Consider the following 72,089-nt stretch of genomic DNA (forward strand, 5'->3'; position numbering starts at 1 on the left):
AGTGGTCAAAAATTTGCTAATGTGGAAGTAACATTGACACTAGTTAATGAATCAGTATGATATGAGACAGGCTGTTAGCAAGTTGAGCCCAATGCAGGAATATCAAGTTACATGCAAATCTGACAAAGAGGGAAAAATTAAAGCGGGGTCAAATATTATTTTATTTGCTAATATCTTTGGTGCCATATTATGGACCAGTGTAAAATTTGGCAGAACCTTTGCACGTTTAGCTAGCCTTATTTTATGGCATGTCATTAAAATCCATCAACAGGGGGCACGGTTCCGATGGGGTAAAAAAGTGCTCACTTGCTAAGGATATGCTAATTTTTCGCAGACTGTCAACCCCATCACACACGGCCTTCAAACATGCATAGCATAAGTTGGCCATGGAGCTTGGCCTGTAGCCTTTTGGGTTTGTTATTTGTGGCCTGTAGCATTCTTGGTACTGTTACCAAGTAGACCCCAATGCAGGCATATCAAGTTTCAGGCAGATCTGACAAAGGGGGCAAAATTAAAGCGGGGTAAAAAATAACTTTATTTGCTAATATCTTTGGTGCTATATCATGGACCAGTGTGAAATTTGGCAGAACCTTTGCATGTTTAACACACACTTATTTTATAGAGTTTCATTCAAATCGATTGACAGGAGGCATGGTTCCGATGGGGCAACAACATGCTCATTTGCAAAAAAATTAGCTAATATGCTGCAGACTGCCAACTCCGCGACACATGGCCTTCAAATATTCATAGCACATGTTGGCTATGGGGCATGGCCTGTAGCTTTTTGGGTATGCTATTCATGGACCCAGTTTTAACTGATTCAGATAATCAGATCTTTGATGGGGTTGTCTTGGATTTTTCTAAAGTATTTTGGTTCCAATATTTGCATTTTTTTTTAGGTCCAAGGGCTTGATTCACAGAGGGCCTCCTCACTCATGTGGAGGCCCTGAAATGATGGGGGGAGTCTCTATTCTCCGGTGGAATCTTTGCAAACAGAACTCTCATTGTGGAGATTCCAGCCACAGTGCATGGACTCCCCCACGACAACAGGGACTCTACCATGAGTACGGAGACACTTTGTGAAATAGGCTCTTAGTCTTTTAAAAAGTATAGAAAAAAATTATAGTAATTATTCACATTCTTTAAAAATGATGTGCTCTTTTTTTTGACATGTGCCAAATTTTTATATTTTTGTAATATTTCTAAACATTGACACATTCACTCATATGTTGCCGATGCAGTAAGATGGAAAAGGGTACATCAATGTTACAACCATTTAGGAAAGGCACATCATTAAGAAGTACAGGTTGGACTGTACAACATTTGAGGCTTCGACACAAGAATTTCACTCAGAACTATTGCTTGTCGAGAACTTTGAGTGCAATAAAAACAGGCAAAAATTGCCATACACATATGGTAATACTTGGGTAGCCATCGCACTCTGTGATACTTGGGATCAGTTTTATGAAATAAGGATGTTTTGAAGTCTATGAGTAAACATACATGGCCAGTAAGTGCAATTTAATTAACAATAAATGGCTGGTCTCCTTGTCAAGGTGGCAAAGCAAGTAATATCTTTTATGATGTGCAAGTCTTGTAATGTCCTAAATGTTATGACCCTTTGTACGTCAGGTACCATGTTTGTACGTCAGGTACACAGGGAATACCTTGCTCAAGCAGGACTATATGTATTATTATATTTTCATGTTTGTCTGAATTTTGAACTTTATATAAAAGAGTTTGACTACGGAGAATTGCTCCCTCTTCATGACCATGAATTGAATTCTAACCCAAGTTAGAGGAAGTTGTGCAATTGAGAGTTTGCCATATTTCATTTTGCAGTAAATCTACTTAACACCCTAGGGACTCACCATGTTTGTTTGTTATTAAGTGCAATAGTGGTGTAGAACATTTTAAATATTATTATTTGACAACTCCCTTTTTATATTAAAGCCTAGGGTTATCAAAATTCATAATTAATGAAGAAGGTTCAAGATCATTACACACCTTTATGAAAAGTATGAACGCATGATCATGTATGCCATTTACGTAGTGATCTACTAAGCCCTTGAAAAGGCCACTGACCTATTTGAGCACTGAGAACAGCCAAAACATGTTGACAATAGGTAGTCCATGTGCAAACCATTTATTTGGTAGACATCCATTGTTGTCTTTTGACTATACTCAGGGTACCCACTAAGAAAATAAATATCTTTCAGTTTACCCTGAGATATTTCCAGTTTATCTGGATCCCTTCAATAATCCAGATTATTCTTATACTGAACACCCTCAAAAGTTTGAATCTCTCCTGGTGGGAGAAGGACAGCAATGATGAAGCATGCCACACAATATGGGTGAGGTCCTTATCCATTATCTTTTGAAACCCTTGGTACACCAGCAGTTTGATATCCGTGTTTGACTATCTTTCGCTTATCTTTGATATATGACTTGGATAGGGAGGCCATGCAACAGTTCATATTTTATCTCACACTCATTGTGGTGATAACTTGAACCCCATTGAAAACATCTTTGTCTGATTGTTAGTGACTGTAAAGAAAATGTAATTTGTTTTTACTCCTTATGGACATATCCTCTTTAAGAATTTATGCTACTAATCTTCTATATTATATTTTAGAATTTTTTCTTTATATTCAGACTGTTTTTGATTTTTAACTGTGTTTTGAATGTACATGTATTGGCAATATATATTTAACATAATGATGAACATACTATATGTAAATTTGTTTTACAGTTGTTATTTGCATTTCTAAAATTTGCAAATGACAAAGTAATGTTTCTCACAAATGTGTTAATATGTCTGTTTTTTTGGGGGGGTTAATACCCTATTTCCATTTGCCAGATATCATAGCCAGGGATAGGGACATTCTATCCAAGAAAAAGCTGGTTCCACTTCCAACCCTTCACTGGTGTGACCATAGCAAAGAAGGGACCGACAGCGATTATTTGATTTAATCATTGGACCCCCTAGACTTTGACTCCAATCGACCAGCATAGCCCATACTTTCTCCTGACTGCTTGGATCACAGGCTATGTCGAACTGACTTATGGCTATAATATTTTTCATACAGTCAGCTGAAAGAGGGGGGACTCCTGATTTCCAGGACCTGCAAATCTCCCGTCTCCCCAATAATATCGCATAGGAAATGAATCTTGAAATAACAGTGTTAAGTCGAGTAAAACAGTCCTGTCATAGTCCAAAAAATATAAGCATAGGGCTTACCTTAACTTGTGTGCCCGTTACTTCCGTCAAAAACTTACACAACTCGATCCAATAGTCGGTGATCCTGGGGCATGTCAAAAACATGTGCATGTCATCCTCCCAGAGGGTTATATACAAAAGGGTTCAGCACTGTTCAAAGAAGTCAATAAGTATATAGAAGGATGTCCAAAACTTCGATATGCTTTTCTTGAGAAAATCCTTTCTTTATTACATATTCACATAAACATGAGGGTACATACATCTTGGGCATGCATACTGAGTTCCTGTGAATTTTGATAATTTTGATGGAGACCAATATACTCTGTACATAGTAGAGATGATTACTTTTGAGAAAGGCGGTTTTTACTATCGCGCGGAGCATTGCAAAAAAATCAAGCCAAGCCTAGCCAAGGTTTAAATTTACTGGAGCTCCAGCCCAAAGTTTTAGAATATCTGTATCCAATTCATCATCCGCCTCTGACAAGGTACGATACCACAGAGAAACTTCCTTTTTAATAGGGTCGATTTTCATCACCTGATCCAACCAGGAATCCTCTTCTTCCTCTTCCCAACCTTACCGTACTCACCAGGAGGAAACTTGATAGTACTTAAATCTGGTTAATTGGCCCCTTGTGCATTGACTCAGAGTTTCCCAGCTAGCTAAAGATGACTCTGACTTAAGATCCCCCCACCAGGAAATCCCTGCAGCTTTCAAGGGAAGACTGAGCTGATCCTTTAAACACTCAGGGGTTCCTGGTGAGTCCCAGATCGGCGCCTTGGAAGAATAATACGGAACTCCAAGCTTTTTCCGAATGAAAACCCACATTCATTCTCAGGACCCCAGCAAAATCTTCAATCTCACTTTAATAAAAAAAAAAAATTGGGTCTCCATATTTAAATAGAAACTGATCTTGTCCATCCCTCAACCCGCTCAGCATTGCCCCAAAGAGTATTCCTAGTGGTGACCCATCCACTTTATTTAACAACATGCGAAAGTTCTTAAAATGAAATGCATACCAATATATCATAAGGTCAGGCAGAGCCAGCCCCCTTCTCCAACCTCCTCCTTAGCTTTTTCCAGGATATCCATGATCCCTTTGAAGACCACATTAAACTGCTTATCTTCCCCTGCAATTTAGCGATCTCTCCTCTGTCAAAAGGTAAGGGTATAGAAGTCAAAAGAAACGTAATCTTAGGGAGAACAATCATTTTAATGAGGTTTACCCTGCCATGTAAGTTTAGGGGTAAATTCGCCCACCTAACCAACAATCTCCCAATCTCCTGACTTATCTTCTTCCAGTTGACACTAGGCACTTCCACTAGTTTCTGCGTGATTATTATACCCAGATAGCGCATTTGTGACTTAACCCCCGGGGTTTGCCTAGGCTGATTCCATTCCATAACTTCCGTCTTTCCTCTATTTACCTTATACCCAGATATCTTCCCAAAGGCTTCGCCTTAGCCAATAAGTTGGGGATAGCCACCTCAAGGTTAACCTTATAAAGTATAAGATCGTTTGCCTATAAGGCTAGTTTAGCCACTAAGCCTGCAAACCTAAACGGAGCGATGGTATCATCCATTCTAATCCAGGACGCTAACGGTTCAATATATAGATTGAATAAAAGCAGGGACAGGGGGCACCCCTGCCTAGTTCCCCGCGTTATGTTGAACCACTCTGATAGCTCCCCGTTGACCAAAACCCTGGCTCTAGGCAAACAGTATAGGTGTTAAACTGCCCTTACTATATTCTCAGGGAACCCAAAGATCTTTAATACCTCCCAGAGGTAGGGCCAATGGACTTGATCAAACGCCTTTGCGGCGTCAACAGCTACAACAGTTACGGGCAAGTAATGATGACCCCAAACATCCAGAAAGTAAGCTCATTGAGCTGCCTCCCAGGGATAAATCCTCTTTGATCTTGATGTATAACCCTTTTAATAATCATAGCGACCCTGGCGGCCAATATCCCCGAAAAATCCTTATAATCGGTATTCAACAGCGATATTGGCCTATAGGAATCTACTGCCTGGGGATCCTTATTGGGTTTCAGAATCAATGTTACTGTGGCTTCCGCCCAAGACAACAGAGCATTCTCCCTTTCCAGCAATATTGTGTTGAATAGGTCTTTCAGCACTGGTACAACACTGTCGAGAAGGCTAGAATATATCTCAACCGGAAGACCATCCGGGCCGGCCGCCTTCCCACTAGTCATCTTTATCAGCTGTACCCTGACTTCATCCTCTGTTATCTCGGCCATTAAGGCCCTGTTTTGGTGCTCATTTAAATTAGGGAGATCAATGTTCTCCAGCCAAGCCTCTATGTTCTCCTTCCCTGGCAAGATGTCATCTTTATATAGTTGACTCATATACCTGCGGGCTTCCATGGCTACTTTTTAAGTTGGTATCTAATATGGCACCAGTTTCGTCATCTCTTAAGCTGCTTATTAAGTTTCTAGATTTATCTACTTTGGCTTTCCAAGCTAAAAGAGAGCCGCTCTTCTCTCCATATGCAAAGTGTTGTAATTTACTAACCCTCCATCTATCCAATGTCCTGTTATCCAAAGCTCCTTGATATTCTGCTTGAAGCTGTTCTAATTCTTTGCCCAACAAAGAAACTTTACTAGAGCCGTCCAATGATGCCTTTTGGAGCTCCTGTTCCTTACATTTAATTTTATTGGAGATTTTTTCCTGTTGTTGTTTCATACTTCGCCTCTTACCCACCATTATAGAGGTGCCAATAGCTCTTAAATACGCTTTAAAAGAGTCTCAAATAAGTAGGATTTTTGCTGATCCCATATTGGCTCTAAAGAAAGCCGAGACCTCATCCCTTATATTTGATATCACTCCTTCATTTAACAAGATAGTCTTATCTAAAGTCCACCTTGTTGTACCCCTCTTATCATAATGCCTCAGGGAAAAAAACACAGCCGAATGATCTGAAAGGATAGCAGGCAGATATTTAACCTCTTCGACCGCTATTGACATCTCCCAGTCTACTAAACAATTATCAATAAGGGAATGGTGGCCATATTTTTTACTGTAAAAGGTGAAGTCATTTTTATCCCCCATCTTAATCTTCCAAATGTCTACCAAGTTTAGCTCTTGAATCATGGTTTTAAGTACCGCGGTTGTTTTAGGGGGACTAGCATATTTAACTTTGGAGATTCTGTCTAAATCCTTATTTTGCACTATATTGAAATCGCCTCCGACTATCACCGGAGCATTAGCTAATATTAGACATGCTTCAAGCTTAATTAAAGCTTCAGGGATGTCCTCGTTCGGACCATAGTAGTTAGCACAGACTATTGGCATTCCTTGTATCCTCAGGTTGGCTATCACCCATCTCCCAGAGGAATCTGTCTGATAGTTTTCTAATTTGATGCCAAGATTACATCTTACGATGACTGCCCCTCCTCCCGTGCTGCCTCTTTGGTCCGAACACAATACTTCCTGGACCAAGGTCAAATTATTAAATGCGGCACTACACTCATCGTTTTCTAAGTGGATTTCCTGGAGCAGAATGACACAAGCCTCACACTTCTTAAGAAATTCCGCAACCCGAGCCAACTTCCTCCTGGATCTCAAACCGTTTACATTCCAGGATATGAAATGAAACAAATTTTTACTCATTTTTATAGGTTACTGCCCACCTCCGAAAGGACCCTCTTGATCTTAACCTATTCTCATCGCTTGCTACTTCTCTTAGTAAAACCAAAAGACCACTACTTTTTATTAGAGTCAGACTACCACATGACAGAATAAGGACCATTTTTTTTCCTTTTTTCCCTCATGCTCAAGGGTAACTGAAACTTATACATACGATTGATCCTCTAACTCCCTATTTATACCTCTATTCTGACCCTTCCATCTGCTTCAGCAGGGAGTGCACCTCTTCCGGATCTCTAATAGTGTATATTTTGTTCCACCACATTATCGTCAGCATTGCGGGGAACTTCATCTGTACCTGGGTCCCCTTAGAGCGCAGATCATTCATTTTTGCGTCAAGCTCCCATTGCCTCTGGGCTGTTCTCTTACCCATATCAGATCGAATTTGGTAACTGAGGTCTCCAAACTTCAAAAAACGATCTTTCAGGGTGCGCTCGAGTACTAATTCCTTGACTGAGAAGGAGAGGACGTTTATTAGTATCTTCCTTGGGGCTTTTCTCCCCGGGTGTAACCTAAATGGGTCTCTATGTATCCTTTGTATCTCTCTATCCCAGTCAATATCTGTCTTATCCTGAAATAGCTCTCCCAACAAATTACACACAAAACCTTTAATGTCAGAGTTTTCAGGGATATTCAGAAGACGGACATTATTACGCCTGGCTTGCAGTTCAAGTCTCTCCAAGTCTTCTTGTAGCGTCTTATTTTGCTTTTTGAGCCCTACTAATTCACTAGTGTTTACTGCTGTTGCCGCTGCCAATGCCTTCACCTCCCCTTCCAATACTGTAGTCCGCAAGGCTATTCCATCTATTTTTTGTTCAAGGATCCCACATTTTTCTTGGATATCCTTCTGATTATATTCAGAAGTCTCAAAAATTTAACCAAGATGTCTTGTCTAGAGAGCAGATCTGCCAGCTATGATCTGATCCTGAGCTCTCACTGTTACTCAGGCTCGGACTGTTACCTTCTTCACTCTTATCTGCCGTGCCATTCTGGGTTGCTTGTGCATGGGATATGCTTTCTTCATGGTTCTCTGCCAACGGGGAGAAACGGTTTTCCAGCCTCAATGGCTCAGCCTGGTGTAATTGTTCCACAGCTTTACTCCCCACCCCTTCTACAGAACCTGCAACCTGCTACATGATTTTAAAGTAAGACCTAAGAGAGGGGGGGAGGCTTAGAGAGAGAACGCGTCTCCCTTGGCCCACATCTTTTGGTTTTCCCAGAACCTCTGGTTGCTTTTTTCGCGGGATTGCGGCTTGAAGCTCTTCAACTGCATGCGCTTTTGCTTTTTGGACAGCGCTTTTCTTCTCAGGCACAGAGCGTAAAAGACACCAGCTCCTTACTGGCGGAGATTGCACTTCCCTGAGTGCAGCCACACTAACCCCTGTAGCCTTTTTTTCCCATGTGAACGCTTGATTTGTGGATCCTCGACCACCACCACTTTCTGAATCTTCTTTCATTAAGTTAGCACAGTTCACACAGGAAGGTGAGACCTGGGAGGGGAGGTCACTTTCCATCCACCACCACTTTACCTTGACTTTAGCGCTGAATCCCAGATTCTGTAGACCAGACTCTTCAGGGGAACGAAGGAACGCTCCCACGCACCTTGCTACCTTCTCTCAGCAAACTGGGACTGGAAATGTGCCTTTCCTGTTATCTGCCACCAGCGTTACATGCCCATAAGGATCTATTGAGGCTCTATCCCTTTCAAGCCCAATCCTCGCTGTGACCGCCCAGGATCTCCGGAGAAAATACTGCCACCCAGCACCAGTTCCCCTGGGGGGTGGACCACCTTCCATGGCCGCTACCTCATCCGTATCAATGCCCATATAAAACACGGATCACAAACTCTTCCGTTGCTTACTTTCTGATTTTGTCACTCCCGCTACTGCATATCACGCCGCCGTCACCCGTTACCACAAATTTTTGTATCGCTGGATTCATCGCATCACCGCTCAGAGGCTCTCCCAACCAACCTCAGCCAGCCGCCATGTTCCCAGATCACGTGACCTTCCCGCATGCCTCACGTGACACTGACAAATGTGTTAATATGTCTGTTGCACTGATATTGGTTATAGAGAGATCTGCAGTGCAAGCTACCTTAACAATGGTGGCATGTTACTGAAAATATTGGTACACTTCCTCTAATTAAAAGAGTTTTATCTAATGTATAACACATGTTGTATTTGTGTAAATGTCTAGAACTCAGACTTGATAGTGACTGGTGTAGTATATCTGTGGAAATTTGGCGTAGTTTATGATTGTGTCTGAGCATAATGTCTGTATAAAACATGAGACATGATTACTGCCCAATGTTTGGCTGAAGACTACCATTTGGGTTGCTAATGTATTTGGTGAAGTGTTGTGCACGTGAAAAATGAAAGGGTTAAAACCCTCTGGCGTTGTCAGGGCGGGCCAGGAAACTGTGTACCTTACAGTCTGGTTGCAAAAATTAATTAGTTATGGCCACTCCTGGACGTCACCTATAAATATAAGGAAAGTTGTTCCGTAGGCTAGGAGAGTAGGACGCCCGCACCTTACCGGGAGTTTTGCTCGGGTGCTGGCTCATTCGCACCTACCCCATCCATACTCCTGCCTCCTTCACGTGCACAACACTTCACCCTGTTTTGATTCGGTCCTAAAGAAGCGCCACGGATCTTTGAGACCATAGAGGCGCGAAACATGCCGACCTCTTTCACATTGTAGTTACCTGGGCTCATTAAGCCAATTAAGGTAACCCTTAACCTATGGGCTTTTACTCTGTCAAGGGTACCCCTTCATTAAAAATGTGTTTCTGGTAACCCTTAGACAGTTTTAACTCACGTTGCACGCACCACATCACCCTCACGCACCTGACGGCTTTTTATCTAAAAAGATCTCTGCCAAAGTGACCCTTTGGGGGACCCGTAGGGCATTGCAGCGCCGGCCCGACGAGGAGCAAAACGCCCGATGATGAAGCATGACATCCTTCGAGGTGTTTGAGGGCATCAAGAGACAAGACTTGTTCTTCCCTCTCACTAGTGGGGCCTAAAACCTAGGGGTACCTATAACTTCCTCTCTGCTTTCCGCTCTCTTCCCTCTTTCCTCCCTTCCTCCTCCCTCTTTGTATCGAGTGACCGACAATTTGCTCCCCTTGACCGGAACAGTGCCCCTCCTTTTGATATCATGCCTCATACTAAATTTTTTATTTGAGTCTGTGCTTTCCAATGTAGTGTGTTTTTCTGCATGGTTTGTATATAGAGAGGTATTTTTACATATTGTTTCTGGGTCCTCCCTTGCTGGGCTTTTGGGTGCATTACACACATTGAAGCGCAAATTTAAAAAAACACTATAGATGCACTTGTACATACTGGGGTGACATTAATTAAAAAATTGTGTTATGATGAAATGTGTAGTGAGTCTGTATACTAAATGATTAGCAGATATGTTAAATTATAATAAAATAATTGTGTATGTTTTTATTACACAATGTTACTTTTAAATCTTTTTATGAGACAAATACTGCTTCACCTATTATTTGTATTAATTATATTATTGGTATGTAATATAAAAAAATCATACATTTTAGATTCTCTGAAAATACGTTAATTTTATGTTGTATGAGAAATTAATGATGACCCAACAGTTGCTTAGGGTTTTTTTCCAGAGAACAGTCAAGGAGCGGTTGGGAAATGTGTGGACATAAGATGCATAAGGTGACTAGTCCAGAAGCTCATGTTAGGACATCAGATTTGTGTCTATTGGTGGAAGGTTTTTTCGGTGTTGCCCTCAGCCAGGCCAGATGAACACCCCCTAATGAGGGTCACTATAGTGCCCTTAGTGTCAACAGGGGGGGGGTGGTAACAGGTGGCTCCATGTGCACCAGTGCCCTGCTTCTAGTGGATCAGCCAGCTATAGAAACATTTATGTTTTTAGGATGGTGGCAGTAGATGTTGCTTGACCACAAAAAGCAGCAGCTAAATAAGACATTGCTACAGACCAGCCTTCTCCAACAAGTAGCTTGTGAGCTGTCGTGAGGGTTTGGGGGTGCCAGCGGAGGTTGCTAAGTTAGCATTAGTTTGTGCGTTGCATCACCGCCATCTTGCCGCTTATGCACACAACACTATTTGCCTTGGTTCCCTTAAACACTTTTGCTCGTGCTGCTTCACAAGGGAACTGTCTGCCTTTCACTATTTCTGTTGTGCTCTGAGTTCTCGTCTGTACTTCGTGTTCAAGGCCAGAAAACAACTCCACTGGTTAATCGGCTTTGGTCCGTCCCACACACATATAGACATAACATGGAACACAGCTGCGCTTCTGACTTTCTGGGTGCTTTTAATATTGCACGGGATGCAAGTTAACAACACTTGGAGAAAACATTTCCAGAGGAAGAGCTGTGCTTGTACGGAGATGTAAATCCTATCATCTAAGACTTGAGGTAGGGGGTTCCGCTGTCCAAGCCTAGAGGTCTTCCACTGATATAATAAACATAGCTTGTACCACGGGGAGGGTGGTAAAGCGCTATAAGGCTTAATCCACTGTCATTATAATATGCTAGCCCCATTCGTATTATATGGAATTGTAACCATGCTGATTATATTGTTTTTATGCATTTCTTTGCTAGTGTTAGCACGTGTACTGCATTACAGAGCATGTTAGTTGAAATAAATGTTTTAAACTATACAGTGTCTCTGGTTATTCACACTGTGACCAGGTATGAGTATCTAAGCGAAAGAGTGTCTTGTTCCCACGAATTCTGAGAGGCCCTGAGTCGCATGTTCTAGGATATCCAATCATTGGCAGCTCCGCTGTAGTACGGAGAATGAATGAGGTACTCTAGCTAGTAGGATAGGGGTTCTGGGCACTGAAGCGTGTTTTTGGTACACCACAATACACCAAAGTCCTGGTTTCCTGTGCATAGTTCTGTATATGTGCAGAATCCCTGCAACAGAGCTACTGGTAACTCTCCAGGTACCTGAAAGTAGCTCCCTGTGTGCAGCACAGACTACTAAATTAGAAGCTGTTACTTGGTTGAATTATTACATGTCTACCAAAATTTAGAGTGTATAGTTGAGATGAAAATGTGTTTATTTTCAGAACTCATAAGCTGATAAATGGAAAAAATTGTTGAGTTTTCAAATTAGATTTAAGGCAGATATCTGAGTAATAAATCATGTGGCATTGGGAAAAAGTTTAACAAATGTTACCACCTTGGTGCCAGAGTCATCGTAGCTATGGCCATTATGTTTACCCTTTGTAGAGGTATTCCATATTGACAAAGCTTTTTATACGTTATTGCTTGCAACAGTGCCTGATGGACTGAGGTGATCACTGGTAGTAATCTTGCATATGGTGGCTACTAATGTTATCTTGTCTGATGTGGTCACTATTACAATGCTAATAATATTAGTAGCTCTGAATGAGTTTTATTGAACATAAGTAGCTCTTATTACAGAAAAGTTTGGAGACCCCTGCTACAGACAATGTCTTGAAGATATCCTGCACCAACCAGACCATTTTTTAATAGTTTTTTTTCTTTGCATTATAAATTTGAACATGTCGCAGCCGTGTATTACAGAATAACAAGACAACATATAACCTCAGTATTGACACCCATCACTGTAGTCAAACCATCAATCATGTGTAAATAACCCCATGCTTTTACAAAGGGGGAACATGCAAGCATCACAGCCGTACTTTGGGTCTTCAAGTTGAGAAATTTAAGGTGCCAGGTATGTAACAGGAAACCAGAAAAACAATAGTAATCAACACAAAAGAATACAGATAGACAGGGAGACTGCACACACAGAAAAAATCATTTAGTATCAAAACTCCAGTTCTCAACATCCATGTGCAATGGCCTTCAATTAACAGGGGTGTAGATGTGCTGGCCAGGGGCCTTGAGGGGATCCCTCCCGGTGTCCTTAAGGATATTCAGCACTTTTCAGATAGTACCCATTGTGTAGAGTACAGTGTAGGGGGGTCTAGTCACCTCTCTGCTCTCTACCGTGGCAGTGCAGAAAGCTCAGTGCCTAGTTAGTGTTTCCCGGTTCATCCAGAGGTCACCCTTTCTGTCTGGCTTCCAGGTGTCCCAGCTAGGTCGCCAAACCACCCCAGACTGTTAAGTGTGGGCTCTCAACTCACACTCTATGTGAACATTTTGGTCCTTCAGGATCTCATTCTGGTCCCTCATGAGATTGTTGTCGGCTTTAGAAGTTCAATAATCTGCCCTAGCTGATTCTCCATCGGCATAGCTGCAACAATCAAGTCTCTACTCATGGTGTTGACTTAGTGATGACACCTTCCGTCTAGAAACCACAGCAGTAGGCCTGTCCTAGCCTTTCCTAATGAACAAAACCACTGGAATTTGACAGTTACAGTTATCTCAAGTAACTATAACTCACGTCCTAAAGTAACTATAACTAGTGTACCCTCCATGCATAGTGTTATCAATGATGTCATTTCAGATATTTGCAAGGATGTCACAGAAAACATCAAGTAATTAGCATTGTATGTGGGGGTGCGAGTAACAGTTACTTTAGGGCACAAGTTATAGTTACTTGCAATAACTATAACTGGTGAATTTCAGTGGTTTTGCTCTTTTAAATGGCATGGTTTAACTGACATTTTCACCTAACTACAACATCCCTTCAGACCTTGCTTTTTTCAGTGAATTTCTACGTTTACAAAAAAAAGTAGTGAGATAATATTATAATTCCTCATTATAACGTTGCTTTAACTTTTGTTTTTTTTCCGTGAATTTCTATGATTTTTTTCACGTGAATAAGATGTCCATTGTCATGAGGCACCCAACTGCGTGTGCCCAACATGGCATTTGAACGTGCATGGCATGGGGTCAGGCGCAGGCCTGCGTCCAAGCGGTTGATAAACTGTGTTATTTTAAGTTAGGCACTGTGCTAATCCTATGCTTAAAAACGTTGCTCGAAAAACAGACATTTGAGGGGAGCAGATTTAGAGCATTGCTTGTGTTGTAGGGTATGCTATATAGGAGCTGCTCTCCACCTAAACTTGGAAACTACACAGAGTTCTTTGCTTATTTTTTGCATATAGTGGCAATCAACAAAAGAATGAAGGTTTACGAGATAAATTTATAAAATTAGAATGACTTAAAAAGTCCAAGATGTCTAAATGGGGCATAAGGGATTGGAATCTGATGACATTAAAGAGGAGAACAACAAGAGCCCAACTGAACTTTGTGGATTTTTGTTTCTAACTTACACAATTGAATCATTGAAGTGCATGTGTGCTCCAAAAATATTGTTAAAGTGTTGTTCAACCATTGGATTGAGTTTAGGAAAGTAGGGTGTTCTCTTCCCCCCGTTTTGGATGCACCAGAAGTTAGTAATTTTCTTTGCAATGAATCGGGTGTAATATCTATATGAGCGCCAGTTTATCCTGTACACCCAACAGTATTGATCTTGAATTAAGAGAGGGCTGCTCTATAGGCACCTTTAGGAATATTGAAAATGAGTGACAATTTAGACCGAGACAGACTGGCAGCTGAACTATTTGACAATCTATGTAAAGGAAGCACTATCACCGAAGCAGTTAAAAGTGGCAATCAACAAAAGAATGAAGGTTTACGAGATAAATTTATAAAATTAGAACGACTGAAAAAGTCTGAGATGTCCAAATGGGGCATAAGGGATTGGAATCTGATGACATTAAAGAGGAGAACAACAAGAGCCCAACTGAACTTTGTGGATTTTTGTTTCTAACTTACACAATTGAATCATAGAAGTGCATGTGTGCTCCAAATATATTGTTAAAGTGTTGTTCAACCATTGGATTGAGTTTAGGGAAGTAGGGTGTTCTCTTCCCCCCGTTTTGGATGCACCAGAAGTTAGTAATTTTCTTTGCAATGAATCGGGTGTAATATCTATATGAGCGCCAGTTTATCCTGTACACCCAACAGTATTGATCTTGAGTTAAGGGAGGGCTGCTCTATAGGCACCTTTAGGAATATTGAAAATGAGTGACAATTTAGACCGAGACAGACTGGCAGCTGAACTATTTGACAATCTATGTAAAGGAAGCACTATCACCGAAGCAGTTAAAAGTGGCAATCAACGAAAGAATGAAGGTTTACGAGATAAATTTATAAAATTAGAACGACTGAAAAAGACCGAGATGTCCAAATGGGGCATAATGGATTGGAATCTGATGACATTAAAGAGGAGAACAACAAGAACCCAACTGAACTTTGTGGATTTTTGTTTCTAACTTACACAATTGAATCATAGAAGTGCATGTGTGCTCCAAAAATATTGTTAAAGTGTTGTTCAACCATTGGATTGAGTTTAGGGAAGTAGGGTGTTCTCTTCCCCCTGTTTTGGATGCACCAGAAGTTAGTAATTTTCTTTGCAATGAATCGGGTGTAATATCTATATGAGCGCCAGTTTATCCTGTACACCCAACAGTATTGATCTTGAATTAATGGAGGGCTGCTCTATAGGCACCTTTAGGAATATTGAAAATGAGTGACAATTTAGACCGAGACAGACTGGCAGCTGAACTATTTGACAATCTATGTAAAGGTAGCACTATCACCGAAGCAGTTAAAAGTGACAATCAACAAAAGAATGAAGGTTTACGAGATAAATTTATAAAATTAGAACGACTGAAAAAGTCTGAGATGTCCAAATGGGGCATAAGGGATTGGAATTTGATGACATTAAAGAGGAGAACAAGAGCCCAACTGAACTTTGTGGATTTTTGTTTCTAACTCACACAATTGAATCATAGAAGTGCATGTGTGCTCCAAAAATATTGTTAAAGTATTTTTGGCATATAGTCGAAGGCATCTTGTCGGCACGCATCGGCCATGATTTTTCCTTAGAATTATACCCTTGATTTACTTTGATATGGAAATAAATCTCTGAATCACATACCTGGTGACTGCTTGCTTCATTATCTCTGGCACCGCAGCCGCTGGGGAGAGGAGCTTACAGTGGGAGGAGATAGATGGATAGATAGATAGATAGATAGATAGATAGATAGATAGATAGATAGATAGATAGATAGATAGATAGATAGATAGATAGATAGATAGATAGATAGATAGATAGATAGATAGATAGATAGATAGATAGATAGATAGATAGATAGATAGATAGATAGATAGATCACATATATAAATATATAGGATATTAGTCTATACACCCATGATAACATAGTTGGAGACCTGACGGAGGAATATCGCCTTCATAACTTTGATCTTCTGGATCATTTAATCTTCCAGAATGCTGGCCACTGAATCTTTAACTTGAATGCTGTTTTTCTCAAAGCATTATCGTGCATTAACTCTTTAACCATGCTAGTTAAAGTAAGGTAACATATAACCCAACCTATGTGAGGATAACAGCAAGGAAGCCCGCATATTGAAATACCACCTTCTAAACCCTTTCAGTGTGAATACAATCAAACCTTAGTGTCACTTTCATGATTTAGGAGGGACTAGTTAAAAATTTTAGTATAAATATTAAGGAGGACAATCAACCTATAGTTTACGGTACATCCTGCATTCCCTTTTTGAAAATAAGACTGTGGAATCAGATCTCAGAGACTTTAGAACCCAAATCTATTGGCCCTCAGATGGAAGCTCAAAACGTTCCTTTTCAAATTGCATTTTCCTAACTAATTCCTACTCCCTCCCATAGTTTATTCTCTTTGTTTATTATCTTGTTTCAAAAAGCCCCCTGCTTTATTATAGGTTCTCTGACATTTGCCTATTCCGATGTTCTAAACAATGCTTGCTGGAATGTCATAGCTACATTAGTACCTATATTATCTTGCTTATGTTAGCACTTGTACCTCTCTAGTATATTTCTACCTTTTTTGCTGCTGTGTTATATTTACAAATTCCACATTTATATATTTTGCTGCTTTGCAAGTCCCAAATGCATATATTTAATGTTCTAGACTCTAGAACAAGTCTGATACAAGTGTTGCCTCAAAATAGCAACCAGGATTACTTTGGGCCCCAGAGCCTTGAATGCTTAAGCCCTCACAATCAGCTTCACTATTGCCACAGACGTCCATACAGAGAGACCACGATCAACAAATATGAGAGCTCAAGCACCTGCAACATAGTGCTCTGATATAATGGATTAATATGCTCTGTCCAATCAGAGGCAGATTATGGCCATCTGATATTAATCTTATTTGAGCCAGTGCCTTCAGTAACTAACACCCAAACGTTCCTGTCATTCTTTTAACCTAAAGCCATCCAACCTAGTGGCCATTAGCCTTCCCTATAAGCATATTTACCTGTCCTTCTACAGTTGCCTTTAAGGCTAGCCTCTTGGTATTTGGTGATGTTTATAGGATTGTTAAACACTATTAGCCATAGCTAAGAATATTTCAGTATTGCCAATAGTTTAAGGACCATTAACAAAATCTCTTAGGGGCACAATTGCATCTTTCTATATTAAAGGAAGTTTGCATATTATAATTTTTGTGCATTTATCAGGTCATTGCTTAATGATCACCATTTGGCACATCAATGCAACTGCCTCTTCTGGATTTAAATTATCACAACTCTCAAACAATTGAACAGCAGTTTGTAATAGAAGGAGCATAATTGTTTTTCCAATGACAGACCTCTCTTACAGTTTCTGTTTTACTATGAGTAGTTTAAGAAAGAAAACGGTCACGTTTATGTTTTATTACTACCTGAAAATCTTTATTTTGGCTAAATGAAGGTCCTGGTAACAGCATTGTATCACATATGTTGTTAGTACTATCACAATCAGGGGTATTAGGAGGCATGAGACCAACAGCAGCAGGAGACAGGGATTGCAGGGAAAGAAGCAAGATTGGGGGGATGGCCAGTGGCGGGTTGGGTTCTAAGGCACCAGGCAAGCCTTCCAGGTCAAGGCCACTAAGAGACCAATCTGAGGGAATTTGTGAGGAAAGTTGGGAGCTTCCAAGTGAATTTCAGATCTATCAGAAACAGTGAGTAGTTGTCTCACAACGTCTTTATTGTATGGCTCTCTGACTCCTACTTATTGCCCACCATTTGCTCCGTGTCTGCATTCTTCTTGTTTTCCCCCTTCTCTATCCTGTTTCCTCTGTCTTGCAATGTCTACTTTGCTTGCTTGCTTATTCATCTGCTGGTACGGTTGTACCAGATATACTCTGAAACAACCTGACTTGCATGTTCCTCGGGTCCTTCATTCCTTAGTATTCCTCTGGCTTCATTGCTGTGTCACATCAACTCATCCGTTTTTCAATTCTGAGGCTATCCGAGTTGCCAGAAGGTTACCTGTCCTCTTGGCCCAGTACTGGTCCTTCTTTACATTGAAACTGGTAAGTCCTGGACTGGAGTTGGGGTTGTGGCTAGAGGTGGTTCAATCTTATATTAAGTGTTTCCTATGTCCTTTTATCTAGGCGGTACCGGTGGACATGTGCAAATAGATGTGCGTTGAAAGAATAACCAGTATATGTAAAGCTGATATCTGAACACCAAAGTTGCCTCTGGTGTTTGTTTTATTCTTACCCCATTTTGCCGGAAATCCAGATCTTGTGTTCTGAGCTCCTATCACTCAGAACTGTATCACTCTATATGGACAGAGACTTGGCTATTAGCATCGGTTTTAGACCTGTCATCCTTAGGGCGGTCTTCCTCCAAACCTTTTGCGTGCTTACTTCCACATTTTTTGGATCTTTTTGTTAGCCTTAGGACTCTGATCAATCACTTTACCACTGCTAACCAGTGCTAAAGTACATGTGCTTCCCCCCTAAACATGGTGACATTGGTGTATACCTGATTGGCATATTTAGTTTACTTACATGTCATATGTCCCTTGTAAAGTGGTATACCATAAACCCAGGGCCTGTAATATAAATGCTACCAGTGTGCTTGCAGCACTGGTTGTGCCACCCACACAAGTAGCCTTTCAAACCTTTCACAGGTCTGTCATTGCAAGGCCTATGTGTGCAGTTTACTGCCACCTTGACTTGGTATTTAAAACCACTTGTCAAGCCTTATACTCCCCTTTTGTTACATATAAGTCACCCCTAAGACATGCCCTGGTTAGTCCTAAGGAATGAGATGCTTAAGCAATGAAATGAACTTGCAAAAAAAGTCTTAAAAAGATAAGAAAATAAATACTTAAGACTATTCGAATCAGCGATAGTCCTTAGTCTGTTGAAACCAATTCAGCACCCTAATTGTGACGGCTAGGTACTTTCTCGTTACATAACTGGGTAGTCCTAAGCGCAGGGTGCAGTGTAACTAAAAGGTAGAACATGTTCTTTTACGTTTTACATGCCCTGGTAGTGACAAACAGCTACATTTGTTTTTCACTACTGTGAGGCCTACTTCTCACATAGGCTAGCATTGGGAATTCCTTCGAACACTTTTAAGTTGTAATTTCAGATTAAAAAGGAGTAGCTGCATCATGTTTCATATATTTGGAATGGTAATGATTAAACATCTTTTCTGGTAAAGTTGGATTCAACATTATTGTTTTAAAAATGTCATTTCTTGCTCTTATTGCTGTTTGTGCCTTTCAGCCTGTCTCCAATATACCTCTGGGGTGGGTGACAGCTACACTTTGTGCATTCCCTCTAGACAGCCACAAACACAGGAAGGGTGGGTGTGACAAAGAACTCATCTGCATTCATCTACATTCTGACAGTTCTGCCTGTGGAAGAAGAGGGAGAGGGAGCTGACACATTTGGATACACAGCGTCCTGTGTCCCACACAAAGGTCTGATTACCCCACGCAGATGGCTTGGCAGACAGGGCTGGGAGAAAAGGGGACCTGTGCACTTCAAGGGCTTGCTCTGAAGCCACCCCCACTTCAAAGGTACATTTTGGTATACATACTGGGGCTCTGACCCTTCCAAGAAAGTAACTACTGGACCTGTAAAGTACTCTGCCAGGAGTAAACACTGCAGTGCTACAGGGATTGCCACTCTGCTTGACTGACTGTTTGAAGGAACTGCTTATCTGCTTTGCTGAAATGCCATGCTGCCTGCTTATCACTGTCCTGTTGAGGACAAGGACTGGGCCCATCCCACTTGAACCCAGAGTGACTCCTAGGGCTTGCTTACTTGCTCCCTTTTCTGGAGTCTCAGGGCCATTAAAGCCTTCCTGCAACCATACTGCTGCTGAACTCTGCCATCTGTGAGATCAGAAATAGCTCTTTAAAGAAATTAAACTCAAGTTTTATTTAACAGTCCAGTTACATAACATTTTGATGACAGAAATTAATGTCCTTTTTTCTTCTTCCTTTCATTAGATCCTTCTGGATCTTCATCCGCTGGTACCTTCAACAGAAAGGAGAGATCAGGTAAGCTACTGTTATTTATAATTACTTATGTTGACTTTGAGTGATATGAGATTAGTGAGTTTTGTTTCGGTTCTCTTTACATAGTGGTATTAAAGAAAAGGGTGATAGACATAAAGAAATGTCACGCGTACAAAAAAAAGAAGGTGTACTGACATCTAAATTAATAGCTGTTTTGTGAATAGCAATCTGCTAATGTTAGACTAAGAGTTAGTTCACAACCACACATTCATGCTCCCTCCTTCCATTTACTATTTTCCCTCCCGTGGCTCTGCTCTATTTAAGAGCCTCCCACACACCTGACTAAGCCACGTCCCTCCTGGAACATAGCTGCGAGTCGGGCTTGACCGGTGAATTAGTCCGTCTTCGGCGCAGCTGGTATTTTGGCTTTTCTGTCCCTCTCCGACTCCGAACATCTTGACCCCTTTGTCTTGCTACTCTTCAGCTTTTCAGGCTCCGCTTGGCAGTCTCTTGTCCCGCTTCTCCACCGATCTGTCTCTCTCCCCGTGGTCGCAGACCTCGCCCCTTTTCTTTCCAGGACACGCAAGTCCCAAGGGAATTCTGGGCCCTTCTGCATTGACTGACTTCCTGTTTGGGTTCTCCCAACTGACCGGTCCTGTAATAGAAGAAAGGCGCTGTCGGAATATCAATTGCATTGCAGCAGCCTCAGGTTCTTGACAGTTCTGCAGCTATTTCGCTTTAAAATCGACACAGTGACGACTGCGTGCTAATCGGAACCAACACATTGCCCTTTGACGCAGCAGCCGATCAACAACATCACCTCAACGGGCTGTGCGGCTCGGCACCGACGGACAATGTAGCTCGACATAGACACAGCAACTGCATCGTGAAGGGGTTCAATGCTGAAACCTTCATCAACTTCACGGAGAGGCGCCTACGCTGAAGCCTCCATCTACGGGATCGATGGTGCGGTACCCCTTCGACTCCTCGCATCGAGTCTTCGACAACGCTGCTTGCCCCACCCAAGGTTCTTTGTCAGCAGAACCTGTCTGAGTCCTGTAGCCGGTCTGCCCTCCATCGCGGTCAGCCTGAACTTTAAGTTTGCCCCGGTCTAGCATGACGTCAGGTAACCCCTTAGCGCAATTTACTCACAAGCCCTATTTTTGGTTTATTCTTTAAAAATTCATAACTCCGGTTCTACTTATTGGATTTATGTCTTCTTGGTCTTGATTTTCTCATAAAATGATTCTCTATCTTTTTAAACCTGTGTGGAGTATTGTTGTGGTGTTTTCATTGTGTTACTGTGTGCACAAACACTTTGTACATTGCCTCTTGCGATAAGCCTCACTGCTCTGTGCTCTTATAGTGTGTATCTAGTTTACCACAACTAGTATTGTAGTCCCTAATTTGACATGGTGCATACCTCTGCCAACTAGAGACCCAGGGTCATATTTACAATGAAGTAACGCAGCGCGGTGCCACAAGCCATTTGGCTGCGCGACGCCGCGCCGCGTTACTTAAGAAGCAAAGGGATACGTTATATTTACAGCTCTCCCATGCGCTGGCACACAATTGGCTGCCATGCGCCAATGCCAACCATGGTGCAAGGGTGCCTGCATTGCAGGGTTGATTGTTTTTTTGCAGGGACACCTTCCTGCACAAAACAATCAGAAGATGTGTTTTCCTCTTTCTATGTGTGCTCCAGAATGCAGCACGCATAGAAAGAGGCAAAAAAGAGGAGAAATAAGAGTATTTCTCCTCTCTCCTCGTTGTGCCTTTATACGCCTCCCTTGGGGAGGCGCAGGATTCTGATATATTCCCAGGTTTACGAAACGTTGTAAACCTGGGAATGCTGCACAATCCATGGGTGTTGCGTGGGAACACCCACAGTAACACCCATGGAATGCCCCTTTTAAGCTTTTAAGTGCTGTGTGAAAAAAGGCTGTATTTACAAGGACACAAAAAGCCATGCAGAGTGGCTTTATTTTTTTGGAGTGGAGTTTTATATAGCGCAAACTTGACCCAAAGGTATCAGAGCGCTTTACATGAGCACCAATTGCGTTACACAAGGACACATTCATTTTTATTAGGCACTGAGAAATTACCTGATTTGCCCAGAATCACAGGATGTTGAGCGTCATTGCCGAGACTCGAACCTGGTTCCCCAGAGTTAAGATCGATCACCCTAGCTGTTAGACCACATCCTCTCCCTTTACAGCTCTCTCCTTTACATGTCCTTGTAAATATGGAGCACCACACTGTGCCGCCGGTGCGTCACAAAAAGTGACGCACAGACGGCACAAGGGGCTTATAAATATGCACCCCTATTTCAAACAATCGGAATCCACCAAACGTTTCCTTTTGCCTCTCAAACCACACTAATATATAGTTATGTGTGTGGAATGTGCAGGGGTGTCTTTAGAAATCACCCATTTGTCTAAAGTGTCACACTTAAATAGATGCTCTTACATGGTTGACTTTTAGTTTAATTTTTTTTAACATTTAATCTTGTGGCCGGTAACTCCAAAAATGCACTGCACATATCATAGCTGCTTTCATCTGGATCAACATCAATATCACGGATTAAGATATGCCCAGACATCACTAAACATCAGGAGATCTGGAGCCATTTCCTGGAACACTGTGGCCTAAAAGGGCATAGTCTGAGTGGCAATTATCAGGGCTCAGGGGCATAGGTGGATGAAAGGATTATAACAAGATGTAATAAAAAGCTAGTCTATGCCTAAAGTTTACAATTGCGCCAATGCCATATTGTAATCACTGTAGGGCAGGGCAGGACAGGGCAGGAATGCACCGTATCTATGAGATACAGCATATTCCTGTCCTTTTCCCCTTGCGTCAACGCACAATGGGCTGCTGTGTGCCAATGCAGGCACCTTTGCACCATGGTGCCAGGATGCCTGAGTTGCGGGGATGATTATTTTGTTGCATGAAAGAAAACCTTCCTGCACAAAAACAGTCACAAGAGCCTTTTTCCTCGTTCTATGTGTGCTGCAGAATGGAGCACACATAGAAAAAGAAAAAATGAGGAGAAATGAAAATATTTCTCCTCGCTGTGCCTCCCTTATGCCTCGCCTGGGCAGGCGTAAGCTTTTGGCGCTGCCTCAGATTTACAATTTCTCGTAAAATTTTGGGGAATGCCCCCAGCAACACTCATTGCATGCCCCTTTAACACAGACAACTGCGTTAAAGGGAATGATATTTATGAGGCAGCAATAAGCCAAAAAAGTGGCTTAGTGCTGCCTTGTAAATATGGAGCAGGCTCCTGTGCCACGGAACAACACAAAAAGTGACGTTCCACCTGCCACAGTATATGTATTGCTCTATTAAGAGTTAAATCCCTTCTCAAAGTGTGAAATGCACAGTAGTCTCATATTAATTGAAGTGCCCTCCGTACTGCCACATAACTATCCACCAGTTCTTTTGGTACTGAGCTCCTCCCCAGAATTGTATCTGTCAACTACCTCATTCTTTTTTCCACAGTTACCAACGAAATTGTGCATGGCAATGCAAATCATGGGACCCATCATCCTTATCGACTAGACCACATGATAAATACTTTGTCAAAAGTCAACCTTTTTCTTTTTCCCTTCATAGATGTTATCTCCTACAGCTTCAACATAAGTAACAAATCCTTCCTTCCATTCTTAAAGTCAAAGACCAGCTCTTCTGATTACTGAAGAAATGTTGTTGATGCTGACATCTCTTGCAAGTTGTCACTCTTGAAGAGTCCGCCAATTGAAGCGAGCACCACTGTGGTCAGGCCGTGGCCCATGGAATTTGAGGAAACACTCCAAGGCAGTCTTTGAAGGAAACAAAGTTACAGCTATTTCTCAAAATTCCTTGAGTAGAAGGACGATATGGGACATGCAAGGTTACTTCCTTCAGGTTTCTCAGAGCAGAGCTGAATAGTAAGTTAAAATGATAAAATGGAAACGGGCTGTGTGATGGTAAATATCTGTTTCGTCTCACACGTTTAGCCTGTTTCTCCCAGAGTGACTGCACTACACAATTATCTTCACTCCATCTATCGACTTGGTGCACCCTTACTTTAGAGCTCAATTCAATGCTCACTGGCAACCACTCCATAGTGTTCATAAATAAGAGGAAACAGATTACAGCCATTTAATGCAAGTTGCTAAATGGTGTCCACCTATCTAAAAATGCTTCTTTTCTTTTCTTCTGGAAGCACCTTGACCTTGAAGTGTCACAGATGTCAGACCAATTGGAAGGTCACATCAGATCGGATCGCGGGTTCGTCCTCCTCCTCACAGGAAGACCATAAGGGTAGTCACTACTAAAATAGTTAGGGCCATCGTTTAACAATTGTAACGTAGCGCAGTAAGTTACCTTGGTGCGCTTCGCTACGTTACAGGGAGAGGGCCGGAAAGCACCGCATTTATCACGGCGCATTCCTGCCTTTTCCCAGCGCTAGTATTTAAACAACAAAGGGGTTTGTCCTAATCCTCTTCCCACATCTGGGCCATAAACACCTGACTAAGGAAGAGGGGGATGATGTGGAGGAATAGATACCACACAACTTTCAGTAGGTAGAACATGAATTAGTTCCTACTTGCAGGTACATAGTCCCTTAGTAGTTATTTGTGTTAATTTCTCTAGTCACATCCCACCTCCAAATCCAGTTGGAGCAACTTTTGAATTCTTTAATTATTACTCCTTTTAACAACATATAAAACACATCAATCACAAAGGGCGGATTTAGACCATTTACACAAACATCAAGAGACAGACAAACCAATGCAATTGACTTCTAATTCCTTCCTACCCATTCTTGAAACCGAATGGTTGCTACGTATTTATAAGCAATCCAACCATGAGGTAGTCCAATAAACACAAGAGGGGATATGTCAACCCTCTTAATTAGTCCAAAATGTGTGTATCCAATTTCTATACTGGTGCTATTTTCCGTCGGACTCCTCTGTTCTGTGAGGTTGACGTGTTTCGGCCTAGTCATTCGGGCCTTGTCAAGACATGGGTACCAGGAAAACAAAACCTACAAAATAATAGTAATGTCAACAACAATAAACGGTTGTTGCCTATACCTATGTATAGTAATGTGCTTGTTTTATTTAGAAACTACCAGGTGCGTGAAAATTCAATGCGAAGGCATGCACAGAACCATTTGTGCGCAGAGGGAAGCCACCGAATTGAATGGCGTGACTTAGAGAAAAGGGTAATAGAGATCCTTTGACCAAATCTAGTGCGGCCAACACCATACAGATCAATGTTCTACAAAAAGTGCACGAAGGAAAAGTATCCACACCGGTTTAAGCAAAAATGCGAGCCAAAAGAATAGTGGGAAAACTCTCATACCGGGGTAAGATAAACAGACTCACGCAAAAAGGCATTGCTAATGCTGTAAACTAGTTTCCAATCGGACATCTCTGAAGGGGCGTTAGAATTGTCACCTGGGGAGGTCTATTGAAAAGAAAATAACTTTAAAGCCCTTATACACACCGGGGCATTAGGCCATGAAGGCGTGCAGAACAGGCGCCCATGAACACCTGTAAGGGAGGCCACCTCGGGTTGACCCCCGCATGCTCCGCTGCTCGCCACGAGGAAAGGACTTGTTCTACTACACTCCGCGGGCTCGGAAAGTAATGTCCAGATCGATTGCTGTAAAGACAAAAAAATGGAGGGGCTATAACAGGGACACGTCCTCCCCCAATTAAATGTGCTCAGCGATCGAAGCAGGTTGGTGCATGTCCCCGTCTTACCTTGGCACTTTGGGGTGTTCAAATAATCTTCGGAAGACTACACAGATTGGCAGCTCTGCGGGGTGAAAGATGCTGGCAGGGTAGGACAGTGAAACACTGCTCGTTTCACAATGTGGATCGGCTCGCGGTCACGTGATGCTGATCAAGATAGGAGATTTAAAGGGGAAGCGTCTAGGAAAGGCATACACATAAAAGAAAACCTGGGCCCTAGTTGGTATAGGCCAAGCAAAAAAGGAAAGACTTTTTCTTAAGTAGAAATGCCATCACCAAGAAAGCGAAACGTGCAAACATCCTCAGAGACAGATGAGTGAAAACAGAGCCCTCAACATCACTCGAGAAGGAAATGATAAAACACATGATACATATATAAACATTGGCCATATTTACAGGGAATTTAAGTAGAACAACATAGCAGGTAGACGTTTTTCCAAAAACGATCCAAATATAACCAATATATCAATGTTAGTCATGCTGTGAATAAATAACCATGGACCTGGATCGTGAAAAAGCGTGTCGGGGAACACGTTTGAAAAGTCCATCAGTATACAGATTTAGTAAACAACAACAAAACATCACATACTGATCATGCAGTAAAACATGGTAATAGATAATAATCATGAATGACTGTCACGGACATCATAAGAAGACACTTTGAAATAAATAGAATTAGTTTACCACAGGTAACGGATTATATAGTGTTAGACCTGGCACCATTGGCGAGGGTCTCCCTTCCATTTTTTGCTGTGTCTCCTCTGTTGATGCTGGTAATAGATGATCTGGGCGCTGTGCCACTGCCATTCAGTGCCACAGCGCGAATGCTCCCTTTGTAAAGTTGACATGTGAATTGGTATATCCATTATTGGCTTATTTGGTTTACCTGTTAGTCCCCAGTAGCGTGGCCTGTGTGTGCCCAGGGCTGGTAAACCAAATGCTGCTGGTGGGCCTGCAGCGCTGGTTTGCGCCACCCACAGAAGCAGCTTGTAAAGTGTGTCTCAGACCTACCACTGCAGTGTCTGCGTGCAGTCCAGAACTGCCATCTTGGCTGTGAAGTGCACCCACTTCCCAGCCCCTGAACCTTCCCTTGGCATCTTGTAAGCCACCCCCATGGTAGGGTGCATTATATGTGTAAGGTAGGACATGCTCTAATGTGTGTAGCATGTCCTGGTAGTGAATTACACCCAATTTCTTTTTCACTACTGTAAGGCTACCTGTTCTTCATAGGCCAAAATGGGAGGTTTGGCTATTACATTCTATAGTCCTAACTGACCCACAGAACATGGTAGAAAAACGAATTTAGTATGCCTGAGCTCAGAATATTAAAATACATCTTTTAGTGAAGTTTATTTTTATATTCTGTGTTTGAAAATACCACTTTTAGAAAGTAGGTATTTTCTTGCCTAAGCCTTCCAGTGTGCTCTACCGTTATGTGTATTGGCTGTCTGGTTTTGGAGGGACAGGGCAGGCTGAGTCAGACCTGAGTTGAATAGAGAGATCTGCATTGGAGTATGGGGAGGGGTAGCTCCTGGACCTGAATAGGGCTGTGCCTGGCAAGGTGAATGCTGGCTCCACCTCCCAATCTGCGTCTGATGGCAGAGCCCTTCTTTCTGAAAGGAAGGATGCAGCCTGGTAAACAAAGTGCTCCAGGGCTGGGCAGAACTGGTTCTGGCTGTGTTCAGTGACTTGTAGCTTCTGAGAACAAGGGGGCAGATTTATGAGCCCCTTGCACCACTTTTGCGTCACTTTTAACATGGGAAAGGTGACGCAAAAGTGGCGCAAGGGGCTCATAAATCTGCCCCAAAGACTTTTGGGGTATAAATATCTGTGCCCCAACGCCTACAATTTGTATTGCTCCTGGACAACAAAAACAACCTCTGTCCGTGTAACTACAGGAATCTGCAGGAGAAGGACTGTCCTTGTGCTTGTGTGCTGTTTCTTGGACTGGCCTGCAGTGGTTACTACTGGACTTGGAAGAAGAGGAGAAGGACTTGAAAGGAACTTTCATTTTTGGCTACAGCAATCACCCAAGGGCTAGAAGAGAGCTAGCCTCCTGCAGGAGTCTCAGACACATCAGACTCCACCACCAGCCTCCTGTTTCCTCCCAGCGAGGATTTCTATCTGCAGGTGAGGCTCCTGTGAGTTCCAGGGCCTCTAGTTCTACTGTTGAGAAAAGAGTGCTGAAAATCGTCGCTAACACCCGTTAGCGAGCCGCTGCAGCTAGAAAGCGTGAGGAAAATCGTCGTTCTGCTGCCACAGAACGCTCGCTACTAGAGATCGTCGCATCACCTGTCGGCGGGCCTGAAAACGCTCGCTAACCCGAAGATTGTCGCATTGTTTGTTAGCGTGCCCCAAAATGCTCACTGACCAGAAATCATCGCACCAAGTTCATCGCAGCGCGGACGCCGGGCGTTCGCCATTTTCCCCGCATCGCATCAGGATCGTCTATCCCTCGCGGAGCACCATTTTCTTTTATCGCAGCAAGATCGCACACGCAACAGGCTCGGCGCATCATCCTCCCTTAGTGGCAAGGATTTTATCGCATCACCGGCTTAGCGTGCAGAAGTTTGTCGCTTTGCCCTGCCCGCAACCCAGCACATCATCCTCCCTTGCGATAAGGATTCAACGCATCGCTGGTTAGCGTGAGGAAATTTATCGCTACAACTCCTTAGCGACATTTTTGTTGCTTTGCTACAGAATCCAGATACCTTGTGAGTAAAAGGGTCGCAGAGACCACTGCATTGAACTGAACATCATTTTGTGCACCTTGAACTATTTTTGCCGCATTTTTAAAGTAACCCTATGGTCTTAGTATTGTGGATTTTTACTGTTATTGGTCTTGTGTTAAGTCTATATAAATATACTTATTTTTTATAATTACTTGAGTGGTGTCCATTTGTAGTGTTCCACATTTTGTTACTGTGTATGGTCATAAATGCTATGCCACAATATTTGCCATTTCTTGCAGCATAATTTAGTCAGCCCTGCATCACAAATTGGTGCTACCCTGCCTCATAAGTCCAGTGGCCCTGTATATATCATAAGCTCCAAGAATGCTTCACAAGTACCCAGGGTTAGGAGAACGCGGGCCGGCGGCAGGATGTTTTCATATAATGTCGCCAAGCTGTGGAACCTCTTGCCCTCTCAACTCAGATCCAACTCCAACCTTTCTTCATTTCGCAAACACTTAAAGACCTTTCTCTTTACTCTTCAAAATTAACCTCTTGAAGTGTTCCGGCTACCCTCACCTCACTCTTAAAGTAGCGCTTGGACGCCTCCGGGCAGCAATTGCACTTTATAAATCCACTTTTCATTTCATTTCATTTCACACTGCCTCTGAGATAAGCCTAGCTGCTCGTGCTACGTTACCACAGGGTTGAGCAGGGGTTATCAAAGGGTGTAGGCTGCTAACTCTGACTTAGGAAGAAGGGTCCCTACTTGTACAGTGGCCAGCCATTGCCAACTAGAGACCCCCATTTCTAACATATAGGACATACAAAAGCATATGACAATGTAGAACCTGGGCTTCCTGCCTGGCAGCATATGGCCAAAGATCTGTCAGGGTTCATAAAGGTGGGTCAGAGAATGGATTTTATAAGGGCCCATATTTCATCATGGTCATTCAAGCCTTGCACAGCTGTTCTGTATTTCTCAAACATACGTGCCTCTAATTTGTTAAGGGACGTTTGTCAGATTGATTTATTCGTGTTCTGTACCACGATCAACACTGACCATTGGATCTAGTTCTCACTAACCCCAGGCCGAGTACTCCGATCCGGCAGCGGAGTTTGCAGAGTTTTACTAGTTCCGCTGGGAATGCGAAGTTGCATCAAAACTCAGACTCCATGGCGGAGTGGAGTATACCCCTCAGCCGAGGCCAGCCCCTTCAAAACAATAAAAAAAACCTTACCTTCTCTTCTGCCGTCTGCAGACAGCCCTCCTCCTCATCGCAGTGTCTCCTTCTTTCCGTCGTCCTCCTCCTCACGTCCCCCTACGTATTACGTCTTGCGTGAACTGCACTATATATGCTTTTTGCCATTAATCATGATTGATTTGGGGTCATTGGGCACACTGCACAGTTATTAAATTTAAAGTGCCCAATCAAAGGTGAAGGTCCCAATATCCACCGTAAATCCTTTCTAGTCTCTGTAGGTCGTGCTGCTTTGACCATATGTCAAAATCCGGTTGGAACGAAGACATAAATCTTGCAGTTTCTACGCAAAATAAGACTGAAAATCTTTTTTGCTGTGGCCAACGATGTGAACGAGACCACTGTGAGTGGCCTAAAAAACAAATCATCATTCTGCCTTGAGAGTTCCACTATGCCCATTGAAATACTGACATTTAAAGAACGAGTCTTGAGAGAGATGGACGCGATTATTGACAAAAAAACTTTCTATAAACCAAAGTGCTCTAACGCTAAAATCACAGCCATAAGAAATCTAGCTGACAATCCCACTACAGTTATCAAACCAGCCGATAAAGGTAGGGGGATAGTCCTGTGGGACAGTGGGGCCTATGATGGAGAAGTAATGAGGCAACTCAACAATACCTCCCATTACTTACAAATTCATGAAAATCCCACTCCACGCCTGAGAGCGTGAATACTATATCTCACTACGGAAGCGTTGGAGAGAGAATGGATCTGCAAAAAAGAATATGAGTTTTTGAATACTACTACTTACAAAACTCTGAATATATATGTCTTACCAAAAATACACAAAAGTGGGGGGCGTGGCCAGCAGGCGAAGTGAATGGCGGCTAGCTAGAGAGGCTCTTGCATCCTCGCTGTCTATCCTGCATAATCCTGTGCCCGTAAAGACTGCAAACCAGATTTAAAGACGACTCATCAGCCCTACAGTCCACTGCTGCCGGTGAATGTGCGATTAAATTCCGCTGGCATGAGTAAAGCGAGGCACCCCGGCGGCCGATAGCTGGAAAACCAACATGGTGGTGAAGAGACCTCTGACCGCAACTCAGAGGTCAGTGTAGAGAGCGCACACGCTGGGGGCAGGAGGTGACCCTCTAATCCAGACGGGGCCGCTGGACGGCACGACTGAGGTGACGACTGGTGTCCGCGAGGCCGAGACGGCTACTTGTGAGCAACGATACAGGAGGCACACCGCAGCAGCCCCTACTCGAGGTCCCGGCTTCGGGGGCCCACTAGGCCCAGAACTGCGTGCATCACCCAGAGTCTGGGCGCTGCCGGGGAGGTGGGGTGTAGATCGTCGGAAGTCGCAACAGGACCATACCACCGCGGCGGCCTGTTATCGGGGCCCCGGCTCCTGATGCCGCTAAGACCTAGAACTGAACACCTCTCCAGGGGCCCGGGCGACCATTGAGAACTACAGTGGATAGGGCCCCCCCTGCACAGCCTCCCTCCTTGTGGCTAATGCTATATCGATGTGAGATACAAACCGGAGTTCCGAAGGGCAGAGAAGGCCGCTATTTTGTATGCTAGTGTCCCGATTTAGACAGGGGATGAAGTTCCACACGATAGATGGGGCCTGGGGGTCTGTAACAATGGCAGGAAGTACAGACAGCCTGAGGATTAATCGCTGGCGCCCAAGGCTGCTGTAGGCCGTAGTGGGCTGAATATACGATTGCAGTGTGCCGACCTCCCCCATACCTGGAGACCCGATAGGGACCCGGAAAGAAGGACACACTCCTGGAGGTACACAAGACCCCCTCAGGGTCAGAATTGACGCAAAGACAGGGGAAGAACTAACCCTATCCGAGGTGAGACTAATGGCATATGGTAAAGGGAATCCCTATGCAGGCGACCCACGTGGGAGACCGGTGCATCAACCGTTGTACCCTGGTCAACGGAAAGCACTCAGACGCCGACGGCTTCCTTGACAGGCCCAGACTATCATGGTGGCGAGGACACCTGAACATAGTGGTTTATCGGAGATCGATCCTGGGGAAACCCGACAGGCCGACGGCGAGAAAGGCATCCTCGATGGGTAGGCGGCGGGGATTACCTAGACAGATCTCGGACATAGTACCCTCTCACACGCATCATAGCCCTGACATGGCAACGGGCAAGGGACCGAAAGTGAATGCGCACAACAAGCTAGCTAAATTCGCTTGGAACAAGTTGGTGGAAGATCATGAAGCACGAAAAATGGAGGCACCAGAGACTCAGAACAATCCTGGACCGCCGTCGGAGCCTACACTACACGATGTAATGGAAGCTATCAGCGGAGTGCGCACCTCCCTCGACTCCGTTAACATAGAGGTGTCCCTTATACGAGCAGACGTTCACAAAATGGATGACAAAGTGAAAGACCTCAAAACAGTAACGACATTACTGCAGGCCGATACGTCTCAACTTCAGACACAAGTCGCCGAACTTCAAAGTCAGCAGTCACGGATGACGCAGCGACCTGATGAATATGAATGGAGGGCTCGAAGAAATAACATACGTATACTAGGTGTGCCGGAGTGGGCAGAGGGGCCAGCGGCTGACCTCTATGTGGAAGACTTAATATTGAAGCGTCTACAGCCCAAGAGACTATCCAGTTATTTCTCGATTGATAGAGCGCACCGAGTGCCAGGAGGTAGGCCAAAGCCATGAGCCCCCCCGAGGCCACTTATTGCCCGTGTCTTTAACTATAGAGACAGAGACACCATCCTACAAACGGCACGATCTAACCCTCCACTTAAGTTAGATAATAAAGAAATAACGTTCTTCCCTTTTCACTGCCATGGTCCAGGCCCAAAGGTGAAGCTTCCAGACAGTGAAGAAAGAGCTTCGGGACCGCGAAGTGAAATACACCATGCTTTTTCCAGAGAAACTTAGAGTGGAATCAGATGGCAAGACGTGGTTCTTCACTTCACCGGAAGACGCATGGGACTGGTTGGAGGGGTGGCGAGATCGAAACAGAGGACCAAGGACGCAGAGAGAGAGCAGTGGGACTCCATCTGAAGACGACTCCGCTAAAGCAAAAGACAAAGAGACGACGAACAGATGATACAATGACGCCTGACGTCGGGGTTGCAAGGAATTCAATGTACCGATGTGTCCACTGCAGTGGTGAGACTGTTCTTAAGATGTTACCGAACTGTGGGTCACAAGTAGACTTGATTTTCAGACTGTCACTATCACAGATGCTCATTTATGAGATGTGACATTTAGATCTCTTACTGGTTGGGTTGGGAGCCAAAAGATTGCATGCACAATACCAATAGCTATTAGCGGGATGGGGTTACAACTAGCCCACACCTTTCAGTATTTCTGGGAGGGAGAGAGGCACTCTGCCTGGTTGGGGAGTGGGTAGTTTTAAATCCACGGGCAGGGGGGCAGAGAGAGGGGATGAAAGGGGGTGGGGGGATGGGTGTTTACCTTTTCAAGGACTGTTTCATTCACGAAGTAGTGATCGCATTCTGCCATGTACGGGTTCCATCGCTGATTTCAGTTGCAGGGGAGATGAGCTGGACCACGCTTCACCAGTTCTGCTAGTTGGGAATGCTAAACACACGCCATTATTGAAATACCGTAATCTTACTGTCTTAATATTGGATGATGGGGTATAAAATGGATTCGTCATTCTATATACTTACTTGAAATGTGAATGGGATGGGGGACAAAATCAAACGGGGAACTGTTCAGCAATACTTAAAAAGATAGGCTCTGATTGTATTATTACAAGAGACGCACATGGTTGGCAATAAAAGTAAAGCCTTCACAAGGTGGGGTTATAAACTCCTAGTACATGCTGATCACACCACGGGATCTCGGGGAACGGGTATTCTGGTTCAAAAGAACCTTGCTCTTATCGTGAAGCATACTTGAGCGGATCATGGGCCGATTTTCTGTCTTAGAGGCCCAATGGGAGGGAAGGGCGCTTAATGTGATTTCACTATACCTACCGCCAGCACTGGGCAAGGACGCGCTGACAGACTTAGGCAAAATATTAACTGACCTTCCAGTGGGCACCCTGATCCTGGGAGGGGACTATAACATGATCATGAATAGACAGACACCCATAATGGTCGGGACGCATCCAAATGTACTAATGGAAGAATTTACCACAGCTATGGGTCTGACAAATGTATGGCATACGCTACAACCGAATGCAACCCAATACACCTATTTCTCTAATGCGCACAAAAGCTCATCCCGTATAGATTACTTTATAACGCACCCAGCCTCAATTGGTAATTTCCTAAACCCTCATGCTCTGCCGAGAGGCATCTCTGATCATTCCTCGGTTAGGGTCAAACTTACACACTGGGAACAACAGCCACGGACCACTATTATTCTAAACCCATGGTTGTTGAAAATTCCAGACATCAAAAAGGAATTATACCTGCAAACCATCAATTACTTTAAAGAAAACGTTGGCTCGGTTTAATCGGCACTAACTATATGGGAAGCCTTCAAAGCAGTCTTGAAGGGACAAGCCCTGTCTTTAAAGACGGGTTACATCCAGAATAAACGTCACCAGCTAGTTCAATTGGAAGGTGAGCTCCAACAACTGGAACTCGATAACACCAATATGCCATCAGAAGACACACTACACCACCTCATACTTAAACAAGAGGAATACAGGATCAGAGCAAGGGAATCCATGATGGCTAAACACCTTAATACGCAACACAGAATGTATGAACTGAGTGATAGGGCCGGTAAAACATTGCCCTGGCTAGAAAGGAGAGAGCAAGGGTGCTGAGATTGACTATGCCAGATGGTAGGATGATTGCACATCCCAGGGATATAGCAGAGGAATTCGCAGATCACCTAGAGCAGATATATTCTCCCTCCACTACATACACAGTGGAAGATTCCCACCTACTCCTTTCTGATAGCAACCTACCAATACTTTCTGAGACTGATAAAGAAGCCCTAGATTGAGATTTGACAGATGAAGAGATCCAGAAGGCCATAAGCCAAATCCACTCTGGAAAGGCGATGGGGCCTAATGGGACTCCCATCGACTTCTTAAAAGTACCTGCCTCTCAAGTAGCCCAGCACCTAAGGGCTATGTACAATGAAAGCTACGAGCGGGGGAAACTACCCAATGACCAACGTCTAGCATCCATAGTTGTGATCCGTAAACCAGGGCAGCCCGTAGATAATTGCGGCTCATATAGACCGATTTCATTAACCAACTTAGAAGCTAAGATTCTGGCGAAAGTTATCCCCTCCTTTGTTCACCCTGACCAATCTGGCTTTACGCCAGGGAGGAATGCGGCACTCAACATCCACCGTCTCCACAACGTGCTTGCATGTAGAGACTATATGGCAGAAGGCGCAGCAGTGCTGTCTTTAGATGCCTCCATGGCGTTCGACTCTATAGAGTGGCCATATTTATTTTAAGTTCTGGCAAGGATGGGATTTGGTCTGAAGTTCTTGGGATGGGTGAAATTACTCTACACCGATATACAGAGTCAAGTGAGAGTCAATAACTACACATCCCGGGCATTCACCTTACAGAGGGGTACCCGGCAGGGCTCTCCTCTATCCCCACTGATATTTTCCCTCATGCTAGAACCGTTGGCCGCCTGAATCCACTAACAGATACTTACTGCCTCTGTAGCACACTCTTGCAGGTTCTTTTTCATCTCTGCTTTCAATTTTCATCACTGTTTTGCCAACTTTTCTTTTCCTCTTTTGTGTTTTTGTCCCGGTGGCGTTGGATCAATGCCTGTTAAAGAAAAAAAGTGCAGGTGCCCAAAAATGAGTGTCGTTTGAGCCCACTAACCTACTGACTTACTCGTTCCCAACCTTGCACATTAGGAGTGTGTTCAACCAGTCTCTTATAGACCAAACTCTCCTTCTTGAATTGTATTCTACTATTTATCTGGATCGAGTATAAGGTCTGATTGGTAGGTCTGTGGAGGATTCCCTTTGAAAAGACTGCATTTTAAAAAGGCAAAGGAGCCTCAGATTGCATAAGAAAAATTTATACACATTGTTCCTCTAACAGCCCTCCACAGAAATCTAGAAATTGAAAATACTTATCATAGTTTGAAGATTTGAGTGTTTCTTTAAAATTTAGAATAGTACTGGCAGCCTTTCAGGCATACTTCTCTCATCTTTACACCCAAGAGACTCCCCAACTGACGCAGATACAGACAGTTCTAGACAATTGCCCATGGACCCCATTAGACAAACAACACTCACAACTCCTCGAAGATCCATTTACATTAGAAGAACTTAAGCAGGCTCTAAAAGGGTTACCGATAGGCAAAACACCAGGCCCAGACGGACTGCCTGTCAACTTCTACCACATTTTTCTACCACAAATCCAATGCCAATTGCTACGCCTCTTTTACTTATTCACATAGACAACGGGCCCAACAGCCACAATGAACATGGCAGAAATAGCACTTATTCCTAAACCTGGCAAAGACCATGCCCTGTATTCTTCCTATCACCCCATCACACTCCTAAATACAGATTTTAAAATATACACAAAAATACTTGCCAACCGTATGGAAACATACCTGCCAGGACTAATTGACCAGGATCAGGTGGGGGTTATTTGGCGTCGCCAGGTGGCAGACAATGTCAGACGAATAGCACACCTAGTAGAAAATGGACATCATTGGAGTATTCCAGCCTGTCTGCTATCGCTAGATGCGGAGAAGGTCTTCATGGGACCTCTTAAGGGCTGTCTTACAGAAGATTGGTTTGGGCCCACTAATGATCGTCAGGATAATGACGTCATACGTCTCCCCACAAGCCCAGGTCAGAGATCACGGGCATCTTCCACCCCGATACACATATGCAGGGCTGCCCTCTCTCCCCCTGCTCTTCACCCTCGATATAACATAACATAACAGGTGTATTTGTAAAGCGCACGATTACCCGTTGGTGTCCTGGCGCTGAATAACAGATGTTTATTGTTACCCAACCCAATGGTACTCATTTTATCGACTTCAGATGGATGAAAGGCTGAGTGGACCTGTGACCATGAAGTCGAACACAGGCCCCTGCAGTGGCTGCTTTAGTCCACTGAGCCAACAGACTCAGATATAGAACCATTAGACATAGCAATAAGACAATCAGGTGACATTACTGGTATCACTTTTGGGGGTATAGAGCACAAAATAGCCTTAGTTGTAGATGACCTACTACTTACCTTATCAAAACAGGGCACCTCACTACCGGCCCTTCTTAAGCTTCTACAGGTGATCGAAGTAGCCACAGGTCTCAAGATCGATCCAGCTAAGTCCTGGGCTTTGAACCTCACAATCCCCGTTGGAGAGCTACCAGAGCTCCAATCCCTCACACCTTTTCAATGGACCACACACTCAATTCGATATCTTGGACTAAACCTAACTTTCACAGTGAGCACATGGACACAGGCCAACTGGCAGGACTACAGAAAAGCAATCCTTGAAGAATTACGTACATGGAGGTCCCTTCCGATATCATGGTTAGGCCGGTTAAATACGATCAAACTGATTGTGATACCAAAAATGTTATACTTATTCCAAACACTGCCTACACCAATACCGCAATCTCACATTTTATGCCCATAGCGGGATCTAACAACCTTTATATGGGGAGGTAAGCGACCACACTTCTCGAATAAACTCCTCATTCTACCTCGAGATAAAGGGGGAATTAGCCTGCCCTAACATCCTAGAATATTACTGGGCGACACATCTACGTTACATCTCTGAATGGGTAGTCTGTGAGAGCGAGAAGCATTGGTTCCATATGGATAGGGCTGTTGCTTGCAGACCCCTATGGGATTTGACATGGCTCCCTTCGAGGTTCTAGACCAGGTAGTGCGTACATAGCTACCCCAACAAAAACAGTGTTAGAAACTTGGGACAAAATTGCAGACTCTAGGGGCTTAACTTGCTTCCTGTCTCCTAACGGCCCCATGGCACGCAACCTGAGCTTCCACCAGCATTACAACCACGCTCGTTCCTGTCATGGTCTGACGGGGAATGTCGAGTTATCTGGGACCTCTTTGAGGGCGACCAATTTAAATCTTTTGAACAGTGTGAAAAGGAATTCTGCCTCCCGGAACGCGCCTGATTGCAGTATCTCCAAATACGGCACTGGTTAAATGCACTCCCTACCATTCAGAGAGCGACCCGACCCTTCACCCCATTTGAAACATTAGTTTGGTCTTATGATGGGTCTAGGGTTCTGATTTCCTGAACATACCAAGTGTTGCGACACTCTGCACCGAGCACTCCCCATACCTACCAAACAAGTTGGCAATCACAAAGTGAGGTTGAACTCTCCCCTAAACAATGGGAACTACTGTGGTGGCACATACCGACTACCTATAGAAGTATATCACAGCGTGAGACAGCTTATAAAATCATGACACAGTGTTATTATACCCCTCAGCTATTACATAAAATGTTCCTTAATACCCTACCATCTTGTTGGAGATGTCATAATGCAATTGGGGATTATTTGCATATATGGTGGCACTGCCCGTTGCTAACCACCTACTGGAAAGAAATAGTAAGCCACATTAAAGATGTAGTTGGCTACCCTATACCTGAAAATTCAATAGTGGTCATTCTGGAGCTTAGGCCTATAACCCTTCTCGCCATGACCCAAGCTGACTGGTGCGTAATATCACACATGCTGGGAGCAGCTAAGCAGACAATAGCAGTATATTGGAAAAAAATAGATACACCGCCCACTGCTCTATGGTTTACCTGCCTTTGGCATGCAATGGCAACGGAGCTCCTCACAGCTCGGATTACCCTCACCACAAAGAGATTCACAACCATATGGCAACCACTGCTAAGTCACTTTTCCCGGTTAGAATACACTTGTTTTACCCCACCGAAACTTCGGGCTTTGCAACTTTTTGAAGAAGTTGAAGAAGACTATACACCCCTACATGAGGATGAGCCACCTAGCGTACGTCAGACAGCTCCCACGGATAGCCCAATATCTAATCATGAATATATTTCTCACGGTGACTCCTTGCCCCCCTCCCTTCTCACATCTGGAGACTTCCTATTTTCCTTTCTGCAATCTCTAGCACCCCCTTGCCTGATTATTGGAATATAGTTGAATGTATAATGTTAAGTAACATATTACTATTTTGTACCACGCACAAGAAATTGGACAGTGTAAGTTGACCTAGAAGAGAGACTGCTGTAACTGTCTGATACTAATGCTACACGAGATTGATCTTCTTTTGTTTAATTGTTGACAATTTATTTTATCTTCAATAAAAAGATTTGAAATATAATTATTTTTTTTAGACTAGTCAGACTTTTCACGCAAGTTAAAATATATAAAAATGTTCAATAGAACTTAAAATGACTTGTGTTGTCATGTAATATTATCTTCTGTCGATGCCTTAGGATGAGTTTGTTTAGAGCCTTGTTAAGTCTATTCTAGAGTTCTCTAGCAAACCTATGCCAGCTTCAGACTCAATCTAGAATAGTTTGAGGTCAAGTTGTTCCCATAGATGTTGTTATGAAAGTATGTTCTTGGAGATCAGAATCATAGCACAGTCCATTAGGACTCCAAGGTTCCTAACCTCAGATAAAGATGTGATTTGCGGGTCAAAAAGCTTTGATGGGGTCTTGTTGTTGTTTGATTGCTTCAACAAATACAGGAACTGAAAAATGTATTATTTTTCTAAGTTGCAGCCAAATTTGGTCTTTCCATCCTTGTGTTTTTGTAGGTTTTCTCCCAGTATATTGAACTGTTGAGTACTGATGGACACCGGAGTTTTATCAAATCAAGGAGGCTTATTCACAACTACATCTGGTTTAACAGGGACACCAATGGACCCTCTTGTGTGTATTTGTTCCAGAAAACTGTTGAACAGTGGATGCCAGAAAATATGACATAGGGTAATGGTAAGAATACGTTAGAAGGGTTAGTAAACTATGTTTTTTGAGGTACTGCGTGTTCTTTGTTTTTACTATGGTGTGTGTTATTTCAGCTTGACAGATGTCTTTATGGTAAAGGCTGACCTAAAGTTTAACAATGGTTTTATTTTCCATGTGCATTGGTTTCTCTCATTGGTCTGAAGAGTTGTATGTGTGAGGCCTGAGTGTAGAGACTTGGGATTTTTACTGTGGTATTTGGTGCGGCCCTGCTGTCAGAATTTCTTCTTACCCAGCGCCCAGCAAAAAACAAGTGGTAAAGTGGTATGGAGCTCAGAGGTGAACTGAATCATTATATACATGGTTTTATTGCGTGTATCTATTTGTATGAATAACTTAGGGCCTGATTTAGAAATTAGCTGATATGATACTCCTGACTGCCAAAGCCTCGGTCCACCCACCCTACTTAGGGCCTGATTACAAGTAAAGGTGCTACTTATCTCACTTGGTAAATAACGATACCTGGGGTTCGTTATTTACCGTGTGCAATAAATAGCACCTATTACAAGTTATTGGGAAATAACATGTGGATTTTTGTGTTTAGCGCACCAGAATCATCAAGGTTCGGTAAATACCGTACACATTTCCCCTGTTAAATTTCGGCAGGTTTGACCTGCCGAATCTTAACAAATGTTGGGTTCTTTAATGCATCCAATAACTATAGAATGTGTTAAATTAAACCAAACTCATAATTCCGTCATGTGCGTAAACAGGAGTTTACGCACAGGACAGGATTAACGGGCCAATTTGTAAGGACTTAGAGTTGGGCAGACAGTCAACTTTCTATCTATGGTACCCTAATTGAACCTATCAATGGAAAGCTTACTCTGCAACTATGGCGTGTCATCACGATGAACTAATCCTTCTAATATTTCAGACAAACAATATCTAGGTCACTCAATTTCATTGTTTAGAAGCAGTGCTGTTGTTATTTTTTGGAGCAACTCGCAGATTTAGCGATCTGGTACAGAGTGACCAGGATATTGCTTTTGTCAAGAATCCTACACGGACCTTGTGTTCGGCAACTCATAAGAGAACAGCTGTCAAGAACTTAAGACCACTTCAGATATCAGCAAGTTTGTCTGAGAATGAAAAAACATTCATCCATGTGAACGTCACAAAGCTTTCACTCACCTTACTTTTTAAAAGAAACTGAATTCCGAAAACCTTGCAGAACAATGGCAGAAACAAAGTGTTACCGGTGTGTCCTGATCCAGTGACTGCGGCCATGTTTGGAGTTTACATTCTAGTCTTTTTTAGCGCGAGCGCTCCAAGCCGCTCAGCATGCTTGCGCGCTGTCTAAACAGCGCAATTCAATTTAAGTTTACTCTGGAGCAGTGTTTTTCCTATACTCTCCCTCTGACAGGAATTTATTACTAGAAAATTCTTTTGTAGCTGAGGGCCTCTTTAGCAATTTTTGGTGTGCACACCGGGCATCTGTTGTTGAGTAGTGTTCCAAATCGGAAACTTAGATTAAAGGAAAAAAAGGATCCGAAGTCCTCCGACTGACTAGCGTTAACAAAAGGGAACTTTCAGGAAGAACAAATTCTCAAGTAAGGAGTCAAAGTTATTTTTTAAGGACAATATCTAAAGGTTTTTGAAAAGAATATAGTTGTGTTAATATTAAAGAGAAGTCATTTGGAACATCACCATTATTTTGGGAAAATTATTGAAAAGGAAAATTCTTGTCAACAGAAAGTTACAGAGAGAAGCTAAATCCTCAGAAGTCCAAGATAATTAGAAATAGATGCAGAACATAGGAAGAGAGTAAGAGAGATTGAATGACAAAAGAATGGTAGAGTGTTTTGTAAGGTTTTCTAAGAGGAGTAAACTAAATCAGAATATTATTGTATTTACAGATCCTATGCTAGTCAGGCATCCAGCCCAATAGAAAGTCAAAAGAAGGTGTGGTTGATGAAGTAGCAGTTGGCATAGTCGACTCCGAGGCAGTCTCTCTCTATTATTCCCATCCCCTTTTTCCCCTTGTGGAGGCTTAGCATAGCGAATAAAATATTCCTTTGCTAGTGAACATAGAGGGGTATTGTGGATCTCTCATCTGCTCCTGTGGACTCTGGCACTAAGGTTAGTGAGTTTCTTTGAATAGATCTGACAGCTTTTCTGAAATATTAGAACGATTAGTCTTTCTTGAGAACAAGCCATTGATGTGGCCCAGTGTTCTGGCCAGCTCAGAATGTATACTTATGGTCTACTAGATTGAGGTGTTATGCCAGACGGTGGTTCTGTCATGAGGAGAAGCATTTGATCTGGCTTTTGGGTCAAAACGTCAAAACTAAGGGCCTGCCAAACTAATGGTCAGACCACCGTATTACAAGTATTTCAGTCGAACCGCCCTAGCACCGCCACAACCACCATGAATCCGCAATCCCTGGCAGTGGTGCAGTGGTCTTGAGGCCGCAATATGCTTGGTGGTGCTGTGCGGCACTGCCAAGCATCTTACGACTTTCTTCACCGCAAGCTGTCTCATGGAGGATCTCACTCCATGAAACTGCTGGCGGTAAGGAAAGAAAGGGGGCCATAGGGCCCCCTCTTATGTGCCCACTGGGTGCAGACACCCCATTCATGCATGGCATGGACTGCTCAATCCATGCTGTGCAGGAAGATGCACTGTCGATCCCGCGGCAGTGCAGTTTAAGGCTCACATAGGAGCCTATCTAATGCACCGCCGCAGGACCGCCACGCTGCCCGACCACGTTTTAACTAATAATCTGGCAGATGGGCAGCTGGCTGCCCTGTGTGCCGGTGTGGGAGCGAGCGAGCGGGCGGTGGCATGGCGGCCTGCTCCTACACCACCAAACTCATAATTGGCCCCAAACCTAGGGATTGCCCTTCATATAATTTATAGGAAATAAGGAACAATATTTGCATTGAAGTTTAAATTGTGAGCAAACAGGGGACATTCTGGAGATGTACTTAAGTGTATAATTTTTTATTGTTCACAACACTTGCACCTATGAGCCCGTCATGAAATTCTCTAGAGTATTATAATAGTAAAAAAAATGAAGATAATACAATTTTTGCACTTTGAAAGGCCTTGTTTGTTTTGATTCACACTAATTACAGGTCCACACGTATGGAACAGACCTATGTTGAAATGAGACCCACGGAACCTTTGTTCTAATTTTGTATGCTGCACCCTGGTTCCACATTCGGGCATAAAGGGTTTTTGTCCTAAGTGTTTTTCCAGTATTTTAGTGCCTCCATCATTTTTGCGTCACAATCAGTAGACAATTGGAAAATCAGCAAAATGCAGTCGTTTTTCTCCCTTGAAATATGAAGTTAAAACAAAAACTACAAGGCAAAATAATTTTTCAAGGATTTTTGAACGTTAACAGTTATTTCTAAATGATTATTAAAGCAATCTGAGGGCTAATTGGCATGGGAAAAAAAGAATACTTAGGAAGTTACACAAATTCGTATTCAACTTCTATTCGATGACCCTTCCAGATTAGCAAATTGCTGGTATTTTATTCTGAAAAAGGTGACCCACATCAGAGTTGGAGAGCAACATTATGTTGGGAGTTCTAGTAGCCCTCCACCAGCGTATGTGGTGATCTATGTCCCAGTCAAAAACGCACATCCCACTATGTAAGATAATATGATAGTCATTGCTTCAATGAGATGGAATTAAGGGGAACAGGCGTGGAAGTGGCCAGAAATAATATGCTGGCCGAAAAGGTATCGATGGTCCAAATGTTATTAATCTAACAGGTAAAATTATATGGCAACCATCAGCCATTTAAATTTCAAAAGTAACCTATCTTCTCTCTTGTTGTAGGCATACGTGGGAAAGAGAGCACAGCACCAAAAAGTGTGTGTATTTGTCCCTTGTCTTTGTTATTGCCGGATAGGAGAGGTGAAGGCAGCCTTCCTGGCATAAGGACATGGAGGCACACTGTAAAACCCTTAGCACCCGAGCGCCTTTTCTCATATTTTTCTTTGTTTGACTAAAGTTAAACGGTACTGTACACGATGTGATCATAAAAAAGAGAAACTAAATCGTGTCTGAGAGGGAAAGCCTTCTGTGAGCCCAAAAGGCTTTGCAAAAAGTACCTTAAAAATATCAGTTTCCACAAGAACAAACTCGACTGCGCAGTCTGCCAAACTTTGGGGAGTTGCTAAGGGCTCATTACTATTAATGCAATTCAGGGAACAGGCTATCCTTTTTATGCGCGCACAATGCCATCCTTCACTTTATTCCTTTGAAATGGCCCATGTTAGATATTGTAGCTTTCAAGGGCAAGTACTGCATCTGTTTCCGATTGAATGGAAGGAGCCATTTATCAAGAACCCTTCCAATCTCTTGAACTCTACAATGTCGTGAAACCTCAAAGCCACCGTCTGCAATTGTTCCACGTCATTTTGTCTTGGCTCAATGCACACTGAGCTTTACCTTTGAGGTCAATGCATCATGCGGGGGAGAAACAGAGGAGAGATCCAGGTAAAACCCTCTATTTAAAAAGTTCTTTTAATTCTTTTCAATGTATTTACTTCTCGTCAGCAACATTTCATTGACCCTGTGTCACCACATCTTACTACCACTGTTCTTGCCCCTCTTACACTTTTCACCAGGGTTGACTTCCGGGTTTGCAACTTTACTTTCTCCACAAAGCTTTGTGACAATATCTCCTTCATGTTGCCCTTACCTCTCAAAGTCCTTGGTCTGCCTTCAAGATCTGTCTCAATGTCTCTAACAGCCTGCACTGCCCCATCACCATCCTGTGTCCTTCAAAGCGCTAAAAGTGCTCCTGTCCCGCAGCTCACCCAGAAGGCACTGGGCGGACTGGGCTTGACCATTATCTACCAGAGGCAACAGGCAAAAATGACAGGTCAAAAACCTATTTGGCAAAATGGCTGCATGTACACGTTCCTCCCACCCTACAAAGTGAATCTTCTGTCTTGTAGAGAAATTATTTTAAAGTGCCTTCTTAACCATTCATGAAGTTGACAATTGTCCTTAAAGGTTCTTTGGTAAAACCTGGACAGTGTTACATTAAGTGAACATGGAAAGGGCTAATTTAAAGTTACTGCCACAGTTTTGGGCTCACTTTTATTATTAATAGTTGTATTTTGTCACCTTAGCATAAAATGGTTGTTTCTCACTGAAACTTTAAATGAATGTGCTCCTTTTGATTCGAAATTCTGCAGCATGTGTTGACATGTCTAAAGTAAACATCAGAACGCATCACAGTGACATAACACAAAGCAAAATAACACTACAAAAACAAACGCAAGAATTCACCACAACATCCACAGTACAATGCAAAAACACAAAGCAATAATACGGCACAAAACAAAACAGAACTTCACTACAATGTGAGCAAACAGAGTTTTTGCAGGTCTCCTCCCCCCACTTTTGTCTGCATTTGGACTACTAGATGCGTTTTTTTTTTAGAATGCGCTGAGGCCTGCTAACCAGACCTCAGTGCCAGTGTTCTAACCCATTACAAAATATATGTTGAGTTGGCTACCCCCAAGTGGCATAAGCTAACTTACCTATAAGTCCCTTGTACATGGTACCAAGGGTACCCAGGGCATGTAAGACAGAGGGCCATATTCTCAAGGAGCTATCGCCGAGTTATCGGCACTTTATCGCAGCCAAAGTTGTGATAAATGTACCGCCCCATTCACAAGCTGGTGAAAACAGCCGAAAGCACTTTTCCGGCGTTAGCATCTGCAACAAACATCGCCATGGATGAACCCGGCAACTATCGCTAATGAGATGCAGAGTAGGCGTACCTGAGCAAAAGGCAGCGGCAACATTCTCAGCGACCATACAGATCTGCGATAAGAACACAAAACATGCGATAAGGCGCATTAGCACCAGGAAATTAACACCTGCTCCGACCTGGTGCAAAGTCGGACCACAACCGGCACCAGACAAGGGAGCACAGCCCATAGCCACACATGAAGAACAACAGATGCCCCCGAGCAACTGCCCATGCAGCACGAACACCCAAGAGGGCCACTACACCCACCGACACCACACCCAGGCCCGCAACCGCCCCACCTGGCCCCGACCCTGGGCCCACCCCCCAACCCCAGGCAAAGGAACTGCACACCAACACTACGAATCCCAAAACAAAATAATTTGCCTGATGTCGCACAAGCAGGAAAATCAATATACATGCGTGGCCAGACAATGGAGAATCAGTCATACAGCAATCACCAACACAAAACACCATTCAAACAAAAGCCAAAACAACCATTCAGATGAGTCCTAGCGGGTCCTCACTGGACAATCTGTAGGACACAGCCTGGAACACAAAATCAAAGAGAAGAAGGTGTGCCCAACAAAGGAAAGAGAGGTAGAGAGGGAGGGAGAGAGGAAGCAAGACGGAGTGAGATTGCACAAGCAGCGCAAGGCCTCCCGGGCACTTGGCTCCATACGCCAACTTGTGTGTGTCTATCACCATAGGTACACCATGAGCCCAAGGCCTTGTCTTAATCTTAGCGCCAAAGCCACATCACATTCCGAAAATGCAAGTAGTAGTCAGACAAACATTAGGGATGAAAGCTCCATTGTTCCAACCACGCATTGCGCAAATGAACTATCCAACTTATCCACACCCCACACACAGAAGCCCCTGCCTGAGGTACCCCCGCATGGGATGCCCTTGACACTCACGGAAACAGCAACCCATTCTCCCCAACATTGCACACACATTCGAATCATTGCTCAGAGCTGTGGCATATCCTCCACACAACTGCCGCAGTTCAGAAGAGTGCCGGTTTCACGAGCTGCAGCAACGCAATGGCAGTCCATCCCGGACACATGCACAACCCCCGTCATGTGGAACAGTACCGTGCACGTATGCTGCATTTACTGGGCGCACTGCCACTGGCAGTGCTGCGGATCAGTTACCGGCTGAGCTTCAGCCTTGCCTACGTCACCTGGGTCCAGCCCTGGTTCCACTGCCGAACATGCACATTCGAGTGTCCCATGGATGGCTGCCTATCCAACACAACCGTAGATGAATTGGACTATGACTTGTGTGTGCGCCCCCTGTTGGATCACGAACAGGAATGTAACCGAGACAGCCATGCATGGGATGCCTTGACATACTGCGTATGTGTTGGCAGTTGTGCATGGGAGATTGCACAATTCCTCGTGTGCAGTGACCATATCGAGGTGCTCCCCTATTGGGCTGGGTTGCGGATTGGTGAAACGGTGTGGGCTGAGCACACCTGCCCGGACCAGTTAATGGATTGGCTCAGCCTGGTATTCCTTGATCACGACAACGACGTACTATTGGAACACATTGCACATAAAGCTGCGCGGGCATTCATGGACGAGTAACTACATTCCTGCAGCCACATCGGATTGTCACCCACAGCACAGGTCCCAACACCTTGTTGCATCGTGGGGAATGCTCACATATCCCACCACAACAGAGGACATGTCTGCCTTCGTCAGGACTCAGGATGCATTTGCGTGGCGCTACGCGTGTGTACACACACCTGTGCAAGGTGATGCAGGTCCATGCCCGGAGCAACACAGTGTCGTTTGGCAGCGCTACCAATTCGGACACACATGACAATGTAGCACGACATGTGAACCTGTCGGACCCTTTCACCTGATCACTGTCAGCAGAGCAGACAGTCGGCACACTCCGGTGGCAGAGCACTATGCAGACCCCATGGGCAGTGAGTCGTGCCCCCTCACACGGGGCAATGGGCAGATGACAAACAACACTTGACTGGTCCAGCAGGGCAAGGTGGGCTGAGACCGTTGCCATCCGTGATGATTGTTGTCCATTTTTGCCTCACCATTTTCTGCACCTCGACATGTTCCCATGCTGCATGTAAGTGTCTTAAGCATGTCCCTTCCTGTTGTGGCCGTTGCCCCCTCCGTACTGACACACACATGCCAATAAAGTCTATGCAACTCCACTGGTGTCTAACTGTGATGAGTGTTGATTAGATTGTCCACTCGTGTGCCACAATGAGCATCGTCCCAACACAGGGAGGAACTGACTGACGCATGTACAATGGGGATGGCCCCCTTTTGCAAGCTCCACCTCTGTGAGCCAGACATTGTTTTGGGATAGTTTCTGGCTGACCTGTGCACTTACGTGACTTCAGCAATGTGAGTATGGTGTCCAAACTCAGACCATGTGGAGCAATGTCATGAATAATAACAGGACGTGTCCACACAGATGTGTGTGGGTAGGTATGCGATGTGAAATTCGGTTGTCACATGTGATGTAGGACACCACTTCTGGCCTGCTATCGATTTGGTCATTCCTCTACACACAGCCCTATTCAATACATGGACGTGTGCCAATGTTGGGGGGTTGTGAGATTGTTGTTGATGTACAATGGGGACACAGCTAGTATTCACCTTCACAGTCATCCAATTGGCCATGTGTCTCAGGGATAAACATGCGCATAGATGTCAGTTACCTGGGTGTACCTTCATGTGCAATCATTGTCCCTACATCCAGCCATACTTCCATACGTAAGTGAACATAGTCATGACACATCTGTGTGATTTAGAATGTTTTATTCACATTCTGGTGATTGATGGAACTGGAGCTGTACGTGGCCATCCATGCCCACATTTCATGGAAGCCCAGTGGTGGGCCAACCAGAGTCCTTTGAGGATTGAAAAGTGATTTGGAAGAGGGGAAGTGCAGTCCGCAGCAGGATTGCTGTGTGATTGTCCAGCAGTTAAGATATGGCAGTCCGTGTCGGGGTCGGGGTGAATGTCGCAGAATGTTCTGGGGGTCAGTGGAAGGTATTGTCCCAGGGCATGATGCATAGGTCAGAACCAGGCAGGGACAGGCCATCTGGCGGTGATGGATGTTACTGCCTCCCTCCTCACACAGTAATTACCATCCCCATCTTACTCCCCTGATACGGGATCTGTGACACATCAGACTGCGAAGGTGATGGGGCTGCATCACTGTGTTCCACTGACACCTCAAGGGTCGGAGCTGTGTGTGTCGATGTTCCCTACTGCAGTCATCTGGGACAGGCTCAGTGGCAGCAATGTCAAGATGATGAGCTGCAGGGCATTGAAGTTCCCAGCTACTACTCGCTGGTGTCCAGCCGTGGCGGCCATACTTCCAGCCTGCATCTGCCCTATGGTCTCCATTGACCTCTGCATCTGTGCCAACTCTATGCTGTCATCGCTGGTGCCTGTCTCACCAGACAGTTCTTGTATCCGATTAATGGTCCCAGCGAGGTCATCCAAGGTCTGTGGTGGAGCATGGGGTGGACGGGGGTGTCCGATAGAGGCTGTACGTGGTCCCTGATGGGACTCAGACACCCACATATGGCATTGAGTTTGGCAGCCACGAGCTCGAAACCCACCCGCAGCTGATCAGCCAACTCCACCTGGCAACCCAACACACGCCGTTGGAAGGCCATGTATTGTTTGGGGGGTCCTGGGAGACAGCCGCGGTGGTGTGTGTTTCCTGCTGTGTGGTCTGTGCAGGTGGTGGGGTCACCTCGGGGCAGCTGGCTTGCCCTGCTCCTGGGGATGGGGTGCAGAGGCTGTCCATTATCTGTTGGAGGATGTCTTGACATATGTGCAGGTTGTCCTCATTATCATCAATGATGAGAAGTGTGGTGTGCTCTGCAGGAGGTGTTGTTTGTCCCTCTGCAGTGTAAAAGGGAGATGCAGGTTAACAGAGTTTCACATGTATGTTGAAGATTTGCAGATGTTTACATTCAGACTGCATGCCAATGTACATTGTGACTGTTTTGGAGGAGCTGGCTATTTGATGGCAGTCAGTGTGTTTTTCGACATACCCGTGCATTATCATCACACAGTGTCTGGCACTGCCAGATGTGAGTGGACAGTTACGACGCAGAGGCGGAACCTGTTGTGCGCTCTGTCCTGTGGTGTTGGTGTTGCACTTTATACCACATTGCCTTCATTGCTGATGTTCTGTGATTGCTATGTGTGCGAGCTGCATTGTGGGGGAGTTGCCCCTGCAGCTCTTATTTCTTGTACCCTTCTCCCTTTGAGGCGGGGTGCCTTTGAATTGTGTGCTTTTTGGGGGCTGATTTGTTTGCGACTTGGGTCATATGTGCTCTGGGACAGATTTTGTGGCCTGGTGCATTGTTCGTCTGCTGCGTGTATTGTATGGCATGGGTTGTGGGTCCACGTGGATATGACAGAGTGTGACCTGCTCCTTTACGGATGTGATCCGCGCTGGGCCACCTCCATGTCGATTCGTGAACCATGTCATGTTTTTTGGCTGCTGCCATGCTATCGGGCATGCAGTGTTACTTGCATAGTCAGTGTGGCTCACAGAGCCGCTGCTTTGCTGGATTCAGCGCATGGGTAGGTTGTGATATTGGTGATAGGGAAGGGGACCCCTTTGTGCACATAGTGGACGGGGGCCTACTTGGTGTTTCTATGTGTGCTGCAATGTGCCAAGGCTATCAGGGACATGTTCCACATTCATTGTGGGTGTGCTGTGTGCTACACATGATTGTGCATGTGTGCCATTGTGCCCATCTCCCCCCGTCCCCCCAGTCCCCGGTTGTTACTCACCCTGGTGCTGTTGGGTCAGGTCGTATCGAGCTGTGTCCAAGCCCCCAAATCCTGCCACCGTCTCCACACTGCTGACTGTGGCCACCATTTCCACCAGCAGATCCAGCTCCTCTAGTGTCGCAGGACTCACACCTCCGGTCGCCGGTGCTGCCTTCCTATTGGCAGCGAGTTTCTGTTTGGTCTGCCTTTTCATGTCATGCCAGCGCCTCTTGACCTCCTCCATTAACCTCCTCGACACGTTGGTGACAATGGCCTGCCATATTTCCGTTTGGGTTGCCATTGCTGCAGTGGAGGTGCCGAACAGTTGTTGATGGTGTTCTATCACCTCCGTGACGATGATCCGGTCTTCCTGCGGACTGGAACCCGTCTTCCTCTTCTTCTTCTTGCCCTTCCCCGAACACGGGGTTCCTGGCTGGTCCTCCGTGGGGCTTGTGGAGTTCGGCTTGCCCTCTGCACTCGGTCCGGGTGCATCCATGGTGCTACGCAGTTTGAATTCGTTTTGGTGGGTTTTTTTTCTTTCTTATATAGTGCATTTTCCCGCCAGACACGTGGTATTTGCAGGCCTGTGGCTGGTTTTCGTAGCTTTTTGTATTGCGCTTGGGCTCATTGCAGCTGTTTTTTGTGTTCGTGTTCCGCATTTTTGCGGCGTGGCATTAGTATTAACGTGGCCACTTGACGCGTTATCTGGTGACTATCGCATGGTACCGCCGTTTTGTGAATACTTGGTTAACACGGTGTAAATTTCACACGATAGACTGCGATGTTGAGGGTTGCGTTAAGTAACTTTTGTTATTTTTATCACACATACTTGAGAATATGCCCCAGAGTCTCCACCCATGGCTGCAGTACTGATTTCACAATTATGTGTGTGACAAAGTACAAAATGACTCCCAGCCTGCCACTGCAGCCTGGAAGAGAAGTTTTAAAACCACACTTCCCCTAATAATATATGTAGGACTCTCCGAAGGAAGACCTATGGAGCCCAAAGTAAGGGTGCTGTATATTATTAAGTAGGGCATATACTTTTAATATATCTCTGAATAGCAAAAGTTCCAAATTGTCGTTTTTTCTGTTGAAAATTAATAGCCCCATTGGCTAATACCGACTTGCCAGCTGAGCTCTCAGTCCGGCTAACTTCTGAATGGGACTACTAAAATGATTACTTCAAGGTATGAAATTAATAATGGAATTAACCCGTATTTGAAGGTCAAATCAAATTTAACTTCACTTTTAAAGAAAGGCAACTTCCAGTGGCCTCAGACGATTTCTGGCTACCAGACAGCTTTATGCCCTCATGGGGAGTAGTGTGAATGACGTCCAGGCCCAGGAACTATAGTAGCCTGCTACAGAGGGAGGTGTCACCACCTGCTTGCAAGAAGCCACTCAGGGTGTTGGTTCAAAAGGCGAGCTTCAAAGGCATACCCGCCTTTGGTGGGCAAATGGCAATCATGCTACCGAAGGGCTGCCTCTTTGTTCAGGTAGACAGGCTGGCAGCGGAAACAGAAAGGGGAAACTGTTGCATATACTCGTATGCATGTTGGCGCGATCTCCGCGAGCATTGTCCTTTCATGCTCGTGGAGTTCACGTAATGTGTTTAGACTTGATTGTGAGCATTCGGGTGCGGGGCGGTTATGGAACAGAAAGGGCATTCATGTAACAGCGTGATCTGAAGAAGCTGGATTAAAATATGCTCTCAACTCCGTGATTCCACCGCTATTTATTTACAGTTTGGATATACCAGATTATACTTTCTTTACAGAAACCAGTGCCCAAACTGGTTTTCCCATGGGCGTGGGATTGCTAGATGCCATACATGGCTGGAAGTTGTCACAGAGCAGGAAGGAATCCTGGTAGCCCAATGGATAGTGACCGTATCATCCCCCCCCCAGGGCACCAAGAAACCTGACATCACCAAACACAATTTCCAAGAAGGGATAAAAGACGTCGCGACCTGGATGAGCAACAGCTGCCTGAAGCTCAACTCAGAGAAAACAGAAGTCCTCGTCCTCGGCTCCACCTCCTCCGCATGGGACAACACCTGGGGGCCCCCTGCCCTCGGAAACCTACCCACCCCAACAGACCACTCAAGCAACCTCTGCATCATACTCATCCCTTCACTCACAATGAATCGCCATATCAACGCTGTTTCCTCCACATGCTTCAACACCCTCCGCATACATCACAAGACTTTCAAGTGGATCCCCCCAACTCCAGGAAGACCGTCACCCATGCACTCATTAACAGCAGACTAGACTACGGAAACGCTTTCTACACTGGAATCAACAAAAGACTCCTCCGCAAATTCGAACTCCGCAGCCAGACTTATCCTCAACATCACACGACATGACCACATCACCCAACACCTCCGCGACCTCCACTGGCTCCCCATCGAAAGAAGAATAACCTTCAAACTGCTCACACATGCCTAAAAGCCCTCCACAACACCAGACCCCAATACCTCAACAAACTAATCTCCTTCCACACCCCCAAGAAAAACTTCCGCTCAGCCGACCTCGCCCAAGCCACCGTCCCCCGTTTCTACAGGGCCAGAGTAGGTGGTAGATCCTTCTTCTACCTCGCAGCCAAGACCTGGAACGAACTTCCCCTTCAAATCCGATGAAGTCTGACACTGCATCAGTTTAGAAAGGACCTCAAAACCTGGCTATTCAAACTGTCCAAATACTCCTTTGTGGCCCCCAGACCTTATCCCTTATCCCTTTTTAAATGTAAACAGTATCCCATGGGAGGGATAGTCCTAGCAGTAGTGAAAAAATGATTTAAAGTGTTTTTTTACTACCAAGACATGTAAAACTTAAAAGTACATGTCCAACTTTTTAACTATACTGCACTCTGCCCTTTGGGCTTTTAAGGGCCTACTTGAGGGGTGACATATTTATTTAAAGGAAGGTTTAGCCCTGGAAAAAGGTTTATTTGCCTGTTTGAAATGGCAGTTTAAAACTGCAAACACAGGCTACAATGGCATGCCTGAGATACATTTAAATGGCTACTTAAGTGGGTGGCACAATCAGTGCTGCAGGTCCACTAGTAGCAAATAATTTACAGACCCTGGGTATCTGCAGTACCACTTTACTAGGGAACTATAGGGAAATTAAATGTGCCAAATGGTTGCAAACAATTTTACCTTGTTTAAAGGAGCTATCACAAGCACTTTAGCACTGACTAGCAGTGGTAAAGTGTAGAGAGTCCTAAAAGCCAAAAACACAGGTTTAGAAAACTGGCTGGGGAAGGCAAAAAAGGTTTGGGGATGACCCTGCAGAGAGGGCCAAGAAATGTTCACTCCCCCTTTCTTTTTAGTTGTCATTTTTCAGCCATTTGTTTTAAACACAGTTGTTGAGGTTTGTAATATGGTTTCTTGTAAATTATTCTTTTTCTTGAGAACTGTGGGCCCGATTCACAGAATTAACTTAAGACAAAATCCTAAACTTACTACTTTCGGTATTCACAGAATGCACTTACTACTTTTGGTATTCACAGAATGGATTTATGACTACTATCTTTACGTCCGCACTCAGGCTGGAAATTCCACCTCCGGGCCGGGAGCTCCGCCTCCGGGCCGGAATTTCCAGCCCGAGTGCGGACATAAAGTTAGTAGTCGTAAATCCATTCCGTGAATACCAAAAGTAGTAAGGTGCGCAATTTGTCTCACATTGTCCGCCCCCTGTCGATGGCAGTTAAAGCTGACCTGATCGGGGTCAATAAGGCCTGGGAGATGTGGGTCTAAGCGCCTGGCTAAGGAAATATGTTTTTCAATGTGTCCAGGGAGCCCTTTCATTCACCAAAATCCCCCACCCAAATCTGCAGTGTAACACAAAATTATGATGTGGCTTGTACACAACCCTATTAATTTTCACTTTGACCAACCAAGTTACTTTTTCCAACCCTTAATTCAATCCAGTATGAAAATAAAGCTGTCAGGATCTGTGTTTGACCTTATGCTTATAGGTTCATATATTGGCTCACCACTTTTATCCTTCTGAGATTTATAAAATGAATACCATTGAGCTGGTTAACTATCCATTAATTATATATCAATAGCGCCAAGAGACCCAATGGAGATATGCCTGTTATACTATGTATCATGTGAGAAAGTGATCTACTAATTCACCATGATGCCAACTTCTGCCATAAAACATTTCTATCAATTTGGTCAAAAGTATGAGAGTAGTCAATAACGTACACATAAAGTTGAACCTTCTGTATCCTTGCCAGTTAGTGCATAGCCATCATTAAAGCCATCTAATTACTGTTGGTGATATTTCCTGATCTATTACTAGTGACATTTCCTGCTATAATTCAACATTATCACACAACTCTTGTAATTCCTGTGAGAAGACCTTATGAAACATTTGCCACCAGGGTCCAATAAAGCAATTAGTCTAAAACCGGCAGGGTTTGTGTCCCCACCTTTCTTAAAAATAGGGCAAAGAGAATCTAGAGTCGGACTCCCTCAGCAGATGTTTCTTGAGAACCGAGCTGACTAGCCCAAAAGTATATCACATGGTCCATTCTGACTGGCAGCCCTGGATGATTTTACCACACATTTCAGAAATTTCAGCCCACTTTTTAATCTATAAATTCTATTTTAGTCTTCCAAATAATTCTCTTGTAGTCTTTCTTGGCAAGACCAATCTCAAATATAGTTTCATTTGAGTGTCTATTTTTGTTTAATAAGCATTGGTATAAACAATTGATCTCGCTCGCTCAATAGATGTTGTTAATGCTCATGGAATTAGATGCCAATATTTGTCAGTATTGGCTTAGCCAATGCTGATTGCTGTACAAGCCTTAGCAAAGGCAATAGTGAAAGGTTTTACTAAAGAACTGAATTGAGGCAACAGCATATATATATATATATATATGCCACACATTTTTGCTGAGACAAATAAAATTTGAGCGATTCAGTTGTTCCACGCTCCATCTGTTTTAGAGACAAAAGACGAATGTGGAGTTCCAGTGATATATATATATATATATATATATTCACTGAAAAAACCATAGGTTTCACACACGTTATAGTTAGGAATTAGCATTTAAAAAACCTTGCAAATTCACTTAAAACACCATAGGTTTCACACATGTTATAGTTAGCTCTATCACAAGGATGATGTCATCGGTGATGCCATGAGTAATGCGACTGACCATGTCATGAGTGTTGTAATATGTGACGTCATGAGCACTGGATTGCGGGCGCGCGAGTTATAGTTATCTGACCTAACTATAACGGGGGAATTTCATTGGTTTTTCATGAGTGAAATGCCCAGCTAACTATAACATGTGTGAAACCTATGGTTTTTTAAGTGAATTTGCAAGGTTTTTTAAATGCTAATTCCTAACTATAACGTGTGTGAAACCTATGGTTTTTTCAGTGAATTTGTACGTTTTTTTAAATGCTAATTTATGTATTTATTTATTTATTTATTTCAAGTTTTTTCACCGTGCGCGTACCGTGCGCCCACGTTACGTAGTTCGCGGAATTTTTCCGTTTCTACCGTGCGCATACGCTACGCGCACTCCGCGATTTTTTGTAAAAAAATTAAAATACATTTTTGCCCTTGGGGGTCCTTCTGGGACCCCCTGACCAAGGCTAGGGGGTCAGGAACTGTCCAGCCTGCCCCCTTTTCACGTTATCCACCTTTGTTTTTCACCCCCTCAGACTGCGAGAGACAAAATGGCGGCCGACACTTCCTGGTTTCGACCGATTCGAATGTTTACTAAGATCTAACAACCAATCAGAATCGCGCTCGTGCACGGCAGCGTGCGCGTACGGTAAGCTTACGGTACGCGCTCGGAGCGCGCCTATAGATATATATATTGATTTAAATGCTATTTTCTCAGGAAATACTGAACAGATTTACACCAGACCTGCAAAAGGCACATCCCTGACCTGAGGACTACCTCTCTGCCAAATTTCAAGTAATTCTGTTCAGCCGTTCGGGCTGCAGCTTGGACTAAAGGTCCTATGGAAAAATGCATGGGGAAAACGCGTTTCGCGACCCCCCCTTTTTCTCAGCCCCCGCTTGACAAATCCCCCCAAGACTTTCAGGGAAGGAGCGGAGCGGAGCGCCCCACCTATTTTGAATGTTTCGCGAGGATTCGTCAATCGGCGCCAAAGTTATTCAAAATAGAATGTTGCGGATTTCCTATGGAAACACGGTCCTAACTATAACTATCTACTGGCGACCGCCAGTAGATAATATATATATATATATTTCACCAAACAACTCCTCCTCATGAAAGAACAGAGGCCACACAGGGGAGAAGCATGGAAGCACTTTATTCCCAGATTATGGCGAATGCATTTCGGCGCAGTTTTGCCTTCATCAGCGCCCAAGTGTTCAGGAGGCTTCCATCATCGCGTTGCATAAACCCTGCTGCCTTCTTATTAGTACAAGCTGGCTCCGCCCCCAAAGATGTTTGCTCACCTGTTCCAGTTCACGGAGTATTTGTGAACTGCAACTCCCAGAATGCAAGATTCGGCTTCCAGGTAGGTACTGCATGGGGTGTTTGTAAACCCAAATGGTTAAGCGGGGTGCAGGGTTGCGATGTTTAAAAGACCAATTTTCCTGCTTGTGTTGACAACAAAGCGCCCCCACGGGTCCCCTCACCGCTTCAGCCACAAAGTTCAGGACACAAATCAGCAGGGGCAGTAATGACAATGCATACCGCCCAGCATGAGTTTGATAACCTCACGACCGCCCCATCTATTCCGAAACACAGTCTCTGCAACGCAGCGCAGTGGCGCTTACTGGAAGCGCCTGGTGGGCTAGTTAGCCCCCAGGGGCCCTCAGGATTGAAGGGGAATTATTTCCCCAACTTAAAACGCGCCACAGGGCTTGTTTGCACACGTTAACTCAGGCCCCGTCCCCTCCCTTCACCACTGTGTAAACACGCCCCGTGGCCGTTTTTAGTTGGGAGATTAAGTTAATTTGAATCCTGAGGGTCCCTAGGGTCCAACTAGCCCACTAGGTACCTCCAGTATGCGCCACAGAGCTGCGTTGCAGAGAGGTGTAAAAAGTGGCACGGCCTGGACCACCTCTCTGCAACGCAGCTCAGTGGCGCGTACTGGAAGCACCTGGTGGGCTAGTTAGCCCCCAGGGGCCCTCAGGATTGAAGGGGAATTATTTCCCCAACTTAAAACGCGCCATAGGGCATGTTTGCACACGTCACCTCAGGCCCCGTCCCCTTTCTTCCCCACTGTGTAAACATGCCCTGTGGCCGTTTTTTAAGTTGGGAGATTAAGTCCCCTTGAATCCTGAGGATCCCTAGGGGCAAAATAGCCCACTAGGTACGTCCAGTAAGCGCCATTGCAGAGAGGTGTAAAAAGGGGCAAGGCCTGCAGCACCTCTCTGCAACGCAGAGCAGTGGCACTTACTGGAAGCACCTGGTGGGCTAGTTAGCCCCCAGGGGCCCTCAGGATTGAAGGGGAATTATTTCCCCAACTTAAAACGCGCCATAGGGCGTGTTTGCACACGTCACCTCAGGCCCCATCCCCTTCCTTCCCCACTGTGTAAACATGCCCTGTGGCCGTTTTTTAAGTTGGGAGATTAAGTCCCCTTGAATCCTGAGGATCCCTAGGGGCAAAATAGCCCACTAGGTACGTCCAGTAACGCCATTGCAGAGAGGTGTAAAAAGCGGCACGGCCTGCACCACCTCTCTGCAACGCAGAGCAGTGGCACTTACTGGAAGCACCTGGTGGGCTAGTTGGCCCCCAGGGTCCCTCAGGATTGAAAGGGAATTATTTTCCCAACTTAAAACGCACCACAGGGCGTGTTTGCACACGTCACCTCAGGCCCCGTCCCCTCCCTTCACCACTGTGTAAACGCGCCCTGTGGCCGTTCTACGGTGAGAGATTAAGTCCTCTTGAATCCTAAGGGTCCCTAGGGTCAAACTAGCCCACTAGGTACCTCCAGTAAACGCCACAGAGCTGCGTTGCATAGAGGTGTAAAAAGGGGTGTGGCCTCAGAACACCTGTCTGCAACGCAGCTCCCTGGCGCACACTGGAGATACCTGTTAGGCTAGTTGGCCCTCAGGGACCCTCAGTATTGAAGGGGAATTAATTCCCCAACTTACAACTGGCCAGGGGGCGCGTTTGCAGAGTGCTGCAAGGAGGGGGCGTGGCCTCCAGCGCGATGCCGGTCTTTTATTTATTTTATTTTTTTAAGAAGGAGGGCTGTGTGGCCCCCCTTCTTTTTCTAATTTACTGGCCCTGGGGACCCCATCCCCCAGGGCCTGCACCCTAATTTTTTTTGTTGAAAAAAATTAATTTGGCCCTCCCAAGGCCTTAATCGGCCCCGGGGACCCCAACCCCCGGGTCATGGCCTTTTGTTTTTTAATTCTTTAGGAGGGGGCTGCGTTGCCCCCCTCCTCAGGCCACTTATGGCCCAGGGGACCCCATCCCCCGGGGCCGGCCTTTGTTTTTTATTATTTTAAAAATATATATATTTATAGAAACACTTTGGACATGCTGGACAAACCGTATGTACCTATCACCATGACGATTTGAGTGGTATTCATTAAAAGGCGACTATGCATAGAATGAATCCACATGGGATGTATTTACACCGCTAGTGAAGTTCTGACGTGTCTGACGCCCTACCGTGCCTAATCCCGGCGCCCCCGCCGGTGGGTACTCTCCAAGTAGACACCCTTGTCATTTATTTATACAAATATGGGTAGCTATTGACGGGCAACTTTAATATACACGCACACCAAGCCATTCAAAGGGGATTCGACAAAAATTCGACCAAACTATGCAAGAAACCCCCCTCACGGTTAATAAAAAACACATCCACCGCCGGATGTGTAATACTTTTTATTTTACTCTCTGGAAAGGAGACAAACCTCACTTGAGAGTCACAGCGTGCTCCTGGCTGAGCCCAATGCTGTGTTACACCCACCAGTGCCCGCCGATTGCCTCACACCTCTGTGTTGTATTCCACCAGCTAGTGCGTATACTATGACACTCTCTAGCCCATGTGCACTGTAACACCACCCTGTAAATATGTCATGCCACACTTGCCTTCGCACGGGTTATATTGCCCCATCTAACGTGCCTTCCTCGATGTGTATGTTATAACGCACAGCGCTATGCCATACATATTACAATCTGGGATCCATATCTTTGTCACAGTGCATATGCAACGTTACACTCCCCAGCACATATTTTATATTACAATTTTAGAGACTAGTTATGTTACACAACACTGCCCTGTGCATATTACACTCCAAGGCGCATATCGCATAGCACGCGCTAGTGCCTGTGCTATCTCGCGCTCTCCAATGAATCTGTCATTGCGCACAATGTATTGCATATTATATTTCACGCCCCGGTTCATCTTATATCACACTTTTTGGTGCATAGTTTATACCATATACTACATCTAGTTTTCATTTTCAATCGTGCTCTCAGGACTATGTTCTATATAACACTGCGTCCACCTACCCTTTTCACGGGCATTACATTTTGCGATGGGGGTGGAGGGTCAGGGGGTGTTTCTGCCAAGTGAGCCCGGAGTCACAGTCACAAACGTCCTCTTCTTCCTAAATAAAAGTGAGTTTATGCTGCATACTTGTTCAGATTTTAAGTAGTTCGCACAGACACACATTTTAAAAACAATAAAGTTCCTAATACCCACCTTCTCTGAACAGTTAGCTTGCTGCCCCATCCACCTCCTCCCTATCCTCTGTTGTCTGAATCCATGGACTAGCCACCTCCCTCCTGGGATGTATGTCGTTACAACGCACACTTTTACAACGCATGCACTTACAACGCATTTTTTACAACGCAACATCCATTACAACGCATTCCATTACATAGCATGACACTACAACTCATTTTTAAAAGCTACCTTTACAACGCATTCCATTACAACGCATACTACCTTTACAACGCATACCATTACAACGCATAATATTAAATTGCATTTAAGGTAAGTATTAGATAGTATAGGGGTAAACATTACTTTTCTAACTCCAGGGGGTGCAACAGTAGGGTAAGTGTTGGATAGTATAGGGGTAAAAATTACTATTCTAACTCCATGGGGTGCAACAGTAGGGTAAGTGTTGGATAGTATAGGGGTAAAAATTGCTATTCTAACTCCAGGGGGTGCAACAGTAGGGTAAGTGTTGGATAGTATAGGGGTAAAAATTACTATTCTAACTCCAGGGGGTGCAACAGTAGGGTAAGTGTTGGATAGTATAGGGGTAAAAATTACTATTCTAACTCCAGGGGGTGCAACAGTAGGGTAAGTGTTGGATAGTATAGGGGTAAAAATTACTATTCTAACTCCAGGGGGTGCAACAGTAGGGAAAGTGTTGGATAGTATAGGGGTAAAAATTACTATTCTAACTCCAGGGGGTGCAACAGTAGGGTAAGTGTTGGATAGTATAGGGGTAAAAATTACTATTCTAACTCCAGGGGGTGCAACAGTAGGGTAAGTGTTGGATAGTATAGGGGTAAAAATTACTATTCTAACTCCGGGGGTGCAACAGTAGGGTAAGTGTTGGATAGTATAGGGGTAAAAATTACTATTCTAACTCCAGGGGGTGCAACAGTAAGGAAAGTGTTGGATAGTATAGGGGTAAAAATTACTATTCTAACTCCAGGGGGTGCAACAGTAGGGTAAGTGTTGGATAGTATAGGGGTAAAAATTACTATTCTAACTCCAGGGGGTGCAACAGTAGGGTAAGTGTTGGATAGTGTAGTGTAATATTATGCGTTGTAATGGTATGCGTTGTAAAGGTAGTATGCGATGTAATGGAATGCGTTGTAAAGGTAGTTTTTAAAAATGCGTTGTAGTGTCATGCTATGTAATGGAATGCGTTGTAATGGATGTTGCGTTGTAAAAAATGCGTTGTAAGTGTAGTGCGTTGTAAAAGTTGCGTTGTAAATGTTGTTCCCCCCCTCCTGCCATGCATGGTCTGATGTGCTGCCACTGCCCTCCATTTAGCATGATGTACCAGTCCACTCCTCCTGCCCTCCATTGCCCAATTCTATGGCCCATCATTGACCTCCTGCTTAGCCTCTGTGCTTTGCTTGCTGCCCCTATTCTCCTTCCCCCTGCCCTCCGATGTCTTTGTGCATGCCCCTGCTCCATCCTTTTTGCCCACTATGTTCCATGGACCTGCCACTCCTATCTACTCTGAGTGTTCTGTTGAGCTGCCACTCCCCTCCCACCTGCCTAGCATTGTCAGATGACTGTAAACTGTCCCTGCCACCTCCACCCTGCCTGTCCACATGCCATGCCCCTATCCCCTTCCTCCTGTCCTCCATGGTCCATTTTACTGCCACACCCTTCTGCTCATCCTGATCTGTTGTGCTGCAACTGCTCCTCCTGCCTGCCCCGCGCGGTCTGTTGTGAGGCCCCTTCCCCTGAACTCTCTTGTCTGTGCCCAGGTCCTGACCCTCTCTTCTATCCTCCATGGTCCTTTGTGCATGCCCCTGCACCCTCCTTCTTGTCCATCATAGCCATTGTGCTGCCACTAACCCTCCCGCTTGCCATGCATGGTCTTCTGTGCTGCCATGGCCCCTCCCACCTTCCCTGTGTGGTCAGCTAGCTGCCCCTGACCCCCTTCCACCTTCCCTCCATGGTCTGTGTGTATGCCACCATAGTCTCATTGTTGCTCTCCATGGTGTGTCTTGTTTCTAGTGCCCATCCTGCCTGACCTCCATGGTCATCTTGCTGCTCCTGCCCTGCCACCTTGCCCCCAGCCCTCTGTTTCCATGTGCAGACCCCCTATTCCCTCCCTCCTGGCTTGTCTGTTCCATTGTAATGCCCCTGATCCGTCCCTCCTGCCCTTTATGGTTTGTTATGCTGCAGCTTTCTCTCCTGTCTGTCCATTATGGTCAGCTAGCTTCCATTGTCTCTTTCCCATCTGTTCTCTGTTGTCCATGTGCATGGTCCTGTCCCCTCCCTATTGCTTTCTATGGATTGTTGTGCTGCACTCCCATCCCGGATGCGCTGGGTGGTGTATTGTGCTGCTGCAAACCCTGATGCCTGTCCTGTAGGGTCAGTTTGGTGCACCTCATACTTGCGAACATTTTGAACTTGGTAAGAGGGAGATTTTGAAAAAAAACTGGGGTATTGATTTTCCCCTTTGAGTTACATTGAAAAAGAGGAGATTGTAGACAGTAGACAGATCAAATAAAGCCCATTTGAGCTTAAAAACATTGGACGTTTCCTGGCTGAAACGGGTCTGTTGGCATGTATGGCTGTACTACCACTGCCTCTTCCTTCTGCCCACAATGGTCTATTATATTGCCACAGCCTCTCTTGCCAGTCCTGTATTGTTGGTTTGTTGCCCCTGCCCCCATTTCCACTGCCCTCCATAGTCTGTTGTGCTGCCACTGCCCTTCCTGCCTGCCCAGTGTGGTCTAATTGTTGCCTCTGCCCTCTCCTACCTGCCTTCAATTTTCAGAGTCTGTGCCCCTGGCCTCTGCCTCTCAACAGTATCCCAATGAACAACTAGATTGCTAACATTCTATATTTATTACAAAAGTGTGAAACGCCTGACGTCATCTTGATGTAATCAAAACTGTAATACCTAGAGTATTTCCTTTAGAAATTACATATATGAGAGGGTCTTATTTGCATCAAAATTATGGTTAGTGCTCTAAAAACTAAAATGAGGACATATTTTCTGAGTTTTCAAATAGCGACAAAGAACTTTTAAATTATTTGTAATCTTTATGTTTTTTTATCCAGTTGACCACTTGATTAAATGTTGCACCTTGGCGAGAGGATGTGGTGTTACTTCCAGAGCTGCAGACTTTGCAACTGGGGAACCAGGTTGGAGTTTCTGCTTCAGCTCAACATTCTGTGATTGTGGTCAAAACACTTAATCTCCCCATGTCTACAACCAAAATGAATTTGATCTTGTGTGATGTAACCAATGTTCATGTAAAGCATTCCAATACCTGACAAGTCTGCACTATATAAAACTGCAAATACACAAAAAATAAGTATTTTGCACACTTCTGTCATTGGGCTACATGTGGGCTACATCTGGGTGATATTTGTGCAGCATTTAGGCTCTTATGTGTCTGGTGGCCATCTTGGGAGATTTATTTGTTATGAAGTTTCCTAATTTCCTCATTTACTGCAGTCTCCTCAGTAGGAAATGCTTTCAGTTTTTTACTTTGATTCCATCAAGAAGGTATTCAGATATGTCACACATTTGCCATAAATTCTGAATGTTAGCACTCTAGTTGCTCATTAGATCACTGTAGTAAAGCTACTGCTCACCACGGAAGTCTGCTGCTGGTATTAAAAGTCCATGTTTCAGTCTGCATATCAGAATTGTTTTATGAAATAGAAGAGGATTTGAGAAGTCACTCAAAATGTGCCCTAATTTTTCTTTCTTCAGCACTAATCATACTTTCTATGGCAAAATGAACCCCCTCATTGTGTTCCTTTTTAAATTAAATGTTTTAAGTGTTACCAGTTTATTCCAATCAAGATGGCTTCAGGTGTGCCATACTTTTGTCATAAGTAAGACAGTAAGCGCTCTAGTTGTTCTTAAGAACACTCTGGGACATTCTGTCATTAGGCTATACTTGGGCTACATCTGGGTGATATTTGGGCTACATTTGGGATCTTTTGTCTCTGGGGGCCATCTTGGGAGATTTATTTGTTATGAAGTTTCCTAATTTCCTCATTTACTGCAGTCTCCTCAGTGGGAATACTTTCAGGTTTTTACTTTGATTCCATCAAGAAGGCATTCAGATGTGTCACACATTTGCCATAAATTCTGAATGTTAGCACTCTAGTTGCTCATTAGATCACTGTAGTAAAACTACTGCTCACCAGGGAAGTCTGCTGCTGGTATTCAAAGTGCATGTTTCAGTCTGAATGTCAGAATTTGTTTATGAAATAGAAGAGTATTTGAGAAGTCAAAATGTGCCCTCATTTTTCTTTCTGCAGCACTAATCATAATTTCTATGGCAAAATGAATCCCCTCATTGTGTTCCTTTGTAAATTAAATGTTTTAAGTGTTACCACTTTATTCCATTCAAGATGGCTTCAGGTGTGCCATACTTTTGTCATACGTAAGACTGTTTGCGCTCTAGTTGTTCGTTAGGACACTCTGGGACATTCTGTCATTGGGCTATACTTGGGCTACATCTGGGTGATATTTGGGCTACATTTGGGCTACTTTTGTCTCTGGTGGCCATTTTGGGAGACTTATTTGTTATGATGTTTCCTGATTTCCTCATTTACTACAGTCTCCTCAGTAGGAAATACTTTCAGTTTTTTACTTTGATTCCATCAAGAAGGCATTCAGATGTCTTTCAAATTTGCCATAAATTTAGAATGTTAGCAGTCTAGTTGCTTATTAGATCACTGTAGTAAAGCTACTGCTCACCAGGGAAGTCTGCTGCTGGTATTGAAAGTGCATGTTTCAGTCTGCATGTCAGAATTGTTTAATGAAATAGAAGAGGATTTGAGAGGTCACTCAAAATGTGCCCTCATTTTTCTTTCTGCAGCACTAATCATACTTTCTATGGCAAAATGAACCCCCTCATTTTGTTCCTTTTTAAATTAAATGTTTTAAGAATTAACACTTTATTCAAACCAAGATGGCTTCAGGTGTGCCATACGTTTGTCATAAGTAGGACTGTTAGCGCTCTAGTTGTTCTTTAGAACACTCTGGGAAGCTGCAGTAGAACACAAAGGAATCAACTGACAGTCTCTGCCCTTGTTGGATGTACATATTTTACTGAGAATGTCAGACTTCATTCTCACATCACTGAGAAAGATAATGTGAATTTACAGAAAATATGCTCTCAGTTAGCTTATAGATCACCTTCCAAACCTCTATGGGAAAAGCATGAGAAAATAGTTTTCTCTCAAACATGATTCATGATATCACAGCAGAAGGCTTTTTCACATGGTAAAATCACCTTAGAACACACCACAATTCCTAAAATGAGTATGGTACCATCAACAAATGATGTATAATGTAACTAAAGTCTTAAAACCTTCTATTAACTGCAATGCTTTTTAATGAGGTGCTATCATGTATATTGGTCCCAAGATGGCTGCCAATACTTCTTGGATGAAGTGCTGACAGCCAATCAGATCTCACGATGAGATGTGTGGTTAGGCTCCGCCCAAATATATATGTGATTTTACTTTTGATTTTCTCAGGAACTACTGAACGGATTTACACCATTTAAGCAAAAGGCACATGCCTGACCTGAGGACTACCTCTTTGCCAAATTTCAAGTAATTCTGTTCAGCCGTTCGGGCTGTACCTTCGACTAAAGGTCCTATGGGAAAATGCATAGGGAAAACGCATTTTGGGACCCCCCTTTTTTCTCAGCCCCCGCTTGACGAATCAGCCCGAGACTTTCAGGGTAGGAGCTGAGCGGAGCGCCCCATTAGTTTTGAAAATTTCACGAAGATAAGTCAACCGGCGCCAAAGTTATTCGAAATAGAATTTTCAGATTTCCTATGGGAACTCGGTCCTAACTATAACTATCTACTGGCGACCGCCAGTAGATTGTTATAGTAGATAATATATATATATATATATATATATATATATATATATATATATATATATATATATATATATATATATATATATATATTCACTGAAAAAACCATAGGTTTCACACACGTTATAGTTAGGAAATAGCATTTAAAAAACCTTGCAAATTCACTGAAAAAACCATAGGTTTCACACATGTTATAGTTAGCTGGACATTTTACTGATAAAAAACCAATGAAATTCCCCCGTTATAGTTAGTGCAGGCAACTATAACTCACGCGACCGCAATCCTCTGCTGATGCTAATACTGTATTTAGACAATTATTTGCCCATGGCTTCTTCCATTAAATTTTAGCTATACATATATTACAAATATTTTTTTTTCATAAAGACACATATGTCATCAGCAGAGGATTGCGGTCGCGTGAGTTATAGTTGCCTGCACTAACTATAACGGGGGAATTTCATTGGTTTTTTATCAGTAAAATGTACGCAGTTAGTGCCGTGCACGCACGGTGGGCACGCGGTGCGCTACGCGCACCGCGTGCCCACGTTACGCTGGATGGGCCATGTACGCACGATGCGCTTCGCGCACCGTGCGCACATGGAGGACATATTATGCACTTCGTTGCGAAAGGAAAGCTTTTTTCATTTCATAATGTGTTTCGTATGTCATGCAAAAATGGTGCCCAGCGGGCACCATTTGCACACGGGGTGTGGAGAGTGTGGTTGATTTTTTTTTTTGTTTCGGAAATTTTTACCGTACGCGTACGGTAAGCGTAATCGCCGATTTTTCGAAAAAAATTAAAATTTATTTTTTGGCCTTGGGGGTTCATTGGGGACACCATCATCAAGGCTATGTGATTAGGAGCTGTCTAAACAGCCCCTTTACATATTTTGTCCCTTTGTTAATCCTCCACCCCTCAGAGTGCGAGAGAGAAAATGGCGGCCGCCGCTTCCTGGATTCGAATGTTTACTAAGATCTAACAGCCAATCAGAATCGCGCTCGCGCACGTCACCGTATATATATTACCTACTGGTCGCCAGTAGGTAGTTATAGTTAGGACCCTGTTTCCATAGGAAAATCGCAACATTCTATTTGGAATAACTTTGGCGCCAGTCGACGAATCCTCGCGAAATTTTCAAAACTAATGGGGCGCTACGCTCCGCTCCTACCCTGAAAGTCTCGGGGGGATTCGTCAAGTGGGGGCTGAGAAAAAAGGGGGGTCCCAAAACGCGTTTTTCCCATGCATTTTTCCATAGGACCTTTAGACACAGCTACAGCCCGAACGGCTGAACAGAGTTACTTGAAATTTGGCAGAGAGGTAGTCTACAGGTCAAGGAAGTGCCTTTTGTAGGTCTGGTGTAAATCTGTTCAGTAGTTCCTGAGAAAATAGTATTTAAATCAATATATATATCTGTGGCAGCTTACGGTGCGCTTACCGTGCGCTTACGGTAAGCTTACCGTACGCGTACGGTGCCGTGCGCGAGCGCGATTCTGATTGGCTGTTAGATCTTAGTAAACATTCGAATCGGTCGAAACCAGGAAGCGGCGGCCGCCATTTTCTCTCTCGCACTCTGAGGGGGAGAGGAAAACCAAGGTTGAAAACATGTAAAGGGGCATGTTAGACAGCTCCTAACCACCTAGCCTTGAATAAGGTGTCCCTCAAGAACCCCCAAGGCCAAAAATTCAATTATAATTAAAATATCCACATATTCCCCCCCCCGTTTGCAAATGGTGCCCGAAGGGCACCTTTTGTGCATGGCATAACACACAAATGAACAATTAATAGATTACCTTTCACAACGAAGCGCATAATATGTCCTCCGTGTGCGGACGGTGCGCGAAGCGCATCGTGCGTACATGGCCCATCCAGCGTAACGTGGGCACGCGGTGCGCGTAGCGCACCGCGTGTCCACCGTGCGTGCACGGCACTAACTGCGTAAAGTGGGCGAGCGGTGCGCGAAGCGCACCGTGCGCGCACGGAACGAACTACGTTAAGTGGGCACGCACGCCACGAACGGCGTAAAGTAACTTAGCATTTAAAAAACCGTACAAATTCACTGAAAAACCATAGGTTTCACACACGTTATAGTTAGGAATTAGCATTTAAAAAACCTTGCAAATTCAGTGAAAAAACCATGGGTTTCACACACGTTATAGTTAGCTGGACATTTTACTCGTAAAAAACCATTGAAATTCCCCCGTTATAGTTAGTGCAGGCAACTATAACTCACGCGACCGCAATCCTCTGCTGATGCTAATACTGTATTTAGACACTTATTTGCCCATGTCTTCTTCCATTAAATTTTAGCTATACATATATTACAAATATTTTTTTTTCATAAAGACACATATGTCATCAGCAGAGGATTGCGGTCGCGTGAGTTATAGTTGCCTGCACTAACTATAACGGGGGAATTTCAATAGATTTTTTACGAGTAAAATGTCCAGCTAACTATAACGTGTGTGAAACCTATGGTTTTTTCACTGAATATATATATATATATATGTTCCTGCTGTTGCATCATTTTGCACTTTGTAGGACTTTGGAAATCAATATATATATATATATATATATATAATCTACTGGCGGTCGCCAGTAGATAGTTATAGTTAGGACCTAACCCAGGAGCAGCACGGAAGCCACAGAGGAAGGGCCAGGAGGCCGAGTACACCGCGCATCGCCCAGCCACACTTCTGGAGAAGTGTGGCTACCAGAGGTACGCAAGAGAATCCGGGGGCTGTTCTCCTTCAAGGGGGGAAGTGGGTGAAGTGCCGACGGGCTGTCCAGACGGAGGGGGTTGAGGAGCCCGACCGCTTAGGGGTAATTGGCCTTGGGGGACAACGATTAGGCTCTCACACTTGGTGGCGGTCCATGGTGGTGTCTGTACTTCCCGCACTCCCTTTCCCAATCATATAATAGAGACGCAGAACGTCCGCCTAAAGCCCTGTTCTCTTCTGTTTCTTTCCGCATCGGCTGCCACCCGTGAGACCTACCAAAGGGAAGGACGCTGAAGTCGGGGAACAAGGAGGAGGGGACCCAAGAGATGAAATAGTCCCGGAACAGAGCTAAAGGAACTGTTTCACTGGTCTACTACTGCTTTACTAAACCCACCACGTAAAATTCAGCTGCTGTGTTGGCTCCTTCCCTTCTTGTCCTACCTGCCGGGTGACAAGTGGCGAGCCAGATAGGAGTGCTCTGTTCATATCCAAAATGGAGAACCTACTGAATCAAATGAGGGAAGGACAAGCCAAACTGGAGTGGGCGGTAGAACAGTCCACGAATACCGCAGATCAAGACCGCATGACGTTCTCCGCCGCTATCCAGACACAAGCCGACAGCCTGTCAAAATTGGCTGAGGCTCATACGCAGTTGATGGCCACCCTAAGCCATACAAAGGCCACCGCTCCCCCGGGGGCGGTGGTTCCACTGCAAAAATATGTTCCTGGAGAAGACCCCTTAACGTTCTTTTTGAATATTGAGAGAGCCGCTAGGGCCAGTGCATGGCCCGGAGAGAGATGGCCCTTCTATTTAGCTCCCCTACTGACGGGCGAAGCCCAGGCCGCCTACCAACTTGCTAATAGGGATGGAACCGGTACCTACGGACATATTAAACAATTAGTTTTAGACAGGTTGGGGGTGGACGATGAAAGCCATAGGCTGAGGTTCCGGCAGGAAAGAGGTACCCCAGGAGACACACCCCGGACTATCTGCTTTAAACTCAAAGACACTGCAGACAGGTGGTTAAAGCCTTTTGAGTCTACTATGGAAGACGTAATGAACAAGGTGTATCTCGAACAATTTCTCGAAGCAATGCCTTATGGAACTCAAAGATGGCTTAGGCAACATGCAGGACTAACCTTAGAACAGGCCATCGAGATGGCTAATTCCTATTCCCGGGCCCAATCGAGATATACACATAAGGAACTAGATAAACCACTCAAACCAGCCCCTCTGCAGAAAACCGAAAGAAGGGGTCTGAAGGCCATCCCGGACAATCCCCCACGATTTAGATCTCTTAAATCAGAGAGTCCGGTAGCCACAGGGCCGCAATGTTATGAGTGTGGCGAATGGGGACATGTCTCCCGATACTGCCGAAAAAGAAAAGATAAAGGAGAGGAAGAACCTATGGATGTAGGATATGTGCCTCGCACCATCCTCTATGCTCATGAAACCGGACCTGCTTTCTATGTAAGTCTTCTTCTAAACAACACTCCCATTAGGGCACTGTTGGACTCAGGGTGTCGACATTCAGTAGTGAAAGAGAGTATGGTCCCATCATCCTCTTTAGTGCCAGGCCGAAGGGTTGGGATACGATGCGTACACGGGGACGTCAAAAGTTACCCCATAGCTAGAGTAACCATCAAAACCAAGGAGGGGGACGAGGCCCATTGTGAGTTGGGGGTGATGTCCAGGCTTCCAGAATCCCTCATTATAGGAACTGATAACCCTTGTTTTTCCCATCTTATGGCCAGGGCTCTTACCGAGGCAGGGCTTCCCAACGCAGGATTCCTAATAACAGAACCATGGGCCACAGACACCCACTTCAGAACTGCACAGTTAAACGATGCCAATCTGGTCCCTGCCTGGCAGGATGCTCAGACTAATAAAAACAAAAGAAACCTGAGCTACCCCTGTTTTGTTGAGACAAAAGGACTTTTGTATAGACTAGGGAGTGAGAACGCCCACCCTCAATTGATAGTACCTACCGAATTCAGGGACCAAATCCTGTTTTTCGCACACGCCCACCTATTGGCCGGCCATTCGGGTTCCGAAAAGACCACTGAATCTATCATCCACAACTTTTTTTGGCCAGGGATATATGCCCAAGTCAAGAAATATTGTCAGGAGTGTAGTATCTGCCAGAAAAGGAACCCTTATCTACCCCCTAAGGTTCCTTTGGTACCCATGCCTATTATTGGTAGACCATTTGACAGGGTAGGAGTTGATATAGTAGGGCCCCTCCCTAAGTCAACACGAGGTTATCAGTATGTTATGGTCGTGGTGGACTACGCCACCCGTTATCCGGAAGCGTTCCCATTAAAAGCCGCCACTTCAGCTGCAATAGCACAGCATCTAGTGGAGCTTTTCTCCCGGATGGTGTTCCCTCGGGAATTGGTCACAGACCAGGGTACGCCTTTTGTCTCCCGCCTAATGAAGCAAATATGTGGATTGTTACACATAAAACATCTTCGCACGTCGGTTTACCACCCTCAAACCGACGGGCTGGTAGGACGCTACAACGGCTCCATAAAAACCACCCTAAGGAAACTACTAACCGGGGATGGAAAACAATGGGATCAACTCCTTCCCCTAGCCTTGTTTGTCCTACGAAGCCAGGTACAGAGTAGTCTGGGGACCTCCCCCTTCGAGCTCCTGTTCGGTCGGAAACCCCGTACCCTTTTAGAAATCACTAGGGATAGTTGGGAAAAGGAGGGGGCTCAGGACGCCCAGGACTTACTTGATTATTCCAATCGATTGAGAACCCGGCTACACAAACTCCGACTCCTTTCACATGAAACCCTAGAAAAGGCACAACAAAGACAAAAACACTTCTACGAAAGGGGAAAAAATGGAGAGACCTAGATGTGGGCGATTGGGCTCTTGTTCTCCTCCTCTCCTCAAGTCACAAACTGAGAAAGGAATGGCAAGGCCCATATCAAATCAAACGAACTATAGGGAAAACCACCTATGAGGTCCAATTATCCCCTACCAGGTCTCAAATCTACCACATTAACATCCTTAAAAAATGGTTAGGTTCACCCCCTTGCTCGGTCCAGCCTGTAGCCACAGCCGTTCCTCTCCCGAATCCTGTTTCTCATACAGTCGGGAACACCGTTATGAACCCCAATCTTACAGAACCCATGAAAGACGAGTTGTTAAACGTCGTCATGAACCACAGCGCGATCTTTTCAGATCAGCCGGGTCGCACCACCTTGGCCGTCCATTCTATTCCCACAGAGGACGGAGTAATAGTAAAACAAAAACCATACAGAATACCTGAAGCCCGCAGAGAAACCATGAGAAGGGAAGTCGAACAAATGTTAAAGGCAGGTATCATTGTACCCTCGACGAGTTACTGGTCATCGCCTGTGGTTCTAGTCCCAAAGCCAGACGGCTCTACTAGATTTTGCATAGACTTCAGGGCGGTCAATAGGGTGTCTAAACAAGACGGGTACCCCCTACCGAGGGTAGATGAACTAATCGAGCGCCTTGGTGAGGCCAGATACATAACAACAATCGACCTCACCAAGGACTATTGGCAAGTTCCCCTTCATCCGAATGATCAGGAAAAGACCGTTTTCAT

The 72,089-nt window shown here is 44.5% G+C and overlaps 1 long non-coding RNA gene across 1 annotated transcript; it reads right to left on the reverse strand.

Annotated features, from left to right (window-relative positions):
* Positions 1 to 25,056: 25,056 nt before the first annotated feature.
* On the reverse strand, positions 25,057 to 26,010 carry LOC146866227 (uncharacterized). The gene is made up of 3 exons (XR_014976771.1): positions 25,901 to 26,010; positions 25,641 to 25,799; positions 25,057 to 25,176 (listed from the first exon to the last, which is right to left on the reverse strand). It is a non-coding gene; the product is annotated as an uncharacterized LOC146866227 (long non-coding RNA).
* Positions 26,011 to 72,089: the final 46,079 nt, after the last annotated feature.

The sequence above is a fragment of the Triturus cristatus genome, chromosome 2_1, assembly GCF_964204655.1.
Source record: "Triturus cristatus chromosome 2_1, aTriCri1.1, whole genome shotgun sequence".
In the NCBI taxonomy this organism is placed as follows: domain Eukaryota; kingdom Metazoa; phylum Chordata; class Amphibia; order Caudata; family Salamandridae; genus Triturus; species Triturus cristatus.